The following is a 70,971-nucleotide window of genomic DNA, read 5'->3' on the forward strand; positions in this document are numbered from 1 at the left end:
TTCAAACGGATCAAATTTAATGATCAAAACACAGCAATCGGTCGAGCGGATTGAATGAGTTGGCGCTTTTTTTCTCTTTTTCACTTCGCGTCTCCTCCAGTCGGTATTTATTTTTGACCTCAGACATTGAATTTTATAACAGTTGTTATAGTGGCTTAGCATCAGCGCAGAATTGTGTTCATGTCCTCGGTTTTTGGGCTACAGTTGCAAACACACAATAAAAACAGCCCTGAGAATAAACATTCGTTTTAATTTCTGTGCATCGCGCAAATGGTCAGACAAACGAAAAAGCGAAAGAGTCGAACAAAAAAGTATGTATACATTTTGGACGCCAGTTTCAATGGGACATCGCAAGCGACATTCGGTATATCTATCGGTTATGTGCGCGAGAAGAGCAATGCCGAATGTTATTGTTATTAAATAACCTGCCATTGTACCAATGTCAAACGAATTAAACAGAGACAATGATCATTTGCCGCTGTCGCGTTCGGCGAGTTTTGCATGACGTTCCGAGCTTCATGCATTTGTCCGAATTTATCTATTTTTTTTCGGTCTCTCTTTGTTTTTTTTTCAATTCGTTTCCACATCAAAGTTTTCGGTGTTTTTTCAGTGTGTACATTGAACAATTGTCTGATCAGATCGTTGATTGTAGTACGCGCAGTGCGCACAGTGCGCATATGTTGCTACTAACAAATGATTCTACTGAATTTTCGTGCGTTTATTTTCGCTCTCTATGTTGAACAGAGCGCACTCAAGGTTGATATTGATTTCAATACCAAACAAAATTTACTACATTCTAGTGAAATAATTTCATTTATTGAAAACGAAAAAATAAATTACAATGAAACCGAATCAAGAGCAAATGTGAGCCAAACATTAACTGAAGTACTGCCATAGTGTATGTGTTTGGCTGAAGTGGATGGCAGTTGAAAGCAAATCAATTGAATTCGAGTAAATAATGATTGAAATCGAGCTTAACCGAGGGAATTCGACCCGAATATTTGGATCCTACCACAAACGTTGCCTAATACCTTTTGGAATTGACATTTAAATGAGCCAGTGTGTTTAATCCTCTGCTACATCGATCATAATTATTGCCATTGTTTGTTTCATTCATTCGTTCACTGTGTCGCCTTCTCTCGCACGCGCGCGTGCGCGCATTCAATTTGTATTCGTTGCGCGATTTGAATGCATTCATTGCTGAACGATGACAACACAAACACAACAAAGTTGAATATTGTGGCGAAGGTTTTTTTGTCTTTTGAATCGCGCGTTAACTTTGCTCACTCTCTGCCTCTCGAAACGATGATTATGATTATTTGCTTCCTGACGAACGTTTAATTTAATCATTTTATACGCGATTTAAAATAGCCGCAAATTAAAATAAGCAACGATCAAGATTACGTAAGCACACCTCAGAAGCAATACTCGTTGCGCGCGCGCGCGCACCCACAAACAGCGAGCGTTTAGCACAAGAGTTGTGAATTTTTTTCTCACTTCGTTCATTTAAAATGCATTGAAATTGAAAATTAAGAGAGAAAAAAAGAAACGCAAAAATGAAAAACCAAATTGGTAGCAATTTCTCACTTACCTTGGTGAGTTCGGTAGTGGTTGTGATGTTTGCGATGTCCGGTTGATCGCGAGCAATTTCGTCGGCAATGTCTTTTGGCACGGTTGTATTGCTATCGGTGAATGTTTGTTCGTCCACGACACGCCATGTGTTAGTTTTGGTGTCAAACACTTTGGTCGTATATGTGGTGGTTGTAACATTGGTTACATCTTCAATCACCTCCGGAATGTGCTCGTTGAAATTGTTATTGCGATAAACTTTTTCGTCGACCACCTTCCAAGTGCCCGAACGTTTGTCGAACAATTTTCGCTTGTAAATTGTGGTGAATTTACCCTTATTATCTTTGCTCACATACCGAATAAGCGATGGACGCTTGGATTTGATCGTTTTCTCATCCACTTCGCGCCAAGTTTTCGTTTTCTCATCATATAGATGCTGTGACACCTTGTCATCGGTTGTTTTTGTCATGGATTTTGTATCGGTTGTACGCGATACTTTATCAATTGACGTTCTCTTATCGTTCAATGTTTTCGATCGATCCGTTGTTTTCGATGTGTTGACCGTATCAATGTTGGTGGTGCTGCTGCTGGTGGTGGCAACATTATTTTTATCGAGATATTTGTTCGTTTCGCTCGTGTATGTGGAATCGATGTACTTGGTTGGTGATCGACGCGGGTGATCAATGTCGCTCGGTTTGTGCGTGGTCGAATGCTTATTCATCTCTGCGGTGCTGGATTCGTCTACAACTTTCCATGTATTTGTTTTGTTGTCAAATACTTTTGAAGTGTAGGTCGTGGATTTTGAATCAATTGAATCACTTTTTGCCGTGCGAATGAAATCATTTGCTGCTGTTTTTGTTGTCGATGATGAAACATTGTCAGTAAATGTCTTTGACAATGCATAATCGTCTACATTTGAATCAAATTTTATATTCGAATCGTAGACATTTTTCGTATTTGAATCAAACGATGTGCTGGAATCGAATGTCGTTTTGATGTTTGAATCACGCAACGATTTCGTTTGATTTGAATCGAATGTGGATTGAGTTAATTGATTGTTGGTCATTGAATTGTCATAGTTGAGGCGAGACGTTTCGATGTCATATTTCGATTGAATGGAATCGGTTGTGCGGCTAGAATGGTCAAGTAGCCGATTGTTCTGATGATGACGTGCATCGGTGACGTATTTCTTGGTTTTGTCGTCGTAACGCGTCGTTTCGTAGCTACCTTTCACATATTCAACCGGTGCATTGTCACCGGTTTGCTTGATGTGACGTTCCGAATCACGATAGTCACGATCGAAAATCGGCTCTTTATCACGTTTATCAGTGGCATATTTGATATTCTCTTCGGCCATCTTTTGATCGTACTCCACTACGGGTGTGATGCCCGTTCCGTGTTTCGCTTTGTATTTCTCTTGTGAGCTTTTCATTTGCTGTGAACCGCTTTCATTGTACGTATCAGACACAATGCGCTCCTTTCCGTCCACGATTTCAACGACTTTGTTCGATGCGCTGGCTCGTTCGGTGCGCGACGACGTCGAAAAGCTCTGCGAATGTTGCTCAGTGGAATAACGATTGGAAGCATCGTTCGCTTTGACCAATGAACTGGACGTGATATTTGTGTCCTGGACGTTGGTCGAACGTGATGGCACAGTTGAAATGGGATAACGATCTGAGCCGGATATTCGATGGTGGTCGTATTTCGAATCAGTAGATTTTGTGTCGGTTTTTGTATCGGTTTTTGAGTCATGTTTCGTGGTTTTTGTCGTCGTATCGAATAGTGATTTATTCGACGTCGTATCGAATAGTGATTTATTCGAAAGGATTTGACTATCAATATTCGATGTGGAGCTCGAAGACACTTTATCCTCATCTTTATTGGTTGTTATATAGGCTTTCTTGGCGATGCATCGTTCGGATTCGAGCAACAAATCGGTTGCATTGGCATTATCCGTGACATCTGTTCCGCCGCTTCGCGTATCGAATAATTTTGCGGATTTCACTTGGCTCGTATCGCTTTGCTTTTTCATCGTATCGCTCACCAATTTCGAGGATTCCGTTGTCACGTCAGTTTTTACTGTCGATCCACCGGTGCCACTTTTCACAATCTCCTCCTTTGTTGTGGTTGTCGTAACGGTGGCAGTACTCGGATCGGTGGATGTTGATTGCTTTGTCCATGATTTAGTGACCGTACGTTCGGGTGCAGCACTTTCATACACAAATTTTCCATTCCAAGTGCTTTGATTTTTCTCACGGGCCAATTTTTCGCCGCCCATTGTTGTGCCCACCTCAACGATTTGTGTGCCACCGAAAATGTAATGCTCCTTCGGTTTGTGCGGCTGTTGCACATTTTCCGGTTGCGTGACCACATACTGTGTCTGCAAACCTCTCAATGTGCCATCATCAACGGAACCAATATTCGAATGTACCTCCGATATTACCACACTCGAACCCTGTCCACCGCCTGACATCGTCGATTGACTCACCGTCTTCGATTCACTCGTCGATTTTGTTGTGCTCGACGTCGATGTCGTTTTCGAAGACGACGACGATGTTGTTGTTGACTGCTCGATTTTTTTTTTCGGTTCACCCGGCATACACGCAACGCGATAATTGACACATGAAAATAAAAAAAAAGAGTCGTTCATTTGAAAATTTGATGATCACTTCGGATTGAATTACTCGCTGAAAAATCGTTTTTTTTTGTCGAAAAAAAAATAAAAACAAAAATAGACCTAGTAAATGGGAGTGAATGAGTGTGTGTACAAACCTGAGATTGCTGCGTTTGACCAGACCGTGCTGGTGGCCGTGTAACAACCGTTGATGTAGTCGTTTTAGTTTTATCTTTCTTTGACGCTACCATTTTTATTTGTTCGATTTTCTCTAACTTTTGACACAATTAACAATTTCGATGAATATCTTTTGGTTCTTTCGCTGGTTTTACTCGTTTTCGATTTTGATAGATTCGATTTTAGTTTCGATTGAAAATTAAAAAAAAAAAAAAACGATAGATTGCAGAGTTCAATTTAGATGTTGATTATTACACTTGGTTTTACGATTGCAATGTGTGTGTTTTTTTTTCTTTCGTTTTGTTTCGGTTTCTCGTTTGGAAGACAACAATTCACACTAAAACTATAAATAAATGAAAAACTTTTTCGTTTCTATATTTTCCGCTGTGCAATATGGCAATAGTATTCCTGTTTTGTTCCGATTTGTTCCGATTTGTTCTTGTTTATTGCGATTTCGGCCGGTTGTGAAACATACACACTCTCTCTCAATTCTCGTTTGCTTTTCTTTTCGCCTTCGCCTGATTTCGTTATATTTGTTTCACTTAGATAAAAAAAATTGGAATTTGTTTCTTTTCTTTTCGATTTCATATGCACATATCACAGTTTATTTAATAATTTTGAATAGAGAACAAAGATATGGATTACACAGCTGCAGCTACACCTTCGAGTCACCTACGAAACCGGTTAAAAAAGAGACACAGAAATATTTTAAAGATATGAACAACAACAACAACAAGAATGAGAAAACAAATTGAAATGAAATGAAACATTCGAAATTTCGACTCATGATTAATAACAACAACAAATGATGATGAATAGATCCGTTGAGATTGTGTTCAAAATGCATTTGAAATTTCATATGGCGTTGTGAGTTTGTCCTTAAGTAGAACGGGAAGCATTGTCAAAAATCCATCAAATGTCATATGAAAAGCAACCGGTTTTATCTAAAGCGAGTTATTAATGTCTCTCTCTCTCTCTCTCTCTCTCTCTCTCTCTCTCTCTCTCTCTCTGATTGGCAGAATCAAAACGATTGCAAGAGCACCTCTTCCAAAATAATGCTTACGTAATGATGTTAATTCGAGAAAAAGAGGGAGCAAGAGAGAGACTGACAAAAGAGAAAATAAACAATCCAGTAAAAATAAATATATTTACGAGTGAAGTAGGCGAAAAAAGCAGTTTGGCGATGAGATAAAAAGAACGAAACTTCCTTAACACGCAAAACCCGAAATCGCTCCGTACAAATGATGGTCAAAGCAGAGTGGCAAGAATCGTTAATTTTTTTGTTTTATTTAGGTATGCAAAAATGATCTTTACATACTCATACACTGGCACATTCGGCCAATAAACACTAAGAGCAGAGCGACAGAGACAGTGATATTAATGAGCAAAAATAAAAACCGCACTCGTAGATAGATACGTGTCGATCGTCTCACCGCTAAGAGAAAAAATAACACTGCAAAAAAAGAGCGAAGAAGTAATAATGAACCGTACGGGGCGGCGTTCGATCGAATGAGCACTTAGCATAAGCGAACAAATTGAGACTAATCAGTCGATGTGTGAATGATTACGCTATTTCGGGAATGGAACCAACAATACAAATACAAATGTATGCATGAGTATCGACACTTGAGAGAGAAACGCGCAAAGAGGCAATTCGCATTGGAATGTTCGCTTTGATATTGATGCAGCTGTTATTGTCATTATGTTATTTTTTTTTTGTCATTGCTCCGGTCCCTATTTTTGAGACGAACATTTTTTTCTTCTCCGAAGACGATTTTTTTTCCTTCCAAGACAGTTTTTTCTTCTCCTTCAAATGACATAATACCTCTAATGATTCTTGTTTCATCAATCAATTGAAATGATTCTTGTTTCACTAGCTGGTTTCACGAACCAAAAGGCAGCGCAAGAAAGAAACAACGAGTAAAAAATCATTACAATATCTCTCTATCTGTCTATCTATCTCCGTATCTACATCGCATATTTCGCGTGCTTGTGCTCTCTCTCTCTCCAAACAAAAAAACTCACGGTTTGGCATTTAAAATAACAATCGAACACATACACACAGACACGGAAACACGGGAACACGAAAAACACACATCGAGCAAATGAATAAACAATAAATGCCGAAATAGCAACTTCGTCGACGAAGACGACGAGTCGACGATATCCAGAAAATCCAGCCGTTTTCATTTCTGTGCTTTTTTCTCACACACACACATTCAATGGATCCATCGCCTGTTAGTTCCTCAAACGGGAGTGAGAACCAGAGAGAGAAGGAGAAAAATAGCACATTCAATTCCAAAATGACATCAGAGAAATGCCACAAAAAAAGAACAATCTCCGCGTAAGATAAGAGCGAATACAACAGAGAGGAGAAAAATAATGAACTGGAAATTAGATTCGGATGAATGCAAATAATTGTTCATGTGTATGTGTTTATTTTATTACGAAGATCAGTTCATAAATAAATCTCACTCACTTTTTCGAATTGCCGATTGCAATTTAAATAAAACAAATGAATAAATTCTTTTCTTTTTCAACGAACGAACAACAATTGATAAATGGCTCTAACACAAAACACAACTAAAACAAAAATTGAAATGAAAAACTGTTTACGATTTTACGGTTTGATTATTGTTTTTTTTTTTTTATCTCGATTTCGATTGAACTTAAGAATGTCTAAAATGAAGAAAATGAAACGACCATTCCGGGCGGCTTCACGACACAAACTGAACGCTCGTCGACTAACTGCAAAAGCATAATTACGTGTTGTGCACGCCAATGATGTTGTGTGAATATATTTTGTGTGCTGTGTGTTTTTTTCCTCTGCTGCTGCTGCTCATTCATTCGTCTTCTTCTTTTTGGTTTTTGATGTATCGCTGCTTTGGCTATGTTGTTGTTAAATTTTATGTTTTTTTTTTTTGTTCATTTCATTTTATTGTTCGATTCAGGCTTGAGTTCTTTTCGTACTCGGTTTGACGCATTGCGCGCGTTTCGCGCTCATTCGTTCATTTGGTGTTGTTGTTCTTTTTAGAGCTATCATATGTACATAGTGGGGAATAATATATCGAAAGAACAGAGAGAGAGCCAGAAATAATAAAGTACACTTCGATTAACAATATTGCTCGTTTGGTTGTTGGTGCTGCGGCCGCTGCTGCTGCTGCTATCGTCGTCGTTTGTTTAAGTGTGTGCCGAATAATGAGATAGAAAACAAGCAGGTGGGAGCATGTTAGCCACCTACATTCACGGTTGTGTGTTGAGTGAGCACACACATGCTCACCAGAACCGCCGCTGCCACCATAACAACAACAATACCAATTATACGAATAATTCGAATGAAGCAACGATTTATTGTTCGCATTCTCACATACAAACAGTTTCGTTTCGAGTGTTTCTCTTTTCGGTGTTTTTTTTTCTGTCGTCATCGCTGGAACTTCAACTCTTGATTCCATACATCGAAATCGCCATAAAGCATTTTGGCATGAACACCGCTTCGGATCGTGCGCGCACACTGTGTTTGCGATTGAGAAAACGTAGGCCGAATGAATATGTGTATGAATTCCGATATCGAAAAAGTTACACGCATTGGAACCGCAACCGATGACCGATATGAGTACGGTGTTCGATTTTGTGTTGTGTGTGCGAAGCGCGTTTCTTAGCCGCTAACCACACACTCATACACACAAACTAACTCAACCAGCCGATCAAACACTTCGATTACACACATTCGTGTAGAGCAGTGCGGAACGGTGGATTTTCTCGAAACATGTGCCATGAGAGAGTTCCCATTTAGCGCAAATGTTTACATGTACACATGTTTAATCTAATAATAAAAACTCGATCTGTACGCAATGGATTTGGTGCGTACTGTCGTGCAATGCTCTGTACATCATTTAATAGTGTCGCATTGGGCCGTAGTTAAAAATTGATTAGAGGAAAATGGCTTGGAATCGATCGATTTGAATTTTTTTTTTCGTTTGGGAACGACATTGGTTAAACCAATACATTCGATCTGAGGGTGACTGTATGAGTCTTTCTGAATCGAATCGTGTTTATTTCGATTCCGTACCGAATCTGTATTGATATGCGATCTCTCTTTCTCTCACTATCTCGTTGTTCGAATGAGAAAGGTGAAACTTGCTAATCAATTGGTGTGAGTGTAGCGTGCCGCGAGCGAATCGACTTGTTGCGAAGGTTTTGAACGGAAAACAAAACAGTTGCGAAACCGTTGTGTATGTTTATTTATGCCCTAATCTAATGCATTTTATCAAAATGTTACGTCGCAATGGATGATATGCCGACTATTTTCCATTTAATTGTACATTATTCGCTAAATCACATGACATAAGACGCACCGTGGACCATTTTTTTCAACATTTTTGAAACATGTGCCAATCGCGTTTTGTTTGTTTTTCACTAGCGACAATCTACACATATCACACGCAGACATTCTTACTGGATCTGCAATAATGAATATGGAACTGAATCGAAGCTACTTTTGGGCTACGTGACAATACTGAATTGGAAAATGCCGATTTTTCTTGTCTCTCAATTCATTGCAAATGTGGCCGTTGATTTTAGAAAAAAAAGATCTTTTTCGTATCCGAGACATTTTTTTGTTCTTGAGAGTTTGGTCTTTGTCAAAGACACTTTGATATATTAGCTTGGAGTCTCAGCCTGGGACTTTTATTGCTTATTTCAGACGATTTTCATCTCACTGAGTTTGGTTTTCATTTGAGCGATTTGGTTTCAATTTGACATGAGTGTGGTGAATTAAAACGGTTTGCATTCAATTCAATCAGCCAAAGTCGAACGAATGTGATAAGCGAATCTTGGTGTAGTGGCTTTGAGTTCGGAACGAAAAATACGGTTTTAATTCATTTTACATAATTTAGATTTTATGGCAATGCCACTTTTCATTACTCGACTCAATGCACTCATTCGTTTGGTGCTCTCTGTGTGTCTCAAATCCATATTTCGATTGGATTTGATTTTCTCGCATCTCGTCATAAATTAGCAGCACGCAGCCGTATGGAATGAACGACCAACAAATCATACAACAAATGTGTTTTTGGAATCATGGCTTATGTCATACAGGCGAGTACGGCGGCAATTTAATCGTCTAATTGATAGAATGGTCTCCAAATGTTGGAAATGAAATAATATGTGGTTTCTCATTCCAATTCATGTGTGTGCGTGTTTTCTGGGAGCATCATTGGGGTGTGCTGTTGCACTCACGGCGAGTGAAAAAAAAATGACAAAAACCGAAAACAAGAAACGAACTGACGAAGTAAATGAAAATAGTGAACAAAATTGGAATTGCTAAGTGTTTGTCAGTCGGCATCGCCACCGTATTTAGATCTCGCATCAATGATTATGCGTGAAGTGAGGGAGAGTGAGAGAGCGGCAGTTTAGTTGCGATGATGCCCACTCAATTCAACCAAACCGATGACTATGAATTGATTCATAACTATAAATACGTTTGACTCTATTTCCTCGTTTGGTTGCTCGCTTCGACAATGCTTTTCTTTCTTTTCTAACCATTTTGAATGCAAACACGATCTCTCCTCACTCGCACAAAGTGAGATAGAGGGGGAAAAAGTAGAAGGTAGTGCATTAAGTCGACTTTGCACTCGTTATGATTCATCTGTTTCTCTCTGGTCTGATCAATGCGATTGCGTGGGTGCACACAATTCAAACAAATGCTTAATCTATGGCCTTTTCTGTCACCACACAAACCGACTCAACACACTCCGAGAAAACCTTGCCTCTTTCACTAGAAGAACATGTTTTAATAGCTGAAAGTTCATTTTAATTGCAAATCGGTCGGTCATAAATTGCACATTTCATCGATATGACTCGTCATCGTCTCAGTCGTCACTGCCGTCGCCGTCATCGTTGGCATAGCTGCAGCCGACGTAATTCAATTAAATATATCGATTGATTCAACGGACAATCGAAACAATTTTTTAAAACAATGAAACAATATCATTTTTTTTTGAATGTGGAAAAAGTCTTCGTGCTGAAAAGAAGGCCAAAAACGGCGCTTCTGACCAACAATGGAAGAAAATTCGGAAAGGCGAGAAAAAGTTGCTTGAGGAACGGAGCGAAAAAATCGCTCTTGAACGACGAAGCGAAAAAAATTCGTTTAATTTGTTTCGAGCAAAGAAATCAAGACAGAATCAAACAAACCGAACAAAAATGTCGTTCACATGAACAGAAACATCGAAGGATTTCCTTAATGGATTTTTATTTGTTGAGAAAGTCTTTCGTTTCTTTTTGCAAGAGATAAAAACCAAATCAGCGCTTGCATTTCTCTCTCTCTCTCAAGCAGCAGCAAAACACAAATTTGAACCGTATCGTGTATGTTTATTCTTCTTGCTTGAAAAATGTCTATATTTGGATGATGGCTCGGTATGTCTGCATATGGGTTGACAAGTAATTTTTCTTCGGTTTTCTGTTTTTAGCCATCGACAAGAGATATGACTTACAGTGAATGTACGCGACCATTGATTGTTTTCTCTCTCTCTCTCTTTTTCTGTTTAATTTATTCATTTGCTTTGGTCCCATTTTTTTCGTCGCCATTTTTTCTGGAACTATTTCTCAGTGAACGTCGTCGACCGACGGCAAGTCAAACTTATTGAAAAAAGAGAGAATTAAAAGAGAGAAGTCGAAAAAAAAAACAATCACGATCAAGCTGTGAAGACGATGGAATCGTGTATACGTATTTGGTATAAAACTACTTTTATTTTTGGGTTAAACACTTTTTTTTCGCCGCGTTTCGACGCACAAGATTTGTGCATTTTTGCCACGAAAACACATTTCAACCATATAACAGAGCAATAAAATGGTTAAAATTGAACAAGTATTAAAACATTTTATTCACTTCATCCATCACACTTTTCGGATGGAAAATTTATTGGCAAAAGCAGAATGCGCGAAATGAAGTCGGTTTGAAATTGAAGTGTTCGAATGATCTTTTTTTGTGTTGTGTTGAAGTGAAATCTTTTTTTTATCTGATTTCAAATTGTATAGCTTCAAGACAAACCCCAAAAAAAATCATCACTTGCAATACCAACGAACCCATTAATCGCGAAATGATGAATCCGTTGGACCAACGGCGTTGGTTTAACTCTTCGATGGGTCTTACGCAAAATGAGTTTGGGCAGCTGAGCCTCAGCAGTTGACTGCTGCTCAATCGAGCCTTCTACAGCTTATTTGAGGAATCGCCAACGATTTTGCAGCTTTCGTCGCTTAATTTATATCATTTAGTTAGCGATTGACGCACGACAATTGAACTGCTGAGAATATTCGTTGGACATTCTCTCTGAGTTTCATCACATGGAATGATACGTGTGACGGCATATTTTCACATGGAACTTCGTTCTCAGTGCGCCGTGCACTTGCTATACATAGAGCGAACGTATCCGAATATTAGAAACCATACGTTATTACATGTAGCTAGTGCTCGGCGCACTGGGAATGAATTTCCTTGTGAAAATATGCCGTCACACGTATCATTCCATGTGGTGGAACTCAGAGAGAATGTCCAACGAATATCCTCAGCAGTTCAATTGAGATTTATGTTCTACTAGCACCAAAAAGATCAATATTAAAAATCAATTGAAATTTATGTGCAAAAATTGAGAGCAGGAAACCGAAATGGAATAAAATGAAACCAAAAAAAGAAATGAAAACCAAAGAGCCATTGAAATATCAAAAAAAAAAAACGAAGCCTACCCAAATAATAAGTGGAATTTTTCTTAATTCTAACCTAAGTTAAAGCAATAAAGAGTTTCCTACGTAAAGAACGCAATGCGATCATAAGACGAGATGAATGTTTGAGATATGAAGAAGATGTTCATTGCTCCAAAGCTTGCCAAAAAGCCGCACACACACACAATATGTCCCATCAAAGAGGATTGCGCTATAAAAAAAAAGTATCGCCAAAAATGGATTGAGCCGTCTTCTGGTGTTCATGTGTACACATTTCGGTGTGACGCAGCAATTTATTTTCGATCGTTCGATTCATCCAGTTCAAAACCGTGATGTGATCGGTTGCTGGCATAAAATTCTGTTTTGACACGAATTAGAAGCACGAAAAGATTGTTGTTTGTGACCAAAACAAGAAAAACCTTTGAATTTCGTTAAACTCGCATGGAATCGGTAATGTTGCACAAAAATTCTTCGAACAACGCGTTCAAATGGCCAAAGTAACAACATCGAAAGGCAATGTTCCACAATCATACACATGATTTTTCTACGTTGGTCGGCTGAATTTGTAATCGGAAATTCAGATCGAATTGAAATGAGCAATTTCAGCGTATTCAAATGCCCAAAGCGGGCACAAATTGTTAGCCTGGTTATAGCTAAAAGTGACAAATCAATTCGTCGTCATCAAACAACCGACAAAAAAAAAAAACAAACGATGATTGGAGTTGTTTCGAATGAATTTGAATTTGCATTGAAGTTTTGACAAACTCCTTTGAACATGCAATGAGTCTGAAGTCTGAAATGCGTGGAGGTTTTCTTTCGAATGGCGAGCAACAGATGACAGAAGAAAAAAAAAACAGGAACAAAAAGTCTGAATTTAAATTCGAATGAAAACCGCACGGAAAAAAAACAATGTTCAATGATATTTTCGGTGTCGACGTACAGTTCGAGAGAGAGAGAGAGAGCGAGAGCTCGCTGTGTAGGTCAGCCAGAATGCAATGTAGAATTTCCAAAATGGTCGAAAACCGCTCGCTCAATGAATTCGACGAAAAATTCGAAGGCTAACGCAGGCAAAAAAAAAAAATCGAAACGAGCGTCGACTGAGCAATTGGAAATTATAGCGCGACCAATTTGAAATGCGATGCGTGTGCACATCACACATTTTGTCTATAGGAGATGAGAAAAATGTCGCACTTTTATCATCACACTCAACTCAAACAAAGCTATTTATGCGCTTGATAATTAAGTGCGCATAAATGCAACAACTGAATTGCGCATCCAATTAACTAAATTATCTCATTGAGACAATTTTCTACAACAACAACAGCAACAGCAGCAGCAGCTGAAAAAAAAAACTGTAATCGAGTCACTTAAATAGTGTAACACTTTGATGGTTTTTATTTTAAATGAATCGGTTGAGATTCATGTGGTCGCGTCTTTTTTCTCGCTCTAACTGAACGGAGTTGATTTTCCTTTTTCTGCTACGTTCGACGCGTTCTTTTTTCATCGTTCGTCATATGCGAATTTTTTGTTTCTCTTCGATTGAATCAAGAATGTAAAGCAGTAGCGTAGCCCAAGCTAATATTCACATTACGAAAAATGCACTCAATGAATAATGTGCACTGTTGAATTTATATGAATGCACAAAGAGAAAAGTCAAGATCTGCAGACATTACCATATTTGTCGTGGATGACATCATTTTTAATTTGCTTTTTTTTTATTCTGCTCTGCTGGTGTTGTTTTTTTTTCTCTGTCGCTGTTGCATCGACTTTGTTCGAAAGCGCAAATTCACTAGCAGTTCAGTTGCTGCGTTTTTTTCATTGGAATATGAAATGAAAATGCAATGTGATTCATGGGTATGTGTTGATGCTGCCATCAACTTGTTTCATCAACTGAATGGTGTTGGTCGAATTTCCCGACCGATTCGAGTAAAAAGAGAAAACAAGTAAGAAGAAGAAAGAGTTGAAAAAAAAACAACGACGAACTTCGGCCAAAAAATCGATACGGTTCGCTATTTTTGGTCAATGAATTTAAATTAGTTGTTAAACGTAGTTTTTTTTTCGCTTTAAATGCGTTGATTTATTTTCGAAAGGAGATAATAAATGTGCAATGAGGCTGATTGAATGAGCCCTTTTGCATTGAACGTAAATAGCATTGAACAGCGCTCATTGAGCGCATTTCCATCGGAATTGCACCGACGAAGAGAGGACACATATGTTACGAATTTGTCGCGAATTTGGGAACGCATGATTCACGAGAACATTTTTGCAACACCTTTTTTTCACCTTGTACTATGAATGCCCCTGAAGTGCATCAACTCATAAACAATGTCAACTAAGTTCAACACGTAAATTTTTTCACATTCAACCGAAAATGCAGAAGAAAAAAATCATCGGCTGCACCACGGCACAGATACAGTGTCAATATCGATGTCATCGCCGGTTGCGATGGCGACCGCGGCGGCGTTCGAAACCAGAAATTGATATTGAAAAATATGATTATAAATTCGCCGCGCTATTTTGCATTATTTTCAGTTTTCCAGCACATTTCGCCGTTGAACGTTTGCGATTCGTAGTGAGTGTGCGCTAGCCCAGAGTCGAACCAGAGATAGAGCTAGATTCAGGTATGGATTTTCGATTGAATTCGAGAAGTGAATAGAGAGAGAATCACGCATCACATTAACAAATTGCCTGTTTATGGTCACAAAGTCAACAAAGTGTTCCGTTTTTTTATTCGAGATTGTTCGCGGAGATGTTTGTCTCTTTTTTGAGCGTTGTTTTTCGAATCGTTTATTATCGTTTGTTATTGGCGATGGTCGTCGTCGTCGTCGTCATCATCATTTAAATTGTCGGTTATGGTGGATTTTTCATAAAGCTTGTATTTCTGTTCAGCTATTCAAAAGCAACCCGAACGTAGGTGTTTCAACGATTCAACTCCTACTCCCGCCGAATAGCACTCGATCTCGCCATATCTCTTTCTCTCTCTCACACACACAAAATCACATCAAATCCCAGTCGAAATGAAAGAAAAGAAAAATCACACACAAACAATGAAATTTCTTCACAAAAGGCTTACGACGTACATATATACGTATGTGTAATGTATATCCGTGCGGTTTTGTCGCCGTAATTGTTTGATTTAGCGCTAAAATATCTTAGAAAACTTAACTCGTCTACATTTCGTTAGTTGATTTTTAGCGATCGAGTTGCAAATTCGTGCGAACGGAGAGACAAACGCTTATTTCTGTCCAATAAAATTTGAACTTGAAATCGATTGATTGTTTTTTTTTTTTTTTAGTATTTATTCTGAGTTATTAGTTGTGTGCCTAAACAGTGAATTTATTCGAATATTTTCCGTTAAATTTTAAGGTATTGAAAATAAAAAGAAGAAAACATGTCGTTGAGACGTAAGCAAGACGATATTCCGATTAAAATTGGCGGTTGGGATGGACGGTTTGTGTCGGAGAAGCCAAAATTGAAAGAGGGCTATGAATTAGTTAAACCAACCAGAGGGACGCTCGATCGCCAGCAATGGCAAGAGGGTAAAAAGGAAGTGATTTCCAAGGGGCAACATGATTGCCGATCAACGACACATTCCGAAGAGACAACGACCAAAACAACAACATCCACCAACAATACGACATCGCAGTCGAGCAAGGAACATTTCATTCGAGTTGAATCGCGTGAAGATCATGATCAACAACGGTATGCTCAACAACAACAGCATGACGAACGGTATGATCAACGCTATGAAGATGAGTATGCCGAGAATCGGGGCGAAAATACGCAAAATCAGTATGAATCTTATCAACAACAGCAACAACAACAACAGAATCATCAGCAATATCAACAGCAAAAATACCAACAACCGCAGCAGCAACAGCGTCAACAATGCCAGCCACCACAATCGAACCAACAATTTCTCAGCGAACGGGAGTACAATCAAGCCAAGCAAAGTGCATCGGATGCTGGCCAATTGTACGGTTACAACACGGAGACCGAAGTGCTTCCAGCTCAATGGGACGGTAAATATCCGGAGGGATACCACAACTACCGACCAAATCCGCAAATCAATCAGTCGAACGCGAACAATTTGCACGGTTATACGACGGAGCCAACGGTGTTGCCAGCCCAATGGGATGGCAAATATCCAGAAGGATACCGTAATTATCGGCCAAAACCCGACCAAAATCGCTCCAGTGCCAATAATTTGTATGGTTTCTCAACGGAACCGACGGTGTTGCCCGTGCAATGGGATGGAAAGTTTCAAAAGAGTGGTGACACATACCTTTTGCCCGATCGTAATCGATCAAAAACCAACGATTACTATGGATACGACAAAACACCAACCGTATTACCAACGACCTGGAATGGACAATTCCAATTGGATCCCAACGATGTACGCATCAAACCCGATCGAAATGCATCCGATGTTCGCGACTATGCTGATCATCGTCGATTTGTGACCAGAGAATAGTAAAACAACTGTACGAACAATCGATGAGCTACATGCAAGCAACCAGGCGAACATGCTATGCAGCCAATAAAAACAACAACAAATCAACCTTCAAAACAACCAATTCCCCAATACTAACGCTCGATCACGATATTCACTTAAAAGCACTGGCAGCGATCGAACGCACGTTCGCACGCTTTGAAACATGGCATAAACACCGCTCGCGCTTACCACAATACACACACACACACACACCAAATGTGCTCATCGTTTATATTTATTTTAATTTTCTCATATTAATTACTAATCAATAAGTCGCGATGCTGGCTCCGACCACGCACACAATTTGAGATGCAAAAAAAACAACAACAAAGAATGCAAAACCAGATCAGGAACTGTAATTTTAAACACATTTCAAAAATGAGAGCAATTTTTTGTCTTACCTTTTTTTGCTTCGTTTCGTTCTCACATTTATTCTGTTTAATGGTGAAACCACACACAAATACACTCTGAACAAAATAGCACGTATGATTCAATAAGCTCAGAAAAACCTTGTGATATACGTTCAAAATATCGGTTAAACTGTTTTTTGTTGTCACACTCAATAGAAATTATTCATTTTTTCTGCGATTCTTTTGGAATTCTTTCGTATTTTTTTGTTTTTATTTTGACTTCAGTTTATTTTTTATTCAGCTTCTTCTTTTTCTTAGATTATGTTCAATTTTTTTTTTGTCCAAAATGTACTCCAAATTCCGATCGACACAATAATTCATATTCTTAGATGAAGCATGCAATATTTGAGTTAACAAATATTCATTTTGATTTGTATGAAAAAATAAAAATTACAAAAAAAAAAAAAATATTTCGTCTAACACCAAACAAAGCTGTTGTTTACTTTTGTACTTGCCCTATTCTTGGCGTTTTTTCTTTAGTTTTACATTTTCAGGAAATGGATATGAAGGAATTCTTCAAAGTTTTCAAATTCAAGTAGGGAGATAAGTAAAAGAAATTCTGAATTAAGACTCTAAACGTTGAAAACCTGGTTGAAAAACTGTTTGAAAACCAAAATTCATTGAGAAAAACACCCACACAATGGTGAACATTGGATGTTCTTTGGCATACATTTAACCCAATTCCACACTCCAGTACCACTGAACTATATTGCTTGACTATCGTATTAACGAAAAAACACGATTTGAGGAGAGAAAAAAAACGCAATCGACTGTTCAGAAATTTAATGTGAAAATTCCATTGAGTTGGTGTTTTTTTTTATTGACAATTTGCATGTCGGTACCCATCAAATCGGTTTTTATTATCCTATGGAATTCACTTTTTTTCTGTCGAAGTGATTTTCTTGCACACCATCCCCTTTATTTCATTCAAATCGATTTTAAATTGCCTCTGATTATTATCGTTATAAGAACGAAGAATTTCATTTTCTGATCATCTTGTTGTTAGGAAATAAAGCTCAATTAATGTGAAAGAAAACCGATTGTTTCATTTTTATTTGAGACATGTATCATTTTTTAATTGTATTTAAAATTCTTGTTATATTTTAATAAAGTATGGCAAAGTTTGCTTCATATCTTCGTACTTACCGTGGATGAAGAAGACAAAAAGAGGAAAATGTAGAGAAAACAATAGTCAAAACCAAATTTTGAACAAAATAACAGCAAATTGGTATAAATCACCGGATAATCACACCAAAAATGGGCTGCGCGAGATTTCTCTTCCTTTTTTATTTGAATTTGGCTTATTTCTTTCTTTGAATTTTTTTTAATGCGTTTCTTTAAGTTTTGAGTCAATTGTTTTGTTTTGTTTTGAAGGAAAAATTATTTACTTTGAATTTGTTATTTTGAATGAATATTTTTCGAAATATTAAAAATTGATTTTATCGCATAGAAAATGCGTGATTCGAAAATAGGTGGCAGAGAGGACGAACTGTGAGTGAAAGGAAAATCAAAATGGATAGAAACTACAACCAAAATTTAACTGCTCGATATCCATAATAAGCATGACTTATATAGCCAATAAACACCGAATCCACGGTGGTGGAATCCACGCATCGCACGAAAATAGCGTGACAGTTTATTTGCTAGATAGAAATTCAATTTTTTTTCCTGTTTGAATTCCATTGTATTCAAATTGAGTAGAGAAATAAAAGGCACTAAACGCAAAGAAGACGAAGCCAAATGTGCTCGGCACAGGCACATACGTGTGCTGCAGCGTGAACGTTGTTTAGCAACAACACAATAAACAATAGACATTGATATGTGGCGTAAGCAAACGTTCTGCCGCTTCCAAAAATCGGCCATTTGGCATTTCATGCGCTTGTGAACTAACAGTATGCAATTATATCGACAAATCGAATGATATGACAGACAGAAAACACGACCATTAGGTACAATGGGTGTGTAGGTGATGAGTGCCGCTATGCAACCAATTTTTTAAGCCGGGATAAATCCTTCTTTAGTCTTTTATTATACTGTCCATTAATAATTCCGCACAGCAAGAAAAAAAGTCTACATCTGGGCGTTTTTTCAGCTAAAGACGCATTCAGCCGATATTTCTGCTAGTAATTTAAGCTACAGGTGAAATTCCGCTTATAATCTAGTCGGTATTTCGTCTGAAACTCCATTTGCTAGGCAAAATATAGGACTGGGCGCCTCTACTAGTCGAAATTCCGCCTAAATGTGGACAAATATTTTTGACTGTGCGATGATTTCAATCCATAAATGACAAACGCATCGCCGCTTCCAACTGCTGTCAACTGCTCAGTTATTAAAAGTCTTCAATTCCAAAAAACACTCTACACTCGTCGATCTGCTGAGGGAAAAAATGTCCGAATCTCAAAAAAGTCAAACAATTGATTAATTGGTTTCTTCATTCAAAATGTAAGTAACAAAAGAACTTTTATTGATGGTTTTTTGTAGCTAAGCTCCGTGTGTTTTGGTGCACAATCAAAAAGGCCATTTCTATAAGTGAAAGTAGCGTTTTTTTTTTTTGGTTTTCATGCATATTCAGTCTAATGAAATTGGCTGAATGTTTTTTTTTTTTTTCGAAAATGGAAAACTTATGTGTGAGCGTATGAGTATGAAGTTTAGTTGAATTTGCATTTGGAAAAGTCCATTTCGGGATGTTGTTCCATGAACTTTTTCAAAACATCTTGTTTCTTCTGCTCTTCGCTGGTTGGCAGACCAAGCTCCTTTTGCCGTTGATCGTACATCATTTTTTCGACTAGGCCACGCGTTTCACCCTCCAAATCGGACAATTTCGATGGTTCCGGATTGATTTTGCGAGTTGAAATCTCTGGATCGGTGGACACCAGACGATTCCACCAATTCATGCCCTTCAATTTTTCCAAATTGATGACAATCTCTTTACCATCTTGCAACACCCACATCGATTCTTCGGTCTTCACTTCACCATGAAGTTCACCATCGATTATCGCTGGATGTCCCTTTAGGCCGACGTACAGAGATTTCTTGCCAATTTTCACCGTCACATCACGTGGACGCACTGTTATCGTCAATGGCACTTTCAACTGCAACAATAAACAGTTTTATTTGAGAAAATTATTTTTTGAATGAAAATTTTCTTGAAATTTAAATAAAATTTATTTTGTATTGAAAGCCTTTTTCAAATTTTGAACTAAAAATCTTCAGTGGAATTTTGTTCTCAAAATTCTTGTCATTTTAAATAAATTTGTTTTGATTTTTTTTTTGTTTGTTATTTTTTGTGTTCTTCTTGCAAATTCCTTTCTCGTAGACACGAAAAAAAAAATTTTTCTTCTAAAATGAAAATTGCAGATTTTCATCCAGAATTGAACATATTATTCGCATACCTCAACTTCGCCCAGAGTTTGTGTCCATTTGTAATGCTCTAAATTACAGCCATTGCCTTCATTTGGTTTCAATTTATCCTTTTCTTTGTCACCGTCCTCTTTGTCAGCTTCATCGCCGAGTGGTTTTGATAGTTCAGACTCTGGCATTGTGGCTACAGCTTGCTTTTTATCCCTGTGCATCGAGACAAATGTTCGAATTAAACGAATTGAAACAAAAATCAATTTTTAAATTGGCAACAGCTCAATCAATCGATATTCTCAATGCTGACTGAGTTTGAAATGAGGTTAGAAACGTCTTATTAATAAATTGATTCTAAAGAATGGGCATTGAATTGATAGAATATTTCAAGTAGAAGCAAAAATCAATATTTCAATTCTCAAACCTCCTTAAAAGAAATATTTAAAATTCTGCTTCGATACAATTCAATAAAAATTTTAAATAAATCACAAATAATTCATGTGTCGGTCGGAAAAAAGATTTTTAAACCAGTCTCTAGTAAAGGAACGCTTCGATAACGAAATAAAAAAAAAAGCGAATCAATTACTTTGAATCATCGATTTCCTTTTGAAGTCGGGCGGCTTCTTCGTCGGTCACCTCATAGATAGCCGACGATTCCTTCTTCAATTGTTCTTCTTTGCGTCGTTTAGCTTCTAATCGTTTCTTTTCCTCGGCTTCACGTTCAGCACGTTGTTTTCTATGTTCGTCCTGTGCCTTTTTCGCTTGCTCTTCGAAAATACCTAGCAACAGCTACGGAACAACAACGCACAAACAAATAATGCGTTCGCCCACATTCCAAATGGACAACAATCCCAATGAAAAGAGAGCGAAAAAAAATGAAATGACTTAATGTTCGAATGGCATAACCTCAATTTTAACATCAAAATCCAATTGGATTTAAAACTGTCGCAAAAAAAAAATGCTTACCGTTTGCCATTCACCGTCTTTTCCACCAACAAAGAAGTCTGTTTTGCGTGCTAAAAATCCAGCCAAAGTACCGAGTAACTGCAAAAAATTTCGCAATTGAATGAAAATAAAATCGTGTCCGGCTTTTGCAAAATGAAAAAAAAAAGAAGGTTTAGGACACATACCTCTGGAACACCACCTTTGTGTTGTTCGGCTAGCGCCAATAAAACCGAATCAAATCGATGCTCTTCTGATTCAGACATTTTCACAATAAAAATTTCTGTTTGTTTTTTCAATTCACACCACTAAAGACAATTGCTTTCTTCGTCGCCTTGTCGAAATGAAACAAAGAGCGGTGCTGTTTTGTTTGTGATTTGAATGCGTTTTTGTTGTGACAACAGAAACTTCTCGATACAAGTAGAATGAACAACGAACATACGGTTCTGAATCGTTGACAGACACATACAGAGGCAAAAAAGCGTTTGATTTTGACGTTTCACCGAGTGGTAATTCAGTGGCGACGGCAATTCAACACATATTGTACGACTGAATGTGTCGAACTGTGTGCCATTAAACGGAGCATCCTACAACACCACCGACATCTATTGTACAATGGCCGCACTGTGTCACACAAACGAGCATTTGTATGTGCACGCGTATGGGGGACTGTAAACGCAACCGTACAATCAAAAAACGCAAATGAGATGGAGCGAAGGCATGAAGCATGTACATTGTATGTACAATGCAGGCAGAGAAAGAGCGAGGGAGCGCGCACAAAGCGATCGATAACTCGATTTGGCATACAGCAGTATCAGCATGAGAGAGAGACCGTCATGCACACACACACCATAACTTGAGACACATAAGCAGCGACAGCAGCACCAGCAGCAGCAGCAACAGCAGCAGCAACAGCAGCAGCAGCAGCAGTACAACGAGCACAAACCGACCGAATGAAAAAGAAATTTTTTTTCCTTCCTTTCATGCGTCTACCCGACGAGAATCAGTTTTCATAGAGCCAGCAACGAGTTCAGTTCAAATTGTGAATTCTCTTGTGCGTGAAATTCTAACGAATATTCAATACCTTACAGAAGAAGAAGAAGAAACAAAAAAAACATACATACATATTACATACGAATATATAGAAAAGAAAAGAAATCACTCAAGTTTTAACGAATTATAACGAGTTCTATTCAACCATCTTCATTAATAGAAAAGTAATTACATATTTTTATTTGTTGTCATCAATTTTGATAGTTGAGAGTGCGGAGTCAATGTTTCAGACACACATTTTCACACGCAGAGAGAGCGAGTGAGTGTGAGGAACATCGAGAACAAAATCATGCGAGAAAGAAAAAAAAAAATTCTGTTCTGTTGTTGCGAGTGAGAAAGTAATCGAAATTGTTTGAAACAGTTGTCGACCTTTGATTTAGTATTCTTCATAGATTATTTACATTTTTCAAGCACCACCGAAATTAGAATCAATTCAAATTTTCAATTCATGTTTTACGTCGAATCCGCGTGTACAAATTTAATGCTCGTGCATACGGCTGAGATATAGACCAGAAGATAGAGTCAGTAAAAAAAAAACGCTTGTGGTGGTGGTGGTGGTGGTGGTGAACGAGAATAGAACACACATCCCAGAAGTGTATTTATTCATAATCATGCACATGTTAATTGAAAAAAAAAAAAATCAGTTGGGACAAATCAACATTATCAGAAAAATAGATAGAAGAAAAAAAAAACAACAACCCAGTTATGAAAATCAGTTGAACAGCGCAAATACAGCGTATGTGCTTATTAACGGTATTTCGTTTATAGAATTCTGTTTCTTTTTTCTGCTTACGAATCCAAAAGAGAGATAGAAACAACGCGAAGAAAGGAAGAAACTAAATAGAAACGGTGAAAATTTTCTTGTGTTTTCGGTAATCGTTGGCTTGTTTTTCGCTTTCGAATGCATTTCGTTTTCATCGTTATTTTTGTTGTTGTTGTTTTGTACTTCGTTTTGTTATTAACGAGAAAAAAATTTCGAATCGGATGGACTAGGTGGTCGGTACACATGAAAGACGTTAGTGAGAAATCGGTGTTGGAACATTTTCCAATGGCATATAGTTGTTTTCTTTTCTTTGTCCACTTTTTCACACATTTTCGATCATTTCACACATGTTCTCGTTTCGTGATATCAGATTTCTAATCGGGTCTAATTGGTAGTCATCGTCGTGGTCGAAGAATAAGCCAGAATTGGTGTTAGTATAGCTGAGACGGACAAAATCGTCATCATATCATCGACGTCATTACGGGTGCGATAAAAGAGAAAAGAATTTCTTATTACGTCATAACTTCGACTTTTGTGTGTGTGTGTGTGTGTGTGTGTGTGTGTGATGTGTATACTATTGTGGATTGACATGTGTATGTGTTAGTGCTATGTGCATGTGTTTCATGTGTCTCTGTTATGGGCGCTTCAAATGGAAAATTGAAAGCGTCCATACACATCTCTCTCTCCCTCGTGTTTCACTGGATGGCTTTTAAATAGATTGTTTATTGATGTCGGGCCTCTTCTCTTGCTCCTGTGTCTGTGTCTGTGTCTGTATCATGGCCTGGCGTATATCATCCCCTTGCGCGATTCTGTTTATTTCAGAGTTGTGTCGTTGTTTTTTCTTTCAGAGTTTTATTTTTGTTTGCAAAAATTTGCTCATTGAAAGTGGCAGCAAATTTCAAAGCCATTTGTGATTGTGTCAACAACACAACCACTGCTTGATATACGAACTACGACTGAAGTAAGTTTAAAAATATGAAAAACTGAGAAGGCAAATGTCTAACAGCCAAAATCATCGAATTACATCCCAAAAAAACAAGCACACACTTATATGGATTTTTCCACAAAAACACCATCAATTAAGTCTGCCATCATTTTCAGTTTCGTTCGTCTCAGTTTACAATCATTTTTCATCGCCCGACACTTTACAACCGAGTTTTAGGAGCCAAAATTCTGCACTCTGCTCCTTTTGCTCACACATGGAAAATTTCGTTGTTTCATCGCGCAAAAGAAAATCATTTCCGTCGTTAACATTTTGTTCACTTGCTACATATATTTCGATGCTTATGCTTCGGTTATACTTAGAAAAATAAAATAAACGTCGTGAAGCCACTAACTACTGTTAAGTTCTTTCGCAACAGCGAACGGAGCAGAAGTATTCATTCTATTGGAGAATGGATTGTTGTTGTTGTTGTTGGTCGAGTGTGTGTGTGTGTGTATATTTTCGGCAAAGTATATAAAGAGAATCTACGTCGCAAAAAACAATCGATGTACGATAACAACAGGAACAGTTGGTGCGAAAGGAGGTCGGGTCCATTCAAGGACGAATAGAAGTTTTACAATTATCACATCTAATTTTTTGTTGTTGTTTCGTATTCGGTTCGATTGCTCAACGGCAAATTTCGAGTGTGTGATGCTCGAAAGACGAGTCAGCGGCAAGGGAATCGGAAAGATTGTGCGCGAAGCACGAAAATTCAATTTTCCATGAGCTTTTCATGTTCGACACATTCGATTTCTCACTCATACTCTTGATTTTTCGTACGAAACGATGAGAGATGCGCCAATTCCTTGCCCGAAAACGGAAACATCGAGAAACGGCGACGCCATTGAATTAGATTTTCTGCGTTGATTTCATTCCGAACGCATCCAAAGCATCAATGTATGAATTATGCTGCGTACGAAGGGCATTCCAATTTCATTTTCTCTCTGTCTGTCTCACACGCACTCACATTGCCATGTGACGACTTCAATGTGTATCTTATGGTAATGTGTACTCATTACAACGGCATATTTGCTTTAGCCATAGCGACACATTTCGGCCCAAACGCGACTCATTTCGATTCTTTTGTGAATTGGATTAGCGATGGCCATTCAGGGTTCAAAACCTATGGTATGTAGTGCAAATCAACGTAAAATGAATCAGAAAATATTCGACCATAAAAAAACTCGTGATAATTTTTCTCTCGTTTCATTTCATTCAAAGCTATAAAATCCGCTTCGACCTTAACCAAATTAAAGTCTGTCTCGGAATTTGGATCAAATGATTAGGAGTTTTTTTTTGGTTTAGTGCTTGTCGGCGGTTTTGTACGGTGAAAAAAATGTTTTTTCTTTAATCTGACTGTGGCCGTAAATTATCACACTGAAAACTATGAAGTGCTGACATGACAGAATCTCATCAAAACTTTAATATCGTTTCGCCGAACGAAACAAAAAGCGAACAGCGAAAATTGGTTCGCAAAATAGCGAACCGAATTGTGATTTCATGCGTATCGCCAATTGATTTTCTATGCTGGTCGGTTTTTCACTCTCTCCCCCTTTCACTCTGTCCGTCTGTGTCACATTCCCCTTGGTACAGCGTAGAAGTGCGAGTATTATCGGTCATTTACTTATTACTTTTGCCTTTGAAACTGCATCCGAACTGGCAAGAACTTTCTATGACACACACTCGCCATAACTTTTTTTCCGCTAATTTTTCACTCTTTCGCAATTTGAAAACGACTTTTTTGCGAGAGTGCCTTTGATGTGTTGAATTGCATGGCATACAAACACACAGAGGGATGGTGGGATGTAGCGAATGGCAATTCAGGCCAGAAATACTCCAGCAAACGATGGAAAATGAATATCATTTTCGATGCGCAATAAATCCATATCAAAATGATTTTACCATTATCCTTTCTATCTATCTTTGCCAGTTCCATGCCAAAAATGTTATTAATTCCATTCAGAGAGATAGAAAATTATTATGTAAGCTAGCGTTCGCTGATCGACAGACAACAAAGACACAACAGCACATCACATTTGCACAATGACATGTGGGCGACGAATCTTTCTCTTCCGAAACATCGTTGTCGTTGTCTTCGTCGTCGTCGCGCAATGTGCACTAAGTGGCCCTCTTGATGTCTCATACCATTCAATTAAATTCCAGATGAAGCACCGAACTTTCTCGAAACACACAATTTCTCTCCGTTTTTCTCTCTGCAGCCAGCCATTTGCTGCACCACATTGACCGCCGAAAAGAGAATCACTTGCGCACCGGTTTTTGTTTTCAGAAAAAACATCGTGGAAAAAATACAATTTCAAAAGCAAAACATAAAAATTCGACAAATTCAAAATTCATACCTTTCGCGGAAATTGCTCATTTTTACAACTTTAGATAGTTGCGAGCTCATACAATTCATTCAATAATTAATTGCTTTCGGAATTTATGGTTGAGGCACTTCACTGAGCTATTTGCAATCTCACATGACGCACCCAGGAAAAAAATTTATTGCTTTTTTATGAAAACACAAATTTCTATTGAACTCGATTCTATCGTTGCGATTGAACCGGATGCTCTATATAAACTGCAAGCGAAAATGCATTAAAATTCTCATTAAATTCATATTGCAACGACGAATCGCGCTTGGAATCGTGTGTCAGAATGTGCATCGAAGTATAAACGATTACAAAGATTGCAAAGAGTCTAGAAAAAATTAGCTAAAATGAACGGAAAAAGACTAGAATTGGGTGAAGAAGAAAAAAAAAAGACTTAAAAAAGAATCGAGAAAAGAGTTGTTAAATCATTGAAAATCAAAATCAAGTCATAGAATTTCGCCTAATTTCCCAATTTCTTAACTTCATTTATCAAATCTGGCTTTTTCATTGTATTTTCTTGAATCATTCTGGAAAATTGTTTTCTCCATTATTATTTTCTCAATTTTTCCACTTTTTTTTCTCTATATCATTGTCTCAATTTGTGATTCAATTCACCAGAGAGAGTCTGAGTGAGAGAGAGAGAGAAAGAACGTGCGTGATAGAAAGAGAAATGGTTAATCAATTTCTATGTCGACATGAGAATATTTGATATTTGATAAAAACCAGCAGTGCCATGTAGTTGCTTTAAAAGAACAATGTCGAAATTGTCTTGAACCGCACAAAGTGAACGATAGAAATAAAAATATTTCGACTAAATGCTATCCGTATGCAAATATGTTAAGTGATGGTTCTACAGAGTCACAAATACGTCGTCAGAAAGACATGTTTCGCAAATAAATGACGAACAACAAAAGAGAAAAAGAAAAAACTCTCTCAAAAGCAAATATAGAATTTGAAGTGGATATTTTTGTATAGCCGAATGATTTTATCCAGAACGTCAAGAGAATGGAAGAGATTTAGATTATGACAAGAAAAGCAGCCATTTGTAAAGACAGTATGTGACAGAAGTCCGTAATCTGTGAACCGCATATTTTCCGCCTTGTGTGTATGTGTTGCCTCGCTGTACTGTTCGATACCTGCAAGATCGCAGATTCAACGCGAATTACTCGGCATCAAAGCAATTGTGTTTTTTAACAGTTCAGTCTCATTAATTGATTGGATGCAATTTTGCAAGCGAAATAAGTGCATTTTTCAATTATAATGGAATTAATTATTACTAATAAAGTGTGGTTTTTTCATTACAAGAATGCAGAATCGATCGATTAGAGTGTGTGATTTGATAAATAAAAAAAAAATGATTGATTGCGATTTTATTTTCTCAATGGAGTTTTGGGCCTGACCGATTCCAACGAACGGCAACGGGGTGCGAAACAGAGACGGAGAATCATTTGAGCCAATGTTCTAATACGTTATACAAATAGATAAAACCGTTCATGTGCGCATTCATCGTGATTTGGGAGCGGGCAAAGAAAGATGTAAACGAAGCAAACGCGAGAGAAGAATGTCTGGTCGGTGATTTTGTTGTTGTTGTTGCTGCTGTCGCTGTTTTTTTTTCCTTCACTTAAAACATTTTAGCATAATATATCCAAACACATAAATGAAATGCTCTTAATTATATATTCGTCCGTTTGTTCGTCGTCGCCGTCGTCGTTCGTTCCTTCGTTCGTTCCCAGTCTCCGGGTTTCGGACTTTGAGCGCATTTCGTCACATTCGTCGTGTACACTCAGTGTTGAAGCATACAGATGTATGTCGCATTCATGTCATTATACCGATTATTTTCTCCTCCGTTCAGTTTCAGATTCTTCACTTTTTTCGTTCACTCGTTTCGTGAACAAGTAATAAGGCAACGAAAAAATTCGGACGATTTTCCAAGTGTTCGGTGCGAAATTGACAAATTCATTCTTTCGTTGCGTTGCTATAATAAACGTAGGAACGAGCGTGCGAGTTAGCGAGACCGAGAAAAAGAATGAGAAAGAGAGCAAAGAATCTGCAAACATTTTACACGTCATTCATACGCAAATTCACTTTTCACAGTGCTCGCCGCCGAAAGAATAAAATGAAAAAAGTGGTCGATTCAAGCGCTCAATTTTCGATCCGTTCATCGTTCATTCTCGATTCTATTTTTGCTCTTGTTCTTTCTCTCTCTTTTCGTGCGATACGGTACGATATCGAGGCACAGTAGAAAAAAAAGCACAACGCTCTATCTCTCTTTCTCTTTTTCGTTCGTTCGTTGTGCGCCCGATGCATGCACACGTATGTGAATATTCTCTCTCTCTCTCTCTCTCTCTCTCTCTCTCTCTCGCTTTCCGAAACAATTGTGTAATTCGGGTCTGAGTCTGTAACAACAGAAACGACTCTTGCGATATATTTATACATGTATTTCGGTGTCTGTCACGATGAACACGATTCTATTTATGAGCGGATCAGTACAAAATATGCAAGTGTGCTATGGTGGCTGCTGCTGCTGCTGCTGCTTCTTCTTCCTTATAATTCAACCACACAACCAAAAAGGTAGCCCAACCATTTGGCTCACGCGACAAACGCATGACGCGCACATTTGATCTACGTATTTACCGATAAAAAAAATAGCGTTTTTTCTTCGCTGTCGTTGTTATTGACACTTGCGATAATACATCTGGCTACGTCGATATCGATAAACGTATCGAATTTTCGCTGTTTTGTTGATGAATCGACCGCAATTGTTTTTTTTCTTTCACCAATTTATCAACGTTTTTTTTTTCACTTCAAAGAAAATTTCCTCGGTAGCTTTTGTTTTGTCTATCCAGGCAATACGACGATCCGATTTCAATTATTTATAATTATCACGTTCTGGCATTTGAACGAATCAAAATGAGCCAGAATATGACTAGGAAATGGACATTGTCCATTGGACAATGGTACCATTATACTGCTTTTCGACTCATTCGATTTGAGCCAAACTCAACTTTTTTTTTTTGCTTCAAACCAAATCCTTTGAAACAGTTTATTTATTATCGCTGTGTTTAAAGACAATATGTTTATGCGGCTTTGGCTTCGTTCCATCCGTATGATTCTCTCTATCTTTTTTTTGATATTCGATACACCCATCAGAGCGAGAATATGTTAATCTTATAATGCTGAATGTTGACATTTCTCTCTCTTTCTCTGGCATTTCCTTCTCTTTCTAACAGAGGGATTTCAGCTTTCTGCTCAACTGTTATTAGAAAATAGCTCAAAGCGGAAATAAATTGCCGAAAAATCGAGACTTTTCACATAGAAACTTTTCGCATTCAAATCAGCGAACATTCTTTAATGAACGTTGAACCGCCTGGATTCTTTTTGTGAATCAACACTTCTTTTCGAACATTTTAATCTAAAATTTGTCACATGATTTTTTTTTAGATATCTCAAATTCAAATTTTTCGTTATAAATTTTTATTAAAGTTATTTCTTTTCTCTCGTTTCAAATGAAAAAAAAAATTCTGTTTGAAAATTCCGAATCGGAATATTCATTCGTCTTTAAGTTTACGACCAAAAGATAAAAAAGATTCGATAATTGTTTTTTCATACGTGTGTTCGAATTTTTCCATAGCATTTCGCACATTGTGTGCCACCGTTACAAGGAGAAGAAAAAACTTGTGTGTTTGGCCTTTGTACCGTGAATGCGGTTGCGTTCGTCCCCACGTCGCCCGCTGCTTTCCGTATTTGCCTGCGAAACACACAAATTGTGCCGAAGTACGCCGAAATGTCCAAATCAAACACATTTGTATTTGATTGCAATTGTTTAATGGCATTTTATCGATTTTGCTTCGATCAAGTCCACGATAATCCGCATGTGTGCATAATTTTTTTTATCGTCAAACAGTTGATATTTAATCGAACCATTTTTTTTTTGTCATTATTTCAAATGTAATTTACTTTGCGTTTGATTTGCTGATTTATCGCAGCACAGTCCAAAAGGGCAACAAAACGCAATCACCTCGAGACGCAACAATAGAAACAAAAACATATACGCAACTTGTTGTGGAATGCATGGTCAAGGATTCGTGTTTTACAAATCGCATCAATTGGTGCATTGCAAAATCGAAGAAAACGACGACGACGACGACGATGACGGTGGAAAGACAAAAAAAAAACACTTGAAAATTGCATGTTATCGAAACGGCGTGTGGATCATGTGCATTTGCACAATACTTGTCTCAATTTAGCGCATTCGGAAGCCAATCTTGTTCGCTGACTTCACTTTTAATGCGTTAATAAAGAGCCTTTGCCTCTCGGTTGTCTTGCTTTTGAGTCGAACTCCACTGGCTATCTCTGTTTCGATATCAGCTATTGCTTTCCTCTTCTGATACTTATTGTCGCCCTTTCTTTCATCGCACTTGTTCACTCTCGTATTTGCTCTTTTTTCGCCTTTTCTTTTTGTCGTTCATTTTCGCTCTTGATTGCCCTACCTCTCTCTATCCCTCTCGTGCTCACCAAAGCAATAATACCGACGCGTGAATATGAAATGCGCCAAAAAAAAAAAATGAAAGATCCAACAAACAATCGTGTGGCATTATCATATCGGTCGTGTACTATACGGCGTGAGCGCTCGTGTGTGCGGCTCGCACTTTTTCGAGTTGTACGATTGCTAATTGCAGTTCAGAGACAGGAATTTGTGGGTCTGTGTGCCAGATCGCACAACAATGTACGGCGAACAAGAGCACCGCGCCACCGCCAACAACAACGACCGACCGTTCGAACGATTGAACGAATCAACGAACGAACGAAAAAAAGCGGCAATGCAAATAAACCACATGAAAAATGGTTACAAACGAACCGATAAGAGCTGTGAATACGCAGAGAATGAAGCACGAGAAATGGCTTACGATTCGTTGCACACAATTATTCCATTCAGTTTAAACGATAATAATAACCGGGCAACACAAACGAAATGATAAGTGCTGGATCACGCGAAAATCATTTCTACTACCTACAAATGCTCTTTTTTTTGTCTTCTCTGGGCTTTGGCTTCTCTCTCTTTACGTTGGCAAAATCCCATTTGCCCAATTTCCTAAGAAATTCGAATGTTTTTTGCAATAAAATCTCTTTGGCACTCTCTCGGCCAAACAGATTTGGCAGCGCTGGTTTGGTTTCGTTCGAAAAGAAATTTTGTTTCGTTGAAAAACCATTTTTGTTCAATGTGAAACAAATTCGAAATATAACACGATAAACGGCGAACATTTCATTCACGGCTGGACTGGATTCCGTGCCAAAGGGATATTGCAACTTTTTTGACCAGAAAAAACGCCATCTAACGTCGTGCCCGTAAATTATTTTACTGTATATTTAGATGGTAGAGCTTGAACAAAAGTTCGACACTATGTCATAAACTTGGAAAGAGCTTGATTAATTTGATGAAATACACCCTATGTTCCGTGCACGCTCAATTCATTCAATATGCACAATGATTCCTACCATCGCAACAGCCCGGCGATGATTTAATGATAGACACGTCAAACCACGTGATGTCGTGGCCAACTAAGCTATCTCCATTTGTAGTCAGAGAAGCACGCACAGGGAATTTGACCCAATTATTATCGCTGTTAAATTTACGGAAACATTTAATCAATCGACAAATAAATTCCCATGAGATTTGGACAGGGGTGAGAAAAACGGTCAATTTTCATCGTTTTTCTCTCTGTGTGTGCCTCTTCCTCTTTCTCTTTCTTTCTCTCACTCTCACTCGTTCGCCTTCCCTCTCTCTCTATCACTCACGCACAAACACAACTAATTCGATCGGTATCAATATTCATTAAATGTGTCTCTATTCTCATTCCAGGTTATACGGCTGCAGCTTGTGAGTGGCAGGAAACAAGAGCAAAGTTGTACGAAACTTGTTGAACTTAAGCAAGCCAAAGTTACGTTGATAACTGATAAAACTAAACACAATAACATCAGAAAAAAATATAAACACACACACAAAGATAAAATTAGAAAAACAAACACACACACACACACGTACATACATAAAGTGAGTCTTCCATCGAATGAATTAAAACAACAGAAAAACTTATAAAAGAAAATAATCCACAAGTGTATTATAATTTTAATTACAATTATATAATCGCATAAAATTAAGATAAAAAACAATAAAAAAACACAAACATTTCACCAATATCAATCAATAGTTACAATAAAAACAATAAATTAGATCCTACAATCCAACTACGTTACGGTTTAGTTTCTAAATAGACATTGAGACAATAACAGTAGAAACAATCATCGTTTGGCTGAACATCGACGCATCTAATTAAAAAAAAAAAAAAAACAAAGAAAAAAAGCATTATCTCATTTGATCAAAATTAACTGTTATTAGTGTTATTTTGTTCGTACGTTCAAAAGGTGTGTCAGTGTGTGGACTCTTGAAAAAAGAACAAAGTTCTCGAAGGAGTTTGATTCGCAACGTTGTAAAGTGTGTTGAGAGAAAACCCAGCCGAGCGAGCGAGCGAGCGGAAAAAAAGAGAGGGAATAATACGATGTCACCACCGAATAATGGCACAGCTTATGATTCGACACCGGAAACGGGCAATCGATGCAATGACACTACGAACCGCAACGATGAACGATACGAGCAGCAGCAACAACACCAACGCAAACAACAACTGGACTGGGAAGGTCCGCCAGCTCAAGGACTTTATGATCCGGTGAACGAGCACGAAGCATGCGGTGTCGGTTTCATTGTTGCCATTGATGGAAAACGAAGCCACAAGGTACTGGCACTATAGACAAAACCCATGTCATCTCCCATTTATTTAGCACTTGAAAACTCGTTTGTTCGAGCACATTTCTTCCTTTTCTTTGATGATTATATATATATATATATATAGTTTTCATTACATTTAACAACAACAAAGAAACAATCCGATTTCAATCAAACCCATTTCGAATGCGTCACGGAAAAAATGCTGCTATTCCATAGACATGATTCAAGAACGTTCTATATCAAGAGTCGGAAAGCGATTTATAACCTTTCTCCATCGATGAAGCGGAGTGTGAGCGAGTTATGCGGCATTTCTGTTCGTCCCACACACATTCGTAAATCCTCAAAATGCCTCTCAATTATGTAACGACTGATGCTTTTACGACCATCCAAACAATGGTTCAAAACACGTTCGCTCGTATGGAAATGCACGTAAACCGTGACGTATTTTCAAGCACAAATAGCTTTTTTCCATGTGTTACATTTGCACGGTTCACTGAAATCCGATTGATTGTCTCTTTATTTATTTAAAAGACAATTTTCAACCAATTTTATTCTCATTTTTGTGGTTGATACCTGTAGATTTTGCGTGATGCACAAAAATTATCGTCTCGCATGAATCATCGTGGTGCGTGCGCATGTGATAATGACACGGGTGACGGTGCTGGCGTTCTCTCGGCCATCCCCCATGAACTCTACAAGAAGGAATGGTAAGAACAATTTCGATAATTTCGATTTCATCTAATTCAATTAAGCATTCGAAAACTCAATTGATACAACAAATGCCGGGTACAACCGAATAATGCTATTAATAGAATGTTTAAGTCGAATTATTAAAAGCCCAAACGAAATTGAAGCTGAAAAACATACAACACAAACACATAAGTAGTGGTAGCGTTTTATTTTGCTATCAAAAAGAAAACAAACATGATGCGATGCTTTTAAATGGTTTCCACTTGACAGACCCAATCACATTTTCATCCTTCAGACATTTTGTGAATTCTCCCCGTCGAGTGTACACTGGTAGTAGTGATGGTGGCTATTTTGGCGAACAAGGCATTGTAACGAAATCATATGGTCTCGCCTGTAATTGATCATAATTGACTTTGGCTCAATTCAATCGCGCATACGGCGTTGCCTGTTGTCCGTGCTTTTATTCTGTTTTTCACTACTTTTCTCTCTCTTTTTCTCTATTCAATACACTCTCGCAGTCATTTTCAACTTTAGTTCCTTCTCTTTCTTTCTTTCAAGATCCTTCGCTCACTTGCTCGCCACTGCTCGTTCTCGTTCTCGTTCACATTCCCCATTTTCGTTCTTCATGCTCACTATTTCCTTTTCGTTTCTCTATTTTTCTCTCTAATTGTGCACATTGCGCCATGCAAGCTGATCCCAATGAACTTGAGCGCCACTCAAACAAGTGCCACGCCAATTGCATGAGCACCAAGAGGGAAATAAAGGGCGGCAGCTATAATCGAAATGTCATTCTAATGCGTTCAAATGAATCAATTTTGATGCTGTTGCTAAAGAAATTGCTCTCTCTCTCTCTCTCTCCATCTCCATCTGCCTTACTCACATGTTAACACAAAGTCAGTGACTTGAATTGCTATTTTAAATTAGACAACTGAATGAATAAAGTGTTCGACGAGGTGCCTGCTGCTGCTGCTGCTGCAGCGTTTATTCAACTTGACGCGTGTTTGTTGTTGCTTTCAGCACTTATCGTTGTTTGTTATCAAATTGTAAAGTGTTAGATTAAAAAAAGAAACAATCTGATTAGAGAGTAACGAGGAAAAATCACACGACAATGCTGATTAGAGTGACGGTGTGTGCAAGTGGGATTTTTTTCCAAAAATAATTTGCACTATCAATATTTATGCTATCAACTAATAAATCTGATGATGGTATACCACTTGAGACATTCGAATCAACGGTTTTTCTCTCTTTCTTGTGATCCACACTGATTAATGCAGCTTTTGTGTGTGTGTGTGTTAATGGGGCAAAAAAATTCCATTACCCGTTTCAAGTCACACTAGTACAACTCATGTAAACAACAGTGTCTTGCACTACACACAACATTTTCTTCTAATCCAGACAACAGTTTTTGGAGTTAAAATAATGCGTAATGAGGTCACTTGATAATATTCATTGGGCAACTCGAATGATTCAGTTATTCCAGTGCGGAAAAACGGAATCGAGTCGATTCCATCGAATAAAAAGCAGAACTTTTCCTGCAATTTACAATCTGTTGCACAAGCACCTCGCAATGACTTTCGAATGGGACGTTCAATGCACTTGGCCGACTGATTAACCGACATTCGGTAGACGTAGTACCTAATGAGAAGAGACGTGTACCTTTATCGCATTTTATCGCCCTAGCGCCTGCAGCGAATCGAACAAAGCAAAAGCGAGCAAATTATCACTGTTGTCGCTGTCGCTGCTGCTGCTGCTGCTGCTGCTGCTTCTGCTGCTGAAGACGCTACACAATCATTTTGTGCCACTTATTTTCAATGTCAGCCTCGTATAATTGCAACACTCCGGAAATAATGAATTCAAGTGACATTTTCGTTTCTCTTCTCTCTCTCCGTCTTCCTCTCTCTTTTCAATTGAAGTGACATTTTCTGTGTGCTTTGCTGTCGTTGCTGGCATTAGTTATCACCGTCATGTAAAAAGTGACTTGAGCTTAAAAAATAATAATAATTCTCTATTTGCAAAGCGCACAGCGATTAAAGTCAATTTAATGATAAAGTTAGAATGATTGGACGACGTTGTTGGATTGAAGCGAGAGAGGAAAAAAAACACATCAACGAGTTGAGCAATAACCGTGTGATTTACTCAATTTAAAGTTTATCACGTTGCCATTTATTGAATGCAATAAACGGACAATTTATGAGCAGCAAACACGAAAAATTTCGTGGTATGAATATATTGACATTGTGTATTGACAAATCTAATAGATCCGTTGATCTTAAAATAAATTTTATTATTCTTCTCTAATATTTACTTTTCCATTCGGTGGAATTGGATTTACGCTAATTGTGAGATAATTCTTAGAATGTGTGTTGATAATTTTCTGGTATTTGTCAATTGAAACATGAACTCGATGACGCGATTTGCTTACGCAATTAGATCTAAATCAATGTGAAAAGTCTGCTATGAACAATTGCAGTCAATCGCAGTGATTAGAAATGCTCGATCTTCATCTTTCTGTCTCTTTCCATCGATGTTTTCATTCTCTCGATCTCTTTTTTGTTCCATTTTTCACTTTATCTCCTCACCTCTCTCTCTCACTCTCTTTCGCTTGTTTCTACCATTCTTTTTTGTTCTTTCGATCGCGATATGCATCGGAAATTCTGAAATTATCTTATGTCTAGACTGGATTTTTTTTAAATAAAATTCGGACACTTTCGACGATAATTTAATTACATTTTAACCAATAAAACCATAAAAAATTAATTTCACAAGGAATCGTTTCCTTATCATTTCTACGAAAAGACTTTTGACTAACCACTTTCTGATTTTGCTAAGAAATTTCTCTTTCTTTTCTCTCAATATTTATTCCCCGAAATAAATCGGCTATCTATGGAAAGTTCACCATTAGTTTGCATTAAATCGTCATTCGATGCACGAAAAACGAAACACGCACAGAACCTGAGTGCTGGATACGACAAAACATAGCAATGACACAATGTGTGTTTGTTTAGTGACGACGGATTGGTCAGCGAAAAAAAAAAAATAACCGAGTAAATAATTACTTTGACATTTCTACAAACAATGTATTGTTTACAAATTATCGCAATGTATTAGGGCCGCATAACAATCGTAATAATCATATCACTTGACTTGGACTCCCTATAAATAGAAAAGAGTGTTTTTTTTTCGTTCGTACAGCGAATCAATCACAATCAAGCCGAACAACAAAAAGTAATTCAATTCAACGGACTTGAAGTAAATGACGACGCGGTTGTTGAAGTGATAAGGATTTGTCGATTGAATTTACACAGAAATTCAGGGCTTGCAAACTTGGATTGGTTTTAATGAAACTTCCGTTAATATGCTTGATCGTTTAATCATTATGAAATTCATATTGATTACGTCGACGATTCAGATCAGAAATAGCTCATACAGAGATAGCGATGAAAGTATGGAATCTTTTCCATTTACGTCTGCACTGAGATAGTGTTGTTAGGTGTCGGTTTAAGTAGGGAACAGTAAATGCAGGTCTCATCAAAATCTCATCCACTTATTGCCAACGTTCACACGTCTTATCAGTCGAACCAGACGCAAATCAGATGGCCGTTATGCAATTGATTCAGATGCAAAAAATTGTTGTTGCCAACAATTGAAGTTTTGACGAGTTGACTCTTCCTCTTTTTCTTCCTCTTCGACGGAAAAGTAAACTGTTCTTCAAGAAACCGAACCGTTCAAAAACTCTTCAATCGAATTTAAAATGTTTCACCGGACCCTGACTGTCCTTCCATCGCTCGTGCGCTTCGATTATGTAATGTCGCCATTATCTCCGGACCATTTACAAAATCCCGGGTACACTTGATGCATTGTGTTGAGTGGACACCACTCAAAATCGTTTGTAGGTTTGTGGTAGCCAGTGATGGGCACACAAATGATTGTTTATGTTTCGAATCGCCTTTTTGACTCTGTTGTTTATTGTCGTTGCTGTTGTTATTCGAAATGCAATCGAGTAAGAATGAGAGTTGAAAAAAAGAGATGCGATAACACACAACGTGTAGACGTAAAACGGAAGATTCTGGCGAAATCACAACAACAGCGATGATGTTTCGGAAATGTTATCAATTGATTCGTAGCAGTGACAGTAACCATGCGATGTTTTGTTTCGTTCCTGCTTTGGCCGTGCGCCACACGCAAACTTTTATTTACTCAATAATAATCAGGGGATTTGATGCGTATTTTGTTATTGTTATGATGTTCAATATGGGAAATCTAAAATGCCATGAATCCATCTGTCAAACGCACAGATTCCCTTTTGACGTCATCACGGCATAGTGAATTTCATTCACGGAGGAAGAAGAGAGAACAAATCCGGCTCGAGCCAAACTTGTTCACGAGCATCACGAATGCACACAAAAATCAGCGTTCGGGAAGAATGTTTGTGCATGTTCCGTGTTCCCACTTGGTTGGTACCGTACATCAATTTCTAATTATAACAATGCTACACACAAACGAACGAACCAAACTTGAAACAAAACCAATTTCGAATAACAACGAAATAAAAGAAAAGTCGCAAAGATAAACAATAGAACATAGAAATCGATACGAAATCAGTGTCAAATATCGATTGTATGCGACCGAGTTTTGCTCGAAATACCATCAATAAGTGTACTAAAATAATACTCAATAATTCAAATATTGAATACAAAAGCAGATATTTTCCAATTAAAAAACTTATTTCACTAGATACAATGGTTCAAAATGTGGTAGCGATGGTAGTTGCTATTGTAATCATTTAGTTGTTGCAAAACTCAAGTGAAAAAACTGCGAATACATTGTGTCAAAAAATGATTCAAGAGCCTCCGATCGAATGAGATCTCCGGACAATCCACTTGAAATTGATTTCCGAAATTGTTTCTTTGTTTTGCTTCAAGTTGAATCAATGACTTATCATGTTTTTCGCTCAAAGATTCCAATCGAACTGTTCACAACAATGAATTTGTAAATTTGGTGAAATTTCCATTCAAAATTGAATTTTCGAGAGCATATGATTGATGACACAATCATAAAAATGCTCATACTCATCGTACATGTGCATAGTGCGTGATGATTATACGTCTGACGTCTTCATCTACCACCACTTATCGTGTATGTTCTGCACTGTCGCTGTGTTTGTAAAAAACGACATAACTTTTGTTATTGGAATTGTTATTGATAATTTTTCAATCAGTCGACCCCCATAGACTTTCGGTTTGATTTTTCCTTTATCGATGCAAATATTTGGTGTTTGTATTCGAAATGCGCGTTCTCTTTCGCTCTCGCTCGTCCTTATCAACCATATACGCACATGCCTCCACAAACAATTTGTGTACCTTTTTTGGGGTAGATAGAACAACAAAAGAAACATTTCTATGTCTAGAGGAAATGAAATGTTTTGCTCAACTCGATCAGAATGTAGATCAATGGAATAAATTCTCTTGCAAACCCGCAGGAAATTTGGCAAAAAAATGAACTTTCTCTAGATTTGAACCGGATTTCGTAATTTTTCAGACAAATTTTCTCGAATTCTTTGTAAACTTAAACAAGCTATCTCGATTCAACAACAATTTGTCTCTTTTTTGTCCCTTTCTTTGATTTATGTCCCTTGATTCGGCATTTTTCTCAAAAAATTCTTTGGTTTTTCTCTCTCAAGATCGAAAAATTCCACTTTCTATGCAAAACATGCGAAATGTCGTAAACTTGTTTTCAGTTGCGCTAAAAACCCATTTGCATATTTAGTTTATTGAATTGGTTTTTGTTTTGTTTGCGATGAATGTGTTCAATTTGAAATATACACGCAACATGCAAGTCGGTTTGTTGTTCTTCGTTGACACAGACATTGAAAATGTTTGTGAATGCATATTTTTGGCTGAACAACATAAAAATCGTATCAGACTGTGCATACTAAACGATTGTTCAACGTTAATTCATGGTAATTGATTTGAAAGAGACGAAAAAAAGTTGTGAAAAGAGCCAACACATCAAGTGCAAGGGACGATAAAGTGAAAGGGCTGAAGACTGTGAGAAATGACAAAAGCCACCATCATTTTTTTCCGAGGAAATCGTTTGGTGCTGCAGTCAGTGACATAAAATTTAATCCATTTTTAATTCGTTAATACGTATCCATTTTCAGAGCCAAAACGAATCATTAGGCAGGATTTCAATTAAAATTTAATGAGATGAGTCATTAATTGAATTTGTCACCGGATTGGCGCTATACACCAATCTCTGTGTCTCTGTCCCGTGTGTTTGCACTCACTCGCAGTGCGAATCGACACCGACCGCCTTTTTCACTCGCGCCGCGCAATTTTTCCGCGTATTTTTAGAAATATGATTTTGTTGATTCAAATCACTTTTTTACTGAATGTAGTTCAATTCAAGTCAATATCATACACTAGCTTTTTCCTACATTCAAACGCGTCTTTCTCTCTCACTCTCTCCGCTTCGGCTCAAAAACAAAACTTATCTATTGTGCCAAAAACAAACATTACTCTCGCCGAAGCCATGCCATTTGTGCGACTCAACAAAATGTTATAAATTTATTGTTTCACAAAACACATTTTATTAAAATTCGTTCGTTACATTTGTTTTTGTTTTCGTGAAATGCTGCAAATTTTCATTTGAAATGTTGCAGCTGATATAGAACTTGTATTGCACGAACAGTCGATAGAACTTGTGAAAACTCAGTACGGTAAACATATTCTGAATGAATATTGGTTGGGTTGATTCGGTACAAGGAATTGAAAAGTCAACCAACGAGTTGAGAATTTTGCTAAGCAATCGACCCATGTTGAAATGGAAATTTGGGCAAAATGAATGAATGGAGTAAACTCGACAAACAGAAGGAAAAAAAAATCAGCAAATGAATGCAGACTCACAAGTTTCATTTGACAAATTTTCCATTTCCATACTTTAAACATTGATAGAGGTCATAAACGTAACAAAATTAGAAACGCATTTGAATCGAAGGATTCTTTTCTTACGAATAAAGAAGAAACGATGTTCAGCTACGATAAAAACTAGACATCAAAAAACCACAAACAAAGATGACGATGTTCATTGGATGAAAACATTTTGAGTGGAAATTATGACATGGGAGATGGAATATTTTGATAAATATTTTCCATCCAAGTTTTATTTATAAGGCGGTTTGGATGCCATTTTTTTTCAACTCAGAATTGGTCAACAGCTTGAAAATTGACAGAATTTCAAGTGCTGTCCATGTGTTGGAGAGATAACATGACGCATAACAGCGAACTTTTCGATATGGAGATGATTTGCCGTTTTCACTTTGAAGATAATTTGTCACGTTTTTTATTGGAATGGAAAGATTTGCAGAAAACGAACGGATGAGAGAGTATTTTTGGGCAAAATTTCTTCCAAAAAGAGATTTTATTTCGAATTTTCGTTTTTCAATACCAAACAGGTGAAAGAAATTGTTCAAAAATGATCAAAAATCTGTTCAAACTCTAAAATAAAGTGTTCAGAACTCTTGTTCTGTAGCGAATGCGAGCTAAAAACAAAAAAAAATCTCTTCGCTAAGCGCCTTCACAGAAGGAAGAAGCCGTAAAACTGAAATTCCACTGAGCATTTCCTTATTTGCGATGCAATTCTAAAGGGAAATTTTCCTGAAACACAATAGCTTGACGATAATTGTAATATGTGTCCGCATTTGCCGCAAGTTACTTCTCGATGTTTGATTAGAACTTGTCTGTTATCAGTGTGATTGTCTTTCTCTCTTGCTCTGTCTCAAACACAAAACATTTCTATGTAAATGATATCAATCTCAAATATTTGTTTGAAGTGTGACAAAAAACATAGATTCTATTGCGCACTTTTTGATATACAGAGAAAGAGACTCTCTTTAAAAAAAAAATATCGATAACGGAATGTACATTTTGGCTTTTGTATCGTCGTGTTCATTGTTGTGTGTTCACTGCTGACATGGAATATTGATGAAATCTATTAGAATTCCACGTGAAGATATTCAGGATGTGAATAAAAAGCACTTCGTGATCTTATCAAACGAGTGTGCAAGATAGACATTGCGATTCAATTCATTCTAAAACGCAAAAATACTAATGGCTCTCATTTCAATGAATCGAATACAATTTCAAAATTGATCTCATTTTTAATCAATGAACCGAATCGTAATGTCGTCGTTTGCAAATGAATTTAATTAGAAAAAAAAAAACGAAACGATCAAAGATCTGTGCACCAGAAACAAATCGACAAAAATGTAAATAACTGCAGCAGCAGCTGCAAAATTTATCAATTGAAATGAACATTGTTGCAATAATAGATTTTTTTCCCCTGTCGTTCATAAATTTCTATGGCTTTTTTCGTCTTAATTATGTGGTTTTTTGTTGCAACACTTTGTCATTAATTTGTGCGCACTTCTGTATCGCCATCGCCTCTCTTCTGAATACAAATTGATAATTCCAAAGTGTAAAAGAGATGATGGGTGAGTGTGTTTCTTTTCTCTTTTTTTTTTCGGGTAAACCGGTTCTTTCATCCGTCACCGTCATTGTCGTCGTCGTCGCCGCGCGAAATGCTGAAGTGTCCTCAAACCGAGAGCGAAACGAAAAGATTTATTATACCAAAACGAAAAAAAAATTGAATATATAAAAAGTGTGTTGACTTTTTTCCATTTGTGCCTTCACATCATTTTTCGTCGAATTTTTTTTTTCATTTTGGCACACCGTGCAAAAATAGCCAAAACGACGGTTTTTAGCACGCTTTATTCCGTTCGCCTGTCTTCTTTGGAGCGACATTTTCTGCGTTTCTCTTTTGGTGACTCGTTCTAGGTTTAAAGTGCAATTTGCGTTATCACACGGTGCTGCGTGCTCACTTAGATTTATCAACGCATTACTATTTTTAGAATTAGACGACAAGTGAGAAATGGGAAAGAATGAATAAAAAAATAAAAACGGGAAAAAAAGTTTTATGTCTGCGTTGCAACACGGTCTGAAACGTGACTCACTGAACAAAATTGATACTAACGCGCACAGTACGCGATTGCTTCTATCATGGAATTTCGAATGGAATTTCAAATGCAACCATAATCGAATGCATACACTCTGACTTATTGCGGCCCGTTTTCATTGCTTGTCTATTTTTGACACGGCGATAAAACATTTCATCCGATAATAACAAATTTAATTTACCGAGTTCGTCGCTTTGTTTAGACGATCGACGTCAATTTAAATCAAAAGTTTTTTTTTCTTCATTGGAAATTGAAGATCTGTTAATTGTTCCATTCAAAACTGATAGAACCTTATTGAGAAGACAAACTTCACGGTAAAAAAAAAATGAAACGCATAACGAAACCAGTGACGGAATACAGTACCGAAAAGAAGATATGTTTTTGTTTCTATAAATATATATATGCGTTCGAGTCTAAACATAAATATTGGTCGCAATCCGTGCACAGCAAGTTCAATTTCATTTGGACATATTCGATTTCAAAGTTCCGTATACACTTCAAAACAGCGTCGCGATCGCGCACGCTTATCGCTTTCGATAAACGAACTTTTTTTTTCGTATTGGATTGTGATTTATTAAACATCGAAAGCGATAGAGCGAGAGAGAGATAGAGAGAGAGGGAGAGAGAGAGAGAAAAAGAGCAAATAAGCAAGAGCAAGCAAAGGAATCAGACATTCAGCGAGCAAAAGAGACAAAGAGAGAGAGAGAGTGTGATTGAGTGAAAGAGAGACATGGAAAGAGAATCGTGAAACAACAAAGAAGAACGAAACAAGTTTCATCACATTTGATCTGAGGTGTTGTGTGTTGTCATGCGCAATATGCATTCAAAAGTCACACTCGCGATGCAATAAAATGAAACAAAAAGCTGTAAGCATTTTTGAATGACAAAAGGAAATCAATAAGCTTGGGCTTGAATTTCTTTAAGTGAGCGGAGGCGCTCATACCGAACGTAGCGTGTTCGTACATGTGCATGCGATCGATCGATCGATCGGTGTGTTGTGTTTGAAATGTAAGTATCAAGCATCAGCAATTTGTTGCGGCGCCATAAGTACATACACAGCTACACACGTTCGCATTCTATTTATACCATTATCATTTTCAATTTCATTGTTCTCGGCACATTTTTATTCACGTTCAAATTCCGATCTTCATGGGCTGCTTCTGTCACTTCTGTGTGTACATTTTGTTGAATGAAAGAGAGAGAGAGAGAAAGAGAGAGAGAGAGAGAGAGAGAGAGAGGGAGGGCGTGAGAGAAAGCGATGAAGATCGAGAACGTGAACAAAAAATTTCACGTGAATTTCGGTTCACACTTGAGTTTTGTCCATTTTTAACATTGTTTTTTCCCCATTTTTTCTTCCATTTGGATTTTTCTTCTGAAAATTTCCGTTGCTTAGTGCCAAGGAGAAGATAACGTTACCGGAACCAGGAAAATATGCGACTGGAATTTTGTATTTGGACGAGACAACACACGGCGAGATCGAGAAGGAATTCGAAGCGGTGGCCACAAGCGTTGGATTAACGGTGTTGGGATGGCGTACAGTGCCGACAGATAGTTCGGCTATTGGCCGTGTTGCGCGCAAAAGTGAACCACTGTCGCGCCAAGTATTTTTATGGTCAACCAATGCTGTGCTCACCGAAGACGAATTCATTCGTGCCGTTTTCGTGTTGCGAAAGCGTGCCACCCATGAGATCAGCCATGAAAAGCGACGCTTCTACATCTGTTCGCTATCGCATCGTACCATTGTTTACAAGGGTCTATTCACATCCGATCAACTGTGGAACTATTACATTGATCTGTTGAATCCGGAATTTGATTCGTATTTGGCGCTGGTGCACACACGGTTCAGTACAAACACTTTTCCGTCATGGGAACGTGCGCATCCGTTGCGGTGTTTGGCTCATAACGGTGAAATTAATACGCTGCGCGGCAATGTCAATTTAATGAAAGCTCGTGAAGGTGTGATGCAGAGTGCCAAATATGGTGATGATCTAAAGAAATTGTTCCCGGTCGTTGAGCCAGGTCTTTCCGATTCCGGATCGGCCGATTGTGTACTGGAATTCCTAACGATGGCCGGTGAACGTTCCATGCCCGAAGCAGTGATGACAATGTTCCCGGAAGCCTGGCAAAATGATCGAACAATGCATCAAGAGAAACGTGACTACTATCAATGGGCTGCATGCGTAATGGAACCATGGGATGGTCCAGCTCTTGTTTCATTTACCGATGGACGATACATTGGCGCTGTGCTCGATCGTAATGGTTTGCGACCATCACGGTTTTACATCACCAAAGATAACATTTTGGTCATGGCATCCGAAGTTGGCGTTTATGATGTACATCCCGAACATGTGGTGCTCAAGAGCCGCTTAAAACCTGGACGCATGTTGTTGGTTGACACCCAGGAAAAAAAATTCATTCAAGATGTTGAATTGAAGTCACACATTGCCAAATCCAGACCCCATTCCGAATGGTTAAGGGCTAAGGTACGAATTAGATTTTTAACACACATTTGCTTTTTTCGTTGTCGTCATTTCATTGGAACCGTATTTATCAGAAAGGAAACCAAATAGACAACAATCATTTTTGTTCTTGTTATTTAATCGGATCATTTTTGGTATGCTGTACATTTCCATCATTTCATTTAATACCGAATGAAAAACCATTTTGAATTGGTGCATTTATAGTAAATTGAATTGTTCAATGTGTACGTGCGTTGATCATATTACGAAATGCACACGAATATTCACGTCGTACTAGAAATTTTGACTTTGTTTAGATTTTGGACAAGAGATTGCAATTCAGATATTGAACTTCAGCTTCTGCAGTGTAGTTGGATAATACGCTAATCCTGATGATCAAACCATTCGTGATGATTAATATAATGAATAATCATATAAAATCATTCGATTGGAAATCACTGATTTCAAATCAAGCCATTCAGTTTATTCCAATTCTTCTCTCGTTTAAATCACTTGAGTGCCTCGCTTTGGCGATTCCACCCAAGACATTACGCTTTAAATATAAATAATAAAACTTTGAAAGTTAAAATCAGACCTTGAACTTGAAACGCATTTAAATGAATTTATACAAAGAAATTGCTAGTACGATGGGATTAAGTGTGCATGGTTCCGTTTAAATGTAAATTACGTTAATCGTTTAGAAAACATAATCATCATCATCATACACATTCGATAGTAGTTGTATTCGTTGTACGAAACACCACACAACCACGATCAACATACAAACGATACAAATCAAAAGCGATGATGCCAGCGTATCAAGCGATTCAGACGAAGAGTTGCTAATTTTTGACCAAAACTCATCGAGATCAATATCTAAACAATTCGCGTTTGGTTCAACCAAATGGATTTGCTTGAATTGGAACTTGAATGATTTTTGGGCCAAAAATTTCATATTCCAAAAAATGCTATCGCCGTTTTTATCATTTTTCTGCATAAAAACACATGGAATACAAGGGAAAAAACTTAAACGAAGAAATTAAAGAAAATTCGAAAACGAATAAACGAAGAAGTGAATAAAAAAAACTAAGAACAAAAAATTAATTTTCAAAAGCAACCTGAAAACAAAAAAAAAGCAACGAAAAATCAAGGAAGAAAGCAACTGTGCCACAAATCAACCGAAAATTATGATTGATTTTTTTGATTTGTTTCGTTCAGCAATTGTTTTTTTTTCTTCTTTCTTTTGTTAAAACGAAATGGTTTAATTTTTTTTTCTTTCGTTCATTCAAATTTCGATTCTCAAATGAAACATTTCGGCGATTGTATTTTTTATCATTTTCAAGAACAACAACAACAACAACAAACCTCATTGTTTCTGTCCAATTTTCAATTAATTATTTTTATAACATTTACATTTTCTTATTCATTTGCATTCGAATTGTATGTGGCACGATGGAATTTTATCTTACACAGTCGGTAAGTGAAACAAACATACACGAACGATGGGAAATGTCATCAGAATATTTCGGTGGTTCATATCCTTTTATTTTTTTTTTATCGATATTTTATTTTTTCTAACACATTTTAATAATTTAGTGCTTTTGTTTGATTTTTCTCGTCTTCTACTCATTTGCATGCTGTAAGCGTTGAAGAATTCGCTCTGAATGTGTAGCCGTAGTTGTATTTGCATTTTACATTTGATTTTTATCTATAAATTCTCGTGTTGTACGAAAAGATGAAAATCATAAAAATTTTCGTGTTAATTCACTCATTAACACGCATATGACATGATAATATATGATTCAAATTACAATTTAGTCAATGTGAGTTGAATACTAAAAATAAATCTCGGACTACTGCGGGCGCGCACCACAGCGATTTCATTCGGAAGGCGTGAAAAAGGTGAAGAGAGTGAGGTAGAATTGATGCGAATTTCATTGACGCAGCAAAAGACGGCCGATTCGAAAATCCAAAGAGCGAAGATCACACACTCACACACACACACATTTTACGATGAGTTGATGTGATTCACGTGCGCATCTCGTGCGATTCTTGTTTATTTTGTTTTCTTTTACATTTTTTTTTTTCATTTATTCATTGTATGTCGTTCAATTGCATTTGCAATTACAATTTCGAACTGATTGCGGTTTTCATGAGTTTAGAAGAGAGTGATAATCTTTGAACGTTACGCTTGTTCAATTGTTTGCTCATTCAATCGCTAACTCACTCGTTCGCTCGTTCCTTCGCTCACTTTATTCACTCGCTTGCCCGACACTTCATTCGAGGGGATTTTGTTCAAAAATCACCGAACGAAAACGCTGTGTGCCTCGTTTACGATCCAATTTACGCTTGCGAATGATGTAGCTATGTTCAATTAAAATCACAAATGGAACCACACAAGATTCAAATCTCGGCTCTTGGATTAGCGACGAAATTGAATGAGGTTATTGTGTGTATGTGACGAGAGCAATTTTGTTGCGGGTCAGAGCTAGAATCTTGTTTAATGGGTTTCCTTGGTTGTTTTTTTTTGCTCTCCTTCTTTTTTTGATTGTGCGTAGTTTGAACCCAATATTTGCGCTTTTTCTCCCGATCCATCGATCAAATTCCAGTCTCATTCTAATCGACTCGTATTGTTTTTTTCCCTCTTTCTTTCTCATTTCAATTCGAATTGTGTGTATTCCATTCGAAACAAACCCGATCACAGATCACATTGGAAGACTTGCGACGCCACGATCTCTTGTCAAGCTACACAACAACCGTAGCAGCCGTAAATAACAATAATGTGAATGGAATGGACGAACCACGAGGTATATTCGATCCACGATTGCCACTTTACAATTATACAGCTGAAACGGTGAATATGTTGCTTGTACCGATGATTAAGAACAAAAAGGAAGCGCTTGGTTCAATGGGTAACGATGCACCGTTGGCGTGTTTGTCACGTTTTCAACCTTTACCATACGAATATTTTAAACAACTATTCGCCCAGGTTTGTGATATTTCAAACAAACCAATAGAATATTTTTTTCAGTAAAAAAAAATGGTTTGTAAAACAGAGCATCTTTTAACAGAGCATCTTTTTAAGGTCACAAATCCACCAATCGATCCTTTCAGAGAAAGGATTGTTATGTCATTGCAATGTCCAATTGGACCGGAAGCCAATTTATTGCATCCATCGGCTGAACAAACGCATCGTCTGTGGATTTCGAATCCGATTATCAGCCGCACCGATTTGGCCATTTTGAAGCGGACCAACCACAAGGGCTGGAAATCAAAGGTCATTGACATTACGTTCCCGTATGGTGAAGGAATTGCTGGCTACGATCAGGCGCTGACACGAGTTTGCCGTGAAGGACAGGAAGCCGCTGAAAATAACTATCAAGTGCTGATTTTATCGGATCGTAATGCGGGCAAAGAACGTGCACCATTGTCGGCCCTATTGGCATGTGGTGCCCTGCATCATCATTTGATCGAAACACGAAACCGTATGCGAGTCGCTTTGGTCATTGAAACGGCTGAAATTAGCGAAGTGCATCATGTTTGCGTGATATTGGGCTATGGTGCCGATGCAATTTGCCCATATTTGGCATTTGAATTGGCTGGTGCACTGCGCGACGAAGGTGTTCTCGATCAATGTATCACCGATCAACAAATTTATGCATCGTATGCACAGGTGAGCTGAAGAAATATTCTCAAAATGAAGCGAACGCTCGAAAATCTTTCACCAAATCCAAATTCGACCATTAAATTTTTCCGTGCAATTTTACAGGCTATCGAAACAGGTATTTCAAAAGTGATGGCCAAAATGGGTATCAGTACATTGCAATCGTACAGAGCGGCGCAGATCTTTGAAATCGTCGGTTTGGGCACGGAACTGGTTGATCGATGCTTCCGCGGTACGCAATCGCGTATCGGCGGTGTTACATTGCAAATTATCGCGGCCGAAAATTTGTATCGTCATCAAATGGCTTATGCACGAGAGAAACCCGATCAATACATCCTTCGTAATCCCGGTGTTTACCATTGGCGTAACGGTGGTGAAGGCCACATTAATGCACCCGGCTCAATTGCTAGCTTGCAAGAAGCGGCCATCAATAACAATAAAAATGCATTTGCCCTGTTCCGCGATCAAACGTTGGCCAGTGTCAAACAGTGCACATTGAGAGGTCAATTGGAATTCGTCGATGATCGCGAAAAGATTGATATCAGCGAAGTTGAACCGGCTGCTGAAATTGTTAAACGTTTCGCTACCGGTGCCATGAGTTTTGGTAGTATTTCGCTCGAAGCACACTCCACATTGGCCATTTCGATGAACCGCATCGGTGGCAAAAGTAACACCGGTGAAGGTGGTGAAAATCCAGACAGATACTTGAGTAAGTAGGAACAAATGGTACAGAAGCAAACGTCATTCGTGGCATAAATTGTTGCGAAAAAAAATTAACCATAATGTTCCTTCCCCAAACAGATCAAGATCCACAGAACAACCAACGTTCAGCAATCAAACAAGTTGCATCTGGTCGTTTCGGTGTGACTGCATCCTATTTGGCAAATGCCGATGATTTGCAAATCAAAATGGCGCAAGGTGCCAAGCCAGGTGAAGGTGGTGAATTGCCCGGATACAAAGTCACCAAAGACATTGCTGAGTAAGCCAAAAGAAATTCTCTCAATTGATATTTTGCCTAATGCGATTCCGTTTCACAGCACTCGTCATTCAGTCGCTGGCGTTGGTTTGATCTCACCACCACCACATCACGACATTTACTCGATTGAAGATTTGGCCGAATTGATCTATGATTTGAAGTGTGCCAATCCAAATGCTCGCATCAGCGTTAAATTGGTATCCGAAGTCGGAGTTGGTGTCGTTGCTGCTGGTGTTGCAAAAGTAAGTTCCATTTTTTCAGTTTTTTCTTTCAGTTTTTTTCCGGTTTTGTCACATTTTTATGAAAATGTTTCCAAATTAAAATGAAATTTTATTGAAAATACAAAACAAATGATTGAAATGTTCCAAAATGAAAAATAAAACATGACTCTTCATTCCAACCACGTATCATTTCAACAGGGAAAAGCCGAACACATCACTGTGTCTGGTCACGATGGTGGTACTGGTGCATCATCATGGACTGGTATCAAATCGGCCGGTTTGCCATGGGAGCTTGGTGTGGCTGAAACACATCAAGTGTTAGTGTTAAATAATCTGCGATCCAGGTAATGACTTCCATTTCTATTTGATCCAAATGACCAAAAAAAAAAAAAAAATCTGCTCAACTTTACTCTATATAACTGCACACACATATTCTCGACCTACATATTAGTTCTAATTTCTCAGTTCGGTAAAAAAATATCGTGGCTAAAGTTGTGTTGTATGTGTTGTTCTGGATACGCGCTGCGTGCGGTAGACATTAGTAATCCATTTTTATCATCATTCCAATAACCATTGGTTCAATTGATTCGATGCTAATATTTGGCCATTCTTTCTCTCTCCTCTATCCGCCAAATTTCGCTCACTTCTTTTAGAGTGATCTTGCAAGCTGATGGACAGCTACGAACTGGTTTCGATGTTGTTGTGGCCGCTCTTTTGGGTGCTGATGAATTTGGTTTCAGTACTGCACCGCTCATCGTTATGGGTATGTCAAAGCATTTAATTTAATTCAAACATTTTTGATCAATATTCAATTCAATATCGAAATTTGTCTCTAACATTTTTTTTCTGGTTTCAAAAATTCTTTGCTGCGTTTAGGTTGCACAATGATGCGAAAGTGTCACTTGAACACTTGCCCAGTTGGTATTGCTACGCAAGATCCGGTATTGAGAGAGAAATTTGCCGGCAAACCAGAGCACGTCATCAACTTCTTCTTCTTGTTGGCTGAAGATGTAAGCTTCGTTTTATTTTTATTTGAAAATTTGTTTCTTTTGGAATTTTTTTTTATTCGAATACGACTCGATCATATCGATGAATCCTTGTTTAAGTTAAATTCTTGAATTTTTTTTCCATTAAAATTCCACAAAATGATGAATTAAACATGAATTTCTTCAGATCCGTGAAGTCATGGCCAATTTGGGTATTCGCAAATTCCAAGATTTGATTGGTCGCACCGATTTGCTGCGTGTTAAGAAAGATTTACCGCAAAAAGAGTCAACACTTGATTTCTCGTTGATTCTCAAGAGTGCATTGGATTTGCGGCCAGGCACCAACATTCGCGGTGGTTCGGTCAAACAAGATTTCGGCTTAGAGACACGTGCCGACAACGTTTTGATCGCCAAATCACTTGGTGTGATCAACGGCAACGAGAAACATGTTGATATCGTTTCGGTTATCAACAATGAAGAACGAGCCTACACCAGCACACTCAGCTACACCATTGCATGGTAAGTCAAAAGCCAGTGCATATTTTCTTTCTCAATCAATTGCCAAAATAAAATTAAGATAAGATAAAATAAAATAACTGAATTGATTTCATTCTATAGCAAACATGGTGACAGTCTCCCAGATGGAAGAACCATAAATATTTCGTTGAAAGGATCGGCTGGACAAAGTTTCGGTGCATTTTTGGTTGGCGGCATTACACTTAATTTGGAGGGTGATGCCAACGATTACGTTGGCAAAGGTTTGTGCGGCGGCACAATCATCATTCAACCACCAAAGGAATCGACATTCGAATCACATTTGAATGTTATTGTTGGCAACGTGTGCTTGTACGGTGCTACAAGTGGAAAGGCATATTTCAGAGGCATCGCCGCTGAACGGTTCTGCGTCCGTAATTCAGGTGTGACAGCCGTTGTTGAAGGTGTTGGTGACCACGGTTGTGAATACATGACTGGCGGTATAGTTGTGGTTTTGGGTTTGACCGGCAGAAACTTTGCAGCTGGTATGTCAGGCGGTATTGCATACGTTTATGACACCGATGGATCATTCCGAGGCAAAACAAATGGTGAGCTGATTCTTCCAATTATTTTCGTACGAATTGCATTTTATTTGAAAATTCGGTTTATTCAAAAAAAAATCAATTTCTTCAAAAAATGTCCAATTTTAAAATAATCGATTTTTTCTTACAAAAAAGAGAATTGTTAATTTTTTCACAATTCATCTTTTTTCTACTGAATAAAATGTTGAAGCTTGAATGAGTATTAAAAATCCTCCTCCTTCTTCTCCTTCAATTTCAGCCCAAACGGTTGATTTGTTGTTGTTAGATCAAGACAAGGACAAGGCAGTCGTGAAGGCATTGCTTGAAGAGTTCGTTGAGCACACTGGTTCAGTGATTGCCAAGCAAATCTTGTCAACCTGGCCAGCCGAATGCAAACGATTCGTCAAAGTTTTCCCATTCGAGTATCAGCGTGCATTGAAAGCAATCGAAGAAGAAAAGGCCCAAAAATCGCTGGGTAAATTGATGAAGCAAAACAGTGCCGTTGCATTGCCAAACGGCAAAGCCGAGCCAGCAATTCAAGACATTGAAGAATCCATCCGCGATGAGAAGCTCACTGGAAAATTGGCCGAAAAAGTGTTGGACAAAACTCGTGGTTTTATCAAGTACAAGCGTGAAAAGAGCATGTACCGCGATCCAGAAGAGCGTCAAAAAGACTACGATGAGATTTACAACTTCAAGCACGTTCGCAAGGGATTGAAAACTCAAGCGGCTCGTTGCATGGACTGTGGCATTCCATTCTGTCAATCGAATGTGCACGGTTGCCCGCTCGGCAACATCATTCCAAAATGGAACGATCTTATCTTCCATGGTTCATGGAAGGAAGCACTCGACCAATTGTTGCAAACCAACAATTTCCCTGAGTTCACCGGTCGCGTGTGCCCGGCACCATGCGAAGGCTCATGCGTCCTTGGCATTTCCGAATTGCCGGTAACAATCAAGAACATCGAATGCGCAATCATTGATCATGCATTTGAACAAGGCTGGATCACTCCCAAGGTAAGTTTTAGCAAAGATTTGCTTTGTTAAGATCGTTCTGGGGAAAAATATTTCCTTAAGGTCAGAAATAAATGCAATTTTATGTTGAAAAATTGATTTTCATTCTAAATTAGTCGCTCCAATTCCAAAAATGTTTGTTTTTTTCACTAAAATAATAGATTCCTGAAATTCGTACCGGTAAAAAGGTAGCAATCATTGGTTCAGGACCATCTGGATTGGCAGCTGCTGCACAACTCAACAAGGCCGGCCACACCGTTACGGTGTACGAACGCAACGATCGTGTTGGCGGTCTACTCCAATACGGCATTCCAACCATGAAATTATCCAAAGAAGTGGTAAAACGGCGCGTTGATCTGCTCGCCGCCGAAGGAATCATCTTTAAAACGAACACCTTCATTGGCAAAGATGTGTCTGCCAACGATCTGGTTAAGGACAACGATGCTGTGCTGCTCACTACTGGCGCCACTTGGCCACGTGATTTGCAATTGCCAAAACGTGAGCTAAACGGCATCCACTTTGCAATGGAATTCTTGGAGTCCGGACAAAAGAAACAATTGGGCGGTACCAAAGAGAACATTTCCGCTACCGGAAAAGATGTTCTAGTCATTGGTGGCGGTGACACAGGCTGTGATTGTATTGCAACATCCCTTCGACAAGGTGTAAGTATACCATTTTGACGATATTGAACGATGAAGTTTTGTTATGATCGAAATGGACTAAAAGTACCTATTTTTCTAATAAATTATGATTTCTTGTTGTTGAAATAGGCCAAGTCGATTACATCGTTTGAAATTTTGCCAACTCCACCGCCAAGCCGAGCTGGTGACAACCCATGGCCACAATGGCCAAAAGTGTTCCGTGTTGATTATGGACACGACGAAGTCAAAGGTGAGTGACATTCATCGCAATATTTTGCTTTTAATAAAGCATTTTCATAGGCATTTTCATATCGAATAAATTCGGATTTAAAATATTTGATTTGGTGCAACTTTTTTGGTGGAATCATAAGTTATTTTGATGACTTTAATCTGATGAACTTTTTTATTCGAAATTTTTAATGAAAAAAAAATTTGTTGGGAAGAAAACCATTTCGAAAAAAGAATTTATTCAAAAAAATTGTATGCACTTGTTGAAAAACTATCTAAAAACCCGATTAAAATTTCATTATAGTCAAATTTGGCAAAGATCCTCGCCAATACAGCACAACGACAAAGGAATTCGTTGACGATGGCAACGGTAACATTAAGGGTGTGAACACCATTCAAGTCGAATGGACACAAAGTCCGACCGGGCAATGGAGTATGAAAGAAGTGGCTGGCTCCGAAAAATACTATGCAGCCGACTTGATTCTGCTGGCAATGGGTTTCTTGGGCCCCGAAAAAACCGTTCCAAATGAGCTTGGTCTTGAGCTCGACGCACGTGGCAATGTGAAAGCCGTCAATGGACAATATGGATCATCCAAACCAGGCATTTTCGCTGCTGGAGGTTTGTATTAAAAATTTGATATTTTAACTATTATATTTGGGAATTTTAGTATGGATTTAGTTTTATCCATACTCAAATTCGCACCAAACAATCGAAAAGAACAGATATGGTTTGTTAGAGTGTCATTTTTATGAACAGCCACATGCTAAACAGCTCAATCGCAAGAAAACTAATTTTTTTTTAAAGTGATGGAATTTCTGACAATTTTCAATGATTCAGATTTTTCTTTTAATACTATTTTTTGGAATTTTTTTTTTCTCTCGGTAAAACCAGGTATTTTCGTCATAGTTCTCGTCACTTCTTACCAAATTTCAAACCATTTTTCAAGTTCATAAACTTTCTGTTGTTTCACTTTTCTTCAACTGTTCGTCGTTTTTCGCCTAATTTTAAACGAATCTCCGCAATTTCAGATTGTCGACGAGGTCAATCATTGGTTGTATGGGCTATAACCGAAGGACGTCAAGCGGCGCGCCAAGTAGACACATATTTGAGTGGAGTGCAGAGCAAGCTGCCGGGGCCAGGTGGTGTCATTGACTATTGGTCAGCAGCCGCATAAACGCCGATACACAAATGCACACACACACACACACAAATACCCACACGCAGTCAATTCTATGAAATAAAATGATACAAAACTAATTGTACACTATAAATACGCAGCAGAGTATTTATTTTAACCTGAAAAAAGGAGAAAATCAATCGCAAAACACACAGATATATAATATATTTTACAAAAGAGAAAAACAACAACAATAGCAAGAACAGAAAAAAAAAACGAATTGCGAAGGGAAGAGATTATCAGGGATGATAAGTTTTACGTGGAAATTTGGACTTATAATTTAGTTTGTGATATTTATGTAAGGAAAACAAAAACAACCCTCTCCCCGCTCTTTTTGTTTATTTTTTTTTTTTAACATACAATATTTCCATTCAGTATATCATTAAACTCTCTCTCTCTCTCTCTTCTTCATATTATCAATTGTACTCTTCTTTTTGAATTGGTTTTTCTTCCTTTTCCTCCCGTTTGCTCGATTTTCCCCATCGCAACAAAGAGCGACCAGAATTTCGCTGATTCTGATCATGTTCAGAGTATTCGCAAATTTCTCATTTTTAGCTTCTCTAAGAGAGAAGTTCACTTTTGCATGGGAATTTAAATTAAAATTCGTTTTTAATTAAACACAACACAACACCACATCATTTCATTTTCGAAATGTTTATGCAAATGGCAACGCAGGCTAGTAAATTGAAACGAAAATAAATAAGATATAATATATAACAAGTTGGAATATTATTAGAAATATGGCGAGTTCACATACAAAAACAACAACAAAAAAAAGTATAAAAATCTATCCAAATATTAACTAAAAAGAAAATTAAATACACAAATTGCATGAATCCTGTTTAATTGTGCTGTCGGTAGAAACAAATAACGCCGATCAAATTGCTTCAATTAAAATTTTTAGTGTCAATATTGCAAAAAAAAACAACAACAAGCAAGCATTCATAGGTTTAAAGAATAACCGAAAAAAACATAAAAAAAGAAGAAAAAAAAAAAAAAATCAAATGCTCACGCACTTTGTGTGAGCTGATGGAAATTTTACCAAGAGAAATCAAACAAAAATACAAAATTTTCATTATTATTGTATTTAAAGAGTTAATTGTTGTTAAAAGAAAATTTAAACTATTAATCGATACACGTCTCTAAGTTCATTAAGTAATCGGATGCAAAGAAACAAAAACAAAAAAATCTTTTGAAAGAGAACAACAAATTGTGAAAAGTCGAATAAAAATTAAAATAAATGAAATTCAGACTGGTTTCAACTGAAATAAAATGTCAATTCAATTTTTATGCCAACGGATAGTTTTTATTTTTAATTTTTTCTACTTTTCCAAACACAAAGTACGAACTCCGATCTCACTCCGGCATGTAGTGCGATATTATTTTAGTTTTATTCGAGACGAGATTCTTGGAGAAAAAAGAAAATTCATCTCTTGTCATCAAATTTAAGTGTTGAGATGAATTTGCTTTTGGACCTGTACATTTATCCTGGCCAAAGACAATTTTTACAAAAGACAATTGCATTTTTTCGTTTGCACTGAATCAACATTTGGACTTTTATTGCACTTTACCAAAAAAAAAAGAACAAAATTTTTTCAATTTTATTTCATTGATTTTGATTAAAACTAAGCCAGGTTCAGAAACCCAAATGATAGGAACAGTCCAATCCATTTCCAAACACTTAAAAAGTGATAAACTGTGAACTAGAAGTAAATCCGAACCAAATGATACAATTTAAGATGGCCAATGGCCATTGAGAGCACATACACACATTCATTATGCACTCGTCAGTATTTATTTTTGCGATGAGAAAACGATTTTTTTTTTTTCATATTTTTCAGCATCATCAATCTGCTTTTTTTCATTTACGGCTACCTAATTCGATGTCTAAATATATCAATTCAACATTTCCATTATGTTTTTTTCGTTTGAACGATTTTTTTCACTTTTTCCCTTTTTTCTCTTTTTAATTCTTTACTTTTGTCTAAAAGTTCCTTCAGCGCGTACGCACTTATCACTGATAAGTTATCAGTTAATCACGTGAAAATGATAATAATAGCATTTAAAAAAGATGAAAGAGACTTTGAACGAAATAGGGAACAACAACGGCAGAAAAAATCGTTTGGCAGAGACAAAAAAATTAATCTTTATCTACTAAGAATGGCTGGGCTAAAAATTTAAATAATCACATAAACATGAAACCTACTAACTTGGGGGTAAGAACACAAGCGCTTGAGACGAATTCGTACGAATATTCGTGAATTCTTGTGATTGTGTATACGAGACATTTGCAGCGCAGTGAGTGTACAACAACAATAACAAAGCCACGAACACATGAATATATGCGAATACATACGAATGACACAACTAGCCCCTAGCCTACTAATCAAAAGATGTTATTTCGATTTTGATGCACAATATACCGTGGTTCGTGGAGCTGAGTTTCTTTTTCAAAATCCTGAAACTAAAAAATCAAATCAATATCCAATTATCGTGTGAGATTTCTCCCAACTGCTGATTAGAGTAGTGAAAACAAAGAGTAAAAACTGAAGAAGCATTGAAACCAGGGGAACGACAACAATTTGGAAACTTTTCGCCCATTGAATCTTTGATAAAATTTTCGCTGATTTGATGAAGAAGAAGAAGAAAAGACAAACATGTATCTTTATTGAGTGTGAACGTATTACTAAGCACCTCATGCAATGTGCGGCTGGTTGAAATTATTCTTTATACATCGAGACACAAAACACTCTGATGGACAATACTTAGGACACAATTTATGAGACAAAACAAACAAAAAACTAAAGAAAATTACTCGTAGATTTCTTATGAAATTTTGTTCGACTTTTTTGGAAACATATTCAACCTTTTGATGAACATGATGATGCTTGACGAAGTAAAATTGCATTAAAATTGACATTAATACCTGTATACTTTGTTGTTCTGAATAAAAATTAAAATGAATAAAAAAAAAACATTTTTGCTTTACATTTTGGGCGTTTTCTTTATTTTCATTTTAAAACCTGCAAAACGACGAAATTTCAAATAAGTGAATATTGTTTGACCAATTGATTGAATGATGATTGATTAGCCGCTTTGCTTTCTACATATTTCATGAATAAAATTTGGCCATTTGTTGGCTGTTGATAAACATTGTCAACGTGTTCTTAGCTTAGAATCTAAAGAGGAAAAGAGAAAATCGGAAAAGAGGAAAAGAGAAAATTTAATGCATCGTCACATCGGTTTTTTTTTTGGTTTACAGAATAAACATTTGGATAATGTCATTAAAACTACTATGATTATTAAGGGCGAATCGAAATGAAGGACGCAAGCTTAACTAATAAGATGAATATGCAGATATTTTGGGACTAAACCAAATGTCATTGCAGCTGTGGCTCATGTTATCTGAGTCTTTTTTGCGTTCAACAATAGGTAATATGCTCGTGTAATCAGCATCAATGTTTTCTATTGGCTCGTGTGTGTAAACTGCATTAATTTTCGTTTCCTGAAAACGATGGAAACAATTCGATGTATTTTAGTGAATTTCTCAAAATTGAGAAAAAATGGAAATAGATTTTGAATTTCCTTACTTTCGTTGATCAGTAGTCATAGTCATTATCAGAATAATCGGTATCGTATCGCGCATATCCTTGTCCATATCCGCAATCGTACTCATCTTCACAGCCGTAGCGATATCCATAGCCATATGTATTTCCCATTCGCGCTGGTTCATCGGACCACTCATACACAATGGTACGTTTAACGTTGGGAGTAGACTTGTTCAACATGTCAACGAACTTCTGTGTTGATGCGGTGCGACGCAGAAATGTGATTTCTTTGAGGTTCAACGAGTTTATTACGCCCAAATCCAAAGCCCTCAAAATCAACGTCATTATTGAACTCGAGTGTTTCTAATTGATGGCACCCATCCAGATCATAGATGTTGAATATAATTTCACCTACGGAAATGTACTTAAGATGTCGTAAGTTTGGAAAATCAAAATGTACATCGAAGATCACACCATTCACATTGCTCATATCATCAATCATAAGGGTGCGTACACTTCTTCCACAGTGTATATTGATCAGTTCCCACCACGTGACGTTCTGTTGGTTTAATTTAACTTCAATATTGGAAATGCATTGACCGAAAGTACGAATAGCGTTCTCATCAATTTCATTTTCATCTGCAACGAACAGCTCTTCTTTCTCTTCAAACCGCTTTATCACATGGGTCTGCACGAGTGCTTGACATTGCATGGAAGTTATGTGCAAAGCGTAGAGACTGTTTGTATCAAAATAGCTAAGAATTTTTCGAAATGGTTGCTGCGTCCATTGATCACCACCATCATCCTTCGCTGAAGCCTTCTCAATGTCACCCAATTGCAGCAAGTGTATATTTGATCGATTGTACACCGGATCATAGCCAACCCAATGAACCAACATATTTCTCCAAATAATTTCGGTTTTGCTGATGCGTTTTTTTAATGTTTCAAGTGATAAAAAACGTCAATTTGGGTCCGATGATTACCTCAAACTCAACAATACAATATCTGCATAGAAAAGTAGTGCGTTGGTTATCCATTTACAAAATATGAAGAAAAATAAAGCCTGAAATTGTTCATAAGTTTTTATGCGTATTTTATTGAATATACTTGTCTTATTTAGCCTTTAAATACATGATTTTCCGTTTATTAACAATTTTTTTTAAAACTCAATTTTTATGATTCAAATGAATAAAATTGATTCAAATGTTGGCACATATGGCATGATAGCTGTTTAATTGGGTTCGTAAATCACATGAGAAGGCAAAAAACCCAACTCAAACCTCAAACTCAAAGAACTTGGCCTGGCAATCAATTTGCAATTCATATTTTTATCATGTTTCAGTTCAATTGAATTAAAAAATTCAATTTTGCGTTATCATGAAATACGAATCCCAGATTTGATAGAACAAATTACTTGAGATGAAATTATTTCATTCCATTGGAACTGTAATGGGAATAAAATGATTTCATTAAACTTGAATATTCAGCTTCGAATTTCAGTATCACATCAATCCATTCGTTTTGAGTTGAATTGAAGATTTTAATATAAAATCAAAACTGACGACTTTCGTCTTACACTTTTTGTAATTCGATTTTTTTAGACTTGTTTGTTTTTTACATTATGTTTTTCATATTATAATAATCTACTTTGACATTTTTTGCTTAGATTTGAATTTTTTTTCTTTAAGTATTATGTGTATAAGTATTGTAAATAAATGATTTGCATTCGTGTACAATTAAAATTTGTTGGAAGAATAAGAATCGATGAATTTTTTCATAGAGAATTTCATGGATGTAATCTCTCTCTCTCTCTCTCTCTCTTTCTCTCTCTCTCTCCCTCTCTCTCTCTCTCTCTATCTCTATCTCTATCTCCTGTGGTCCTGTTTCGTTAATACTAATAAAATAGAAAAAAGGGTTGGTTTTCTCTTCCTATCATTTCAAATCATTTTTTCTAACCACTTCGCGACAGTACTAAATATTTGCGATATGCGAATTTCCTGAGATCATTCTGAACAAAATCCTAGAAAAACTCTTTTTAAAAATGGCAAAATAGCTTTAAAATGGCTGAAATCGAATATTAAGACAGTTCTCCGAATAATGTGTGTACCTTACATGGAGCCAAGTATTCCCGAGTTTCACTGACTGTGTAGATTCTAATGGCGCCGAGAATTTGTTCGTGTGTAACCCTTATGATTTTGTCAATTTTTTTTTGTGGGAATTTAATAAACATTCAATATATAATGACGAATTTTTCTTTCTTCTTATCATGCACCTATTGGAATATGTAGAGCCATTCGATTCTAGTGCGTAGTTACGTAATGTGTTTTCTGCAGGCATTGAAGACGGAATTTCAAATGTTGCAAATACTTGTCCTGTGAAGAAAAAACATTTTATTTGAATGTATTACATGATATATCTAATCATTAGGTGATAAAGTCATCTCGCATCAGCGAACATTCTAATTTTCTCAGTAAACTCCATCGGATATTTTAAATGAAAGGCTTACCATCAGAAGTTGGTTGGCAGAAAAAACTTAAAATAGATGGGTAACTGCGTGATTTCCGGATATTGCCACGTTGGCTACTGGAATGTCGACTGAATCGATCACCTACACATAGAAATAAAGATTGTTTGAGATTGAATTGGCATGAGATGAAAACAAAAAGCAAGCGTTACTCACTATTAAATAAAACAGCTGTAATGGTTTCTTTCTGGTAAGTCAGCGAGATTGACAATTTGCGTTGATTCTTTAAGTTGTTTTGAGTAAGTTTCCACTCATTGATCTGGAAAAAAAAATTGGATGAAAAAAATAGTATCCCATTGAAATATATGAATTTCTACGAATTCATTTATCTCGCGTTTACCTTTCCAAATCGTTCGAAGTATCTTGGGAGATTTGCTTCGGTGCAAAAGTCAATTGAACGATTTTGAGGATTTGGAATGTTTGCTTTTTCTCGATAAGTGAACGTGATGGAAATTTTACGTTGGTCATTCAAAATGTATGATTCCCACTCATCAATCTGAAAATACCCAAAAAAAAATCATTAGTATCACAGTGAAGTATATAAATTTCAATTAATTCATCTCGAATAAATGAAATACCTCGAAATTTCTCAAATGAATGAATCGTTTCAAATAAGGTTCGAGTTCCAAGATAATAAACGAATTCAAAGAGTAACCACCAAACTGCAAATTCAGCCAATTTTGGGCAGTATTAATCAATAAGGATATCATCTCAGTGCCCAAGTTTTCGTTGATCTTTGAAAAAAATTGTTTGAATGAGTTTTTTCTTCAATAATTCTCCTTTAATTAGAAAACAGTTGCTTGTGATCAAAAATTACCGTTTCTTTGATGTGTTTTAACAGCTTTTCATTATAATCATCTTTGAAATTAACGGCATTTTCAATTTCTACTTCGGGTGATGCATCTGGATATTTTTCCGTGTACGTAAATACCAACTGACATGATAGACCATTACTTTTCGTTTCAACATTGTATCCTTCCGAAGATATTGTAATCTTGAATTTGTATGGATCTCTGCTCAACACTGTAAACAAACACAGTTTCAAATTAAATCAACGCTTCAACTATTTTGACATAATGCTTGAAATGAATCCATAAAGATAGATGTAAAACCTTCAATATCATTGCGGTAAACTAATTTGATCAATGCAAATTCATCGGCTTGACATTTTGAGTAGTTTTTTCCCATTGCTAAAATGAAAACTTTAAAAATAGAACGAAATGAAAAATAAATTGCTGTGGTGTTGTGAAAGAAAACCAAATTAAACCAAATGATTTTTAGATTGAACATTTGACATGTGTCAGGAATCGGCGGCATTGTCATTTCATACGCATTGTGTTGCGTTGCGTTGCGTTCACATTGCCATTTTACTTAGTAGCACGGTGTAGACAGAGCTTAACACAAACTGTAACTAATTGCACTGCAATGTCGAGCTAACGTTACGAATCGAGTACTAAATTGACTAAACATAAAATAAGATACTAGGTAATTCCATACAAAAACATTCCACATTTCCCAGTGACAACTGTTCCAGGCCACGCTGGACAAATGATATTTGGTATTTAGAGAAGCAAATGCTTGGATGAAAAATCATATGAAATTACAATATTCCCACTGTAATAATAATAATAATAATTGCAATTGATATTTCTTCGTTTCTGTTCTATAGAGAAATGCATGTTTCATATCAACAGCTCTGCTTGCCATGTATTTTATATGGACAACTAAATACGAACTCTGGTTTTTTTTTTCTCATTATCAACGTTTGCAGTCACACCCATTTTTTTTATCAATGTCTACAATCTGTAGTGGACATTTCATGTTTTTTTCATTTCCAACTGGAGTGAGAGTGCAAAATGATCTTTTTTCACACCGTAATTATTCGGACAAAGAAATGCTAATAAGCATACAACCGAAATGACTGATGAACTTTTTTTCTTCTCTCACATCCACACTTGAACTCGTGTACATTCGCACGTGTAAATTTACGTTTTAAACCACTGCAAACATTAACCCAATGAACTTACCTTTATTTTTCGGTAATCTGTAAATACTTTTTTATCTAGACAATTTGATCAATGCACTTACTTGTTTCCGGTAGTATGCAAATGTCTTTATTGACTAGACCATAGTGGATGGAGGTGTGAATTTCGATTTATTAAGCAATGCTTTTTCTTCCTACGTCTTTCCCTGCGCCGATTTTCATACATTTTCTTGTCCCCCCTCGCCCATGGTTGGACGAAAAAGACATAAGTATACTACTGACAGCAACAGGTCGTACATCGACTCCACTTCGTCCACATGAAGACACAGATGAGCCAAATTGGGTAAATTACCGAGACTTTCGATTAGTACATGATACTCATGGATCCTACCATGTGTCATCAGTTAGTGCTGCGATGTTTGAAAATGAACCAATCGTCCTGACCAACTTCTCGTTCAAACTCCTTTCATTGTGTTTAAGCGTCAAATTCTTGAGATTTTTGCATCCTGCGCTGAACTCTTTCATTACTTCGACTAAATTGTTGCCAATTGTTGTACCAAGACTATTCAACCGTTCCGTTGCCACCGTTGACACATCTGTCGATCCAACTAAGTCTTCACGATAATTCATCACATGCAGCTCTTCCAAACGATTGCAATGCTGACCAACAGACTCGATAACTAGCGCTGGTGAAACTGTGCCTCTTTGGATGTACAACCGTTGAAGCTGTGGATTGTTTCGGTCGATTTGTGGATAGTTTGAGATTCCGGTTCCATCAATTTCCAAGCTGGTTAAATTGCGAAATTCCGGCAATGCCATATTGTCTTGGTAGTGTCGGAATGCAATTTGAGTCACATCCAATTGTTGTTCTAGAGCATCAGCTATGTCATTGAAGCTACAGCAATCGAATATGATCCGACCAAGTTCGATAGAATGTTGATTCAATAGCTGAATCAACCAATGATTTTGATCAATATCAAACAAATTTTTCGCCTCAATTCCCATTATGTCTACCCCAATGAATGCAATCAATTCTTCACAATACACACGCTGCTCGTTGCACACTTTGAAGTTCTTCGTTTTATACCTTTCCTTGAATGTAGTCTTGACAACGGATTCGAATCGATCAGTGACGTCCTTTAGCCGCATTAATTCACTGTCTTCAACATACCGGAAAATGCATTCCAAAATTTCCACCGGATTGAGATCGATCCAAACGGGTTTCTTTGATTGAGTCCCCACTGTTTGTTCTTTCTCCATATTTCGTTGGCTCAATGTTGATCTGTAGAATGGGAAAATAGTTGATTTTAGAAAGAGACTTACATTGACACATGCACACTAGCATGCACATTGCACGAAACAGAAAACAAGACAATGAAAAATATAGTAAATTTCACCGATTGATGTTTAACAATACTTTACCTTGATTTTAATGAAATTTGAATTAACAAGAAATAATTCTGTCCAACGCAAATGGAATTAATATTGAGGCTTATTCAAATTGTATGACGAGAGTGAGCAAGTATTCTTTTCACCCATATCAATTGCAAAACAAAATGGCGAGGCAAAGAAGAACGCTGCAAACAAATTGAATAAACAGACCGTTCACTCGGATCAATTCAAACTGCTGTAAACATTTGAACGAATGATAGTCCGTTTTTGACGTTTAGCAACGGTTCACATTGGTCATTACAAGTTTCATTCAAAAATTACCGCTGCCAATTCCGTTGCACAAAAATTACATGGTTATGAGTCTGGATTTATTCAAATAATGGACATTCATTCGCAAATATACACCCGAAATAAACCAAACAACATTCGATCTTCTATCCCTGAGTTCCATGGTCATCACGAAGTTTGACAATCAAACAAATTACCTTTCCGGAGATTGGAAATTTAAAATGGCACTCTCTCAATATTGAAAGGAACAGTTGGTGTTTCCCTGCACAAAATTACGCTTCAATCAAGAGAAAAACACTGGCTTTTCATGATTCGACGTTGTCTCGGCTGTTGTTACCGACCTCTTAGCATTTTATTCATTGCATACCGACCTCTTAGCATTTGATTGATTGAGTAATAAAAAAGGAGAAAAAGTGACAAATCAAAATTGATGATGAACTTTGCTTTCTACATATTTCTAAAAAAAAAAATTGGGCCATTTTTTGGCTGTTGATGAACATTGTCAATGGGTTATTAGCTTAGAATCTAAATTGGAAAAGAGAAAACCGGACGACCGGTCCAATCTATCGTCTCATCGGTTTGTTTTTGTTTTCTAGAATTTGAATGTCAAAATGACGAAAAAAAACTACACTGGTGAATCTAAATGAAGGACGCAAGCTTAACTAATAAGATGAATGTGAAGACCGAATGTCATTGCACCTGTTGCTCATGTTATCCGAGTCTTTTCTGCGTTCATCATGAGGTAATGTACTTGTGTGATCAGCATCAATTTCTTAGTTTTCGTTTCCTGAAAATGATAAAAACAATTCGTTGTATTTTAGTAAATTTTCCAATTGGAAAGAATGAAATAGACTTTAAAATTTCTTACTTTCGTTGATTGTCATAGCCATCCATTTCTGCTGCTTGATCGGACATGCTATACACAATTCTACGTTCGATATTGGGAGTGTACTTGTCCAACAGGTGAACGAACTCCTGTGTTGATGCGGTACGACGGAGAAATGTGATTTTTTTTACGCTCTTGAGTTCATTACGATGAAACCCGAATGTTTTGAATCCAACGTCATTACTGAACTCAAGTGTTTCTAGTTGATGGCACCCCCGTAAATAATAAATGTTGAATTGAATTTCACGGATGGAAATGTACTTGAGATGTCGTAAGTTTGGAAAATTAAAATACCCTTCGAAGATCTCACGACCGACTTCCCTCATATCATTGATTGCTAGGCTGCGTACACTACTTCCACAGTGCGTATTGATCAGCTCCCAAAATTTGACGTTCTCTCGGTCAAAGATAACTTCAATATTGGACATGTATTGACCGAAAGCACGAAGAGCGTTCTCATCAATTTCGTATTTATTTGCAATGAACAGTTCCCCTTTCTCTTCGAACCGTTTCTTCACATGGATCTTTACAAGTTGCCGGCATCGTTGGGATGTTTGGTACAGAGCATAGAGACTGTTTGTGTCCAAATAGCTAAGAATCTTTTGAAATGGTTGCTGCTTCCATTGATCATCACCATCATCCTTGGCTGAAGACGTTTCAACGTCAGCCAATTGCAGCAAGTGTGTATTTGATCGATTTAACACCGGATCATAGCCAACCCAATGAACCAACATATTTCTCCAAATAATTTTGGTTTTGCTGATGAATGCTTCATATCGGGGATGTACACCAATTTGTATTGTCACATCTTGAGTTCGGTGTTGAACTATGTCGAGCAATTCATCGTGGAAACCTTTGTTGATGCCAATTTGATGTTTTGAATATAGCAGAGTTCGAATCTCAACTCGGTTGATCTGTTTACACTCGCGGAGCAAGGACAGCAAAAAATCGTACATCGGTTCCATTTCGTCAACACGAAGACAAAGATGAGCCAAATTCGGTAATTTGCCAAGACTTTTGGTCAATACATGATATTCGTGGATTGATCCGTCTGTGATCATCAGTTTCAGTGCTTTGATGTTTGAAAACGAACCAATCGTCCTAACCAACTTCTCGCTCAAACTTCCTTCATTATGTTCAAGCATCAAATCCGTGAGGTTTTTGCATCCAGCGCTGAACTCTTTCAGTACTTCGACTGAATCGCTGTCAATTGTTATGCTAAGCGTATGCAATCGTTCCATTGCCGTCTTTGACATATTTATCGATCCAACTAAGGCTTCATCATTACTCACGTGTAACTCTTCCAATTGATTGCAATGCCGGCCAACAGACTCGAAAACAAGCAATGGTGAGACTGTATCGCTTTTGATACTCAACCGTTGAAGCTGTGGATTGTTCTGGATGATTTGTAGATAGTTTGTAAATTCACAGTCATCAATTTTCAAACTGGTTAGATTGCGAAATTCCGGCAAGTCCATGCGTTGGAAGTTGTATGAATGTCGGATTGCAAATTGAGTCAAACTCAATTGTTGTTTCAATGCATCGGCCATGTTGTTGAACTTGCAAAAGCCAAAGATGATCCGGTCAAGTTTGATTGAGTGTTGATTCAGTAGCTGAATGAACCAATGATTTTTATCAATATTTTCCATCGATATTGCCTCAATTCCCGTTATGTAATTCCCAATGAATGCAATCAATTCTTCACAATGCACACGCTGATCGTCTCGTACTTTGAAATCCTTCGTTTTATACCTGTCCTTGAACGTGGTCTTGACAACGGACTCAAATCGTTCGGTGACGTCCTTTAGCCGCATTAATTCACTGTCTTCAACATACCGGAAAATGTGTTCCAAAATTTCCACCGGATTCGGATCGATCCAAACGGGTTTCTTTGATTCAGATTCCATCTCTTGTTCCGTTGATCTATAGAATGGAAAATGATTGATTTTTGAAATGTGTCGGACTGTGATATGGACTCGCGCACATTGCACAAAACAGAAAACAAGACATTCAGAAATTGTGAATTTCATCGATTGATATTTGGTAATGATTTACCTTGACTTTGATGGAATGTCGTTTAACAGGGAATATTCAACGCGATCCAATTTAGTATCGACACTTATACAAAGCGAATGGTGAAAATGGAGCAAATATTCTTTTTCACACAAAAAGATTTCACAACAAAATGGCGAAGCAAAGAAGAACGCAGCGAACGAAATGAATAAACAAATCGTTTCTTGAAACAAAACAAACTGCTGTAAACATTTGAACGAATGATAGTCCGTTTTGACGTTTGGCGACGCTTCACAGTGATCATGTCAAGTTTCGTTCAAAAATTACCGCTGCCAATTCAGTTGCACAAAAATGACATAATCATAAATCTAATTTTGTTCGTCAATTGAGAAATAATTTTCGTTTTTTTTACATTTAATTGTTTTGGTATTCACTTCTTCAGAACTAACACTGTATTATTATAGTTTTAATGAACAAACCGTCAATTTCATGTGAACTGCTACGGAACCACTTACTGATGATCTCATCAATTTCGTTATTATGGACCTTATATTCTAAATACAAATGTGTGTATTTCAGCCCTCCATTCTCGAAGGAAAACAACGCAATTGAAACAGAACATCCTGTTTGCCATTGGGTCGTGATGAAATAAAACTAATCAGGATTCACAGTGGTAGTGAAATCATCAGAATTTTTTTGGATATCAATCTGTCCAATGCCTTATGCTAGCAACTTATTCATATAGAGAGAATTTCATTTTATGGAATGTGTTGCCATATCAAACTCCACATTTTGACGAAATCCATTCGGTGAAACGAACCGAAGTCGCATAATTGCATGACTGTAAACAAGAGCGAGAAAACGAACAATTTATAAGGAATAATCAAAACATTTTAAGCTTGATACAAGAACCAATTGTTTTCACTAAATTGGTTTTAGATTTCTTTTTATCAAGAAAAAGCAATTTTATAATATGCGTCACACTCGATTCTTATCCATTCTATGTGTATTCACCAGCAGTTTGTTGAGCGGAAGCTTATCACAAAAATGCTAGGATTTCAAAACATACGACATTACGAAATCAAATGTAAAAAGAATTTTCAGAAGCGGTTTACAAACACATGTCGAGTGCCTATCAAGAGAAAAGTTTATGCATAAAATCCATTTGCTCCGTTTATTCCATTGGTTTTTCTATTGGTTTGGCATTTGTAGCAGTGGAAGCGAAGCGCCGAAAGAAATCATTTCGAAGATGAAGTTCAAAATTGTTTCCCTACGTCGCCTCTACATACGAGCGTAAAATACATAATTCAGATGCGTAGATAGTGTGGTTGTCGAAAGTGACAAATCCTTCTAAAATGCTGAAAAAATAATTCAACAAAATCATCTAAAATTTGGAAAAAAATTTACTAACGAAATCGTCTAAATACGAGTTTTCTGGAAAAATGACAAAATCGTCTAAAAGACTCCATTACTAAATTAAAAAATAAAGAAGATATTGAGGAAAAAACGGGATTTTAGATTATTTTGTCATTTTAAACGAACTCTTGTTCATAGTCGTTTTTGGAATATTTCGGACGATTTTTTCAGGATGAAAATATCATATGAATTTGTTATTTTTGAGAGTGTTTTAAGCGATTGTTATATAGACATTTTTGGAGGGTTTTAGACATTTTTGCGAGGGGCAAATCACTCTTTTTGCAATTACTTCCCAAAAGTTGCAATTAGTCCATTTTTCAACAATTATTGGTCGGTTGCAATTACTTGTATATGGAAAGTAATTGTAAATTTTGAGGTAATTGCTGAAAAAAAGAGTAATTGCAACTTTTGGGAAGTAATTGCAAAAAGAGTGATTTGCCCCTTGCATTTTTGTCATTTTAAAACCCGATTTTGTTAAGAAAAAATTGTCACATTTTTAGATGATTTTTTCATTAACAAAAATTATTTTAGACGAATTTGTTAAAAAAAGGGACCATTTCCTTTAGACGAAGTTGTTATTTTTTTTAGACGATTTTGTTTTAATTTCAGACGTTTTTGTATTTAACCTTTGAATATTCATCTAAAAATAGCACTTATTCAATTGATGACAGAAAAAAATGAAATTTCCTTCTTGTTAGCATGCGACTCGAGCATGATACTCACTGGACTATCTCTCATTTGCTACATGATCCGTTGACAGTTTGTTTTATTGCTAAATTATTTTCTTTTACAAAATAGCTGATATCAAGTAAAAACAAAATTTCAATGAATTTGATTTTCGAAAGCGAACACAAAATTTGTGATTCACAAGTTTTGTGTTTGCTATCGGCACGACAATTGACTTCTTTAAAGTTTTTTTTCGTTTGATATTATCATTACAGGACGATTTCTTCCGAAATGCTGCTTGTTATTTGTCAGCAAAAATATTATGTTGATAGTCTGAATGTATAGAGGAAAAACTTTGTTGTTCTGAATAGTTTTTTTTTAATCATTTGATCGGTCAGTTGTTTCGTAGCAGTTCACATGAACAAACTGTTTAATTCATAGTGCATAATCAGTTCGAATTATTCTAAGTATACGATTCGTTAATTCAATTCGCTCGCTGCGTTCTTCTTTGTCTTTTCATTTTGTTGTGCATTTAATTTGTGGGAAAAGAACACACTAAAAAAGAATATAAAAACAACACAACAAGATCAATCAACATAGAATGCATGCGACAATATTATGCACCTTAAACTCTGCGTATTTGATTGTGTTTGTTCTGATTTTATGTTTACGAAATCAGTTGAAAGTTAAAGATGAGATGAAGTGATGTTTGTTATCAGAATGCTGGATTCTAGCATTCAAATTTTAATATCAATTATGGATTTTCCAATTTTATAAGAAAACAATTGTTTGTTTTCAAACATTACGGTTTCTAACATTTAAACAATTTAGAAATTGAACAATTCCCAATGAATCTGAAATATTCCAAAGTAATGTGTTTCCGGCTGATTTGAACTACCGA

At 37.1% G+C, this 70,971-nt stretch overlaps 7 protein-coding genes across 15 annotated transcripts in view; 2 read left to right on the forward strand and 5 right to left on the reverse strand.

Moving 5' to 3' along the window:
- The window catches only part of LOC129575893 (uncharacterized), a 20,746-nt gene extending 13,602 nt beyond the window's left edge, over nt 1-7,144 (reverse strand). For 2 of the 4 annotated variants that reach the window (XM_055460082.1, XM_055460079.1), the window contains exons 1-3: nt 6,840-7,144; nt 4,342-5,032; nt 1,592-4,135 (exon numbers count right to left, since the gene is read on the reverse strand). In XM_055460082.1, the coding sequence (XP_055316057.1) occupies nt 1,592-4,135; nt 4,342-4,434 (2,637 nt within the window). In that variant the 5' untranslated portion in view covers nt 4,435-5,032; nt 6,840-7,144. Of the gene's footprint in view, nt 1-1,591; nt 4,136-4,341; nt 5,033-5,512; nt 5,811-6,839 lie in introns of those variants that run through there. The other 2 variants (XM_055460080.1, XM_055460081.1) reach the window with 2 other exon arrangements.
- A 7,460-nt stretch (nt 7,145-14,604) lies between these two features.
- LOC129575894 (probable basic-leucine zipper transcription factor Q) lies at nt 14,605-17,389 on the forward strand. The gene is made up of 2 exons (XM_055460083.1): nt 14,605-14,697; nt 15,443-17,389. The coding sequence occupies exon 2, from the start codon at nt 15,468-15,470 to the stop codon at nt 16,548-16,550; it is 1,083 nt and encodes a 360-aa protein (XP_055316058.1). The 5' UTR covers nt 14,605-14,697; nt 15,443-15,467; the 3' UTR covers nt 16,551-17,389.
- Nucleotides 17,390-19,403: 2,014 nt separating this feature from the next.
- Nucleotides 19,404-22,358, reverse strand: LOC129575883 (nuclear migration protein nudC). The gene is made up of 5 exons (XM_055460059.1): nt 21,463-22,358; nt 21,299-21,376; nt 20,919-21,121; nt 20,374-20,545; nt 19,404-20,073 (listed from the first exon to the last, which is right to left on the reverse strand). The coding sequence occupies exons 1-5, from the start codon at nt 21,538-21,540 to the stop codon at nt 19,630-19,632; spliced, it is 975 nt and encodes a 324-aa protein (XP_055316034.1). The 5' UTR covers nt 21,541-22,358; the 3' UTR covers nt 19,404-19,629.
- On the forward strand, nt 22,208-56,167 carry LOC129575880 (uncharacterized). Of its 5 annotated transcripts, none has more exons than XM_055460053.1 (19): nt 22,208-22,491; nt 32,305-33,235; nt 33,808-33,935; nt 44,325-45,414; nt 48,095-48,379; nt 48,476-49,063; nt 49,160-49,763; nt 49,856-50,033; nt 50,092-50,272; nt 50,450-50,595; nt 50,905-51,014; nt 51,128-51,261; nt 51,425-51,756; nt 51,856-52,319; nt 52,552-53,309; nt 53,468-53,968; nt 54,077-54,197; nt 54,480-54,794; nt 55,205-56,167. In XM_055460053.1, the coding sequence occupies exons 2-19, from the start codon at nt 33,002-33,004 to the stop codon at nt 55,348-55,350; spliced, it is 6,315 nt and encodes a 2,104-aa protein (XP_055316028.1). In that variant the 5' UTR covers nt 22,208-22,491; nt 32,305-33,001; the 3' UTR covers nt 55,351-56,167. The 5 variants fall into 5 exon arrangements, with proteins under 5 accessions (XP_055316028.1, XP_055316032.1, XP_055316030.1 ...); XM_055460055.1 differs by having other exon boundaries at nt 22,267-28,012; XM_055460054.1 differs by having other exon boundaries at nt 22,267-23,063.
- Nucleotides 56,168-59,970: 3,803 nt separating this feature from the next.
- LOC129575860 (uncharacterized) lies at nt 59,971-63,602 on the reverse strand. Of its 2 annotated transcripts, XM_055460005.1 has the most exons (8): nt 63,514-63,602; nt 62,538-62,627; nt 62,243-62,448; nt 62,004-62,159; nt 61,766-61,921; nt 61,582-61,684; nt 61,408-61,509; nt 59,971-61,273 (listed from the first exon to the last, which is right to left on the reverse strand). In XM_055460005.1, exons 2-8 carry the CDS (start codon nt 62,611-62,613, stop codon nt 61,089-61,091), a joined length of 984 nt encoding a protein of 327 aa, XP_055315980.1. In that variant the 5' UTR covers nt 62,614-62,627; nt 63,514-63,602; the 3' UTR covers nt 59,971-61,088. The 2 variants fall into 2 exon arrangements, with proteins under 2 accessions (XP_055315980.1, XP_055315979.1); XM_055460004.1 differs by lacking the exon at nt 63,514-63,602 and having other exon boundaries at nt 62,538-62,671.
- A 194-nt stretch (nt 63,603-63,796) lies between these two features.
- On the reverse strand, nt 63,797-64,940 carry LOC129575926 (uncharacterized). The gene is made up of 2 exons (XM_055460165.1): nt 64,832-64,940; nt 63,797-64,691 (listed from the first exon to the last, which is right to left on the reverse strand). The coding sequence occupies exon 2, from the start codon at nt 64,667-64,669 to the stop codon at nt 63,797-63,799; it is 873 nt and encodes a 290-aa protein (XP_055316140.1). The 5' UTR covers nt 64,670-64,691; nt 64,832-64,940.
- Nucleotides 64,941-65,391: 451 nt separating this feature from the next.
- LOC129575859 (uncharacterized) lies at nt 65,392-68,179 on the reverse strand. The gene is made up of 3 exons (XM_055460003.1): nt 68,031-68,179; nt 65,958-67,898; nt 65,392-65,876 (listed from the first exon to the last, which is right to left on the reverse strand). The coding sequence occupies exons 2-3, from the start codon at nt 67,880-67,882 to the stop codon at nt 65,855-65,857; spliced, it is 1,947 nt and encodes a 648-aa protein (XP_055315978.1). The 5' UTR covers nt 67,883-67,898; nt 68,031-68,179; the 3' UTR covers nt 65,392-65,854.
- Nucleotides 68,180-70,971: the final 2,792 nt, after the last annotated feature.

This window comes from Sitodiplosis mosellana, unplaced genomic scaffold, assembly GCF_009176505.1.
Source record: "Sitodiplosis mosellana isolate CC-2019 unplaced genomic scaffold, AAFC_SMos_1.0 Smas_scaffold_6170, whole genome shotgun sequence".
Lineage (NCBI taxonomy): Eukaryota > Metazoa > Arthropoda > Insecta > Diptera > Cecidomyiidae > Sitodiplosis > Sitodiplosis mosellana.

Bases quoted from the DNA above. Each gene is read 5' to 3' on its own strand.
- LOC129575880 (XM_055460053.1), top strand. From the start codon at position 33,002: ATGTCACCACCGAATAATGGCACAGCTTATGATTCGACACCGGAAACG. The intron at 45,415-48,094 runs GTACGAATTAGA...ACCCGATCACAG, and splicing joins CCGAATGGTTAAGGGCTAAG to ATCACATTGGAAGACTTGCG. The intron at 53,310-53,467 runs GTAAGTTTTAGC...CTAAAATAATAG, and splicing joins AAGGCTGGATCACTCCCAAG to ATTCCTGAAATTCGTACCGG.
- LOC129575859 (XM_055460003.1), bottom strand. From the start codon at position 67,882: ATGGAATCTGAATCAAAGAAACCCGTTTGGATCGATCCGAATCCGGTG. The intron at 65,877-65,957 runs GTAAGAAATTTT...TATCATTTTCAG, and splicing joins GGCTATGACAATCAACGAAA to GAAACGAAAACTAAGAAATT.
- LOC129575883 (XM_055460059.1), bottom strand. From the start codon at position 21,540: ATGTCTGAATCAGAAGAGCATCGATTTGATTCGGTTTTATTGGCGCTA. The intron at 21,377-21,462 runs GTATGTGTCCTA...AATTTTTTGCAG, and splicing joins ACAAAGGTGGTGTTCCAGAG to TTACTCGGTACTTTGGCTGG. The intron at 21,122-21,298 runs GTAAGCATTTTT...GTTGTTCCGTAG, and splicing joins AAGACGGTGAATGGCAAACG to CTGTTGCTAGGTATTTTCGA.
- LOC129575894 (XM_055460083.1), top strand. From the start codon at position 15,468: ATGTCGTTGAGACGTAAGCAAGACGATATTCCGATTAAAATTGGCGGT.
- LOC129575860 (XM_055460005.1), bottom strand. From the start codon at position 62,613: ATGGGAAAAAACTACTCAAAATGTCAAGCCGATGAATTTGCATTGATC. The intron at 61,922-62,003 runs GTATTTCATTTA...GGGTATTTTCAG, and splicing joins TTCATTTGAGAAATTTCGAG to ATTGATGAGTGGGAATCATA. The intron at 61,510-61,581 runs GTGAGTAACGCT...TTCTATGTGTAG, and splicing joins TACAGCTGTTTTATTTAATA to GTGATCGATTCAGTCGACAT.
- LOC129575926 (XM_055460165.1), bottom strand. From the start codon at position 64,669: ATGGAGAAAGAACAAACAGTGGGGACTCAATCAAAGAAACCCGTTTGG.